Source organism: Podarcis tiliguerta, assembly GCF_965153285.1.
Source record: "Podarcis tiliguerta genome assembly, chromosome: Z".
Taxonomy (NCBI): Eukaryota; Metazoa; Chordata; class Lepidosauria; order Squamata; family Lacertidae; genus Podarcis; species Podarcis tiliguerta.
In genome coordinates, this window is record NC_139553.1 from 6035408 (window position 1) to 6107496 (window position 72089).

General features: G+C 43.7%; 2 long non-coding RNA genes across 8 annotated transcripts; one reads left to right on the forward strand and one right to left on the reverse strand.

Annotated features, from left to right (window-relative positions):
* Positions 1-25391: 25391 nt before the first annotated feature.
* LOC310669339 lies at positions 25392-37554 on the reverse strand. 3 transcript variants are annotated; one of them, XR_014507100.1, is made up of 5 exons: positions 36637-37551; positions 34393-36062; positions 31395-31491; positions 30094-30159; positions 25392-29914 (listed from the first exon to the last, which is right to left on the reverse strand). It is a non-coding gene; the product is annotated as an uncharacterized lncRNA (long non-coding RNA). The 3 variants fall into 3 exon arrangements; XR_014507098.1 differs by having other exon boundaries at positions 34393-37554; XR_014507099.1 differs by having other exon boundaries at positions 35750-37553.
* Positions 37555-37627: 73 nt separating this feature from the next.
* LOC310669341 lies at positions 37628-41367 on the forward strand. Of its 5 annotated transcripts, XR_014507105.1 has the most exons (3): positions 37628-37684; positions 38708-39080; positions 40774-41367. It is a non-coding gene; the product is annotated as an uncharacterized lncRNA (long non-coding RNA). The 5 variants fall into 5 exon arrangements; XR_014507106.1 differs by lacking the exon at positions 37628-37684 and having other exon boundaries at positions 37702-39080; XR_014507107.1 differs by lacking the exon at positions 37628-37684 and having other exon boundaries at positions 37702-39080; positions 40779-41367.
* Positions 41368-72089: the final 30722 nt, after the last annotated feature.

Sequence of the window (72089 nt, forward strand, 5' to 3'; positions counted from 1 at the left end):
CCTTCAAAGGTAGCCCCACGTAACTGGTTGTTAAAACACTATGTGATTTGTAGCTCTGTAAGAAATCTGTGGGAACCATGACTGTTAAAGTGGTATAGTAGAGTTTAAAGCATAAGGTGCGGATGTGGCCCTAGTGTTATAACAGAGGGAGAAAAACTTCACTTTCTCCACAAAATGCATCCCATGCATAAGTTTATAAAACTCTACCATATCCCCTTTTCTAAATTAAGAATCCACAAACATTTCAATGCTTCCTTATAGGGTGTTGCTACAGGCTGCTGATCATCCTGGCTGCCATTTCATAATTTTCTTTTCTCTTGCCTTGTTGAATCTACAGAATAAATGTGTTGTTTATGAAAAGGACAGAAGATGCTTCATGAAAGATTTATCTGCTGTAGGAACTGCCAAGAGCATAATTATTGTCTGGGCACTGAAACTATTTGACATTCTCCAAACAAACAAATAAACAAATACTCCAATGGTTCCTGCAAGAAGAATTAATAGATGAATGGGGAAAGTGATTAGGAGAATATATAGATGGAGAGATACGTGAGGAGGAAAGAACATGACTCAGCTGTTCCTCATTTGAAATGGATGCATGGCTTGCATAACTTTTTGTTGGATTAAAAGCGTGTTTCTTTTTGTAAGGAGAAAAAAGTGATAGCATGGTTTGCTGAGGTAGGGAAAGTTTTGTATATGAAGACCCTCTGCCAGTCACAGTAAACCCAGAGGTCATCAGCACCTCAGGATATTGAAGCATAGCTTCCATCATCCCAAGCCAGCAATCCCAATGACAGCAACATCTGAAAGGGACCGCATTGGCTTCCTCTGTAGTGGGCAATACAGTGGTACCTCGGATCACGGACACTTCAGGTTACAGACACTTCAGGTTACAGACTCTGCTAATCCAGAAATAGTACCTCGGGTAAGAACTTTGCTTCAGGATGAGAACAGAAATCGTGCTCTGATGGCGCAGCAGCAGCGGGAGGCCCCATTAGCTAAAGTGGTGTCGCAGGTTAAGAACAGTTTCAGGTTAAGAATGGACCTCTGGAATGAATTAAGTTCTTAACCCAAGGTACCACTGTATTGGACTAAATGGACCAATAGTCTGACTGACAGGGAAGATCAATGTGCAACGATAGAGCACATGATTTGCAAGCAGAATGTCTCATGTTTAATCCTCAGCCTTCTGGTTAATAAGGAATATCAAACTGAAGGGTGGGAAAAGATTTCTGCTAAAGAATTTGAGGAACTACAACTAATCAGAGCAAACAGTGCTGGGTGGGCTAGCTAGATAGACCAATCTTCTGACTTTGCATATGCTACAATCAGGTTTTATTGCATGCCCCTGATAGTATTTGCTATCTAGGGGGAAAGTATATCCAAGGAGCACGAGGCAACAGTAACTCAACTAGATTCTAGGTTTTGGTGCCAGAGCTCAAGATTAATGCTGAAATACAGAAAAAGATTATGACAAGAGCTACAAACTATATCAATAAAGATTAAGAAATCAAATTCTATAACGAAATGCCTAAAGTACTAGAAATCATTAGCTTGTGTTAAAAAAAAAATTGGTTACCAGTTTTCAGGTACCCTTCTTAAAATCAGAACTTTAAGCTCCGTTTATTATATTTTTTAATTCTGCTATCTTCCATAGATACAGGATGTCCCTTATTACCCTCACAGCAGCCCTGTGAGAGGTAAGTTAGATTGAGATAATAATGCAGCACTTTCTACTGCAGTGCTATACAAAATCCTCACATGCTATCTTGTCAGCAATCTATACAACAGAGAAGAGTTAATAGCTGGAACTGTCCATTGAACAGGTGTGGTGACGTAACACAGAAAGTGTAGCCAAACCTTTTGTGCTCCAGATGATGGTGGACTACAACTCCCATAATCCCTGATGGCTGGGGTTATATGGGAGCTGAAGTCCAACCATATCTGGATGACAGTATGTTGGCCACACCTACAATACAGTCAGAGCTGAATCATGCAGCTAACTGTGTAGGACAGGATGCAGAAGCCAGCCAGTGGTCAGGGTTCAAGAGAAAGACAGGAGTGATAAAACTAGAAGGCAGGGCTGAGAGGAAAGCCAGATATCAAAACCAGAGAGCAAGTCAGGACTGAAAAGAAAAACTAGCCTGCCACTCAAGCATCCCAAGTTGAGCAGGATATCCTGGAATTACAGAAGCCATCACAGCTTCTGATTAGATCCCAGAATGTACCATATTTGGTCCAGCTTGTGCAAGTCAGTTGACTTGTGCCAGAGTGCAGAACCAAAGGACACTCATTTTTTGTTCTCAACTCTGTCGTGGATCAGCTGGCTTGCACCAGAGCGGTGGACCAAAAATTGATTGTCCTGATTTTGATTAGTGAGGTGTTGGAACACATAAACTAGGAGGCAGGAAGCCAAGCAGGTATTAGGACCGAAGAGAAAGCCAGGCCAACAAGGCAACCAGGAGACAGGGCTCAGTCAAGACCAAAGATGCATGAGTAAGCCATAGCTCTGAAATTCCTTGTTGTTCAAGCAAGGCTCAACTGGAACAGGAAGTCCTTTTATGTTCATTCCTGCTCAGAAGAATCAATGATCGGACGAAAATCAGTCCAGGGACTGAGAAGCTGCCATCTGCAGTTCAGTGACTAACTACATGGGGCAGCCACACACTGTTCCAGCAATACCTAAGAGTTGGGTTAGTTTCATAAGATTTATACACCACTTGATTGCAAAAAAACACACCCCAAAACGCAAAATGGTTTACAAAAGATAAAACATTAAAATCAAGAAAAAGATCATAACCATACTTTAAAACATACAAAAGTTAAAATACTGAAACAAATTTAAATTACCAGTTTTAAGATAGTTATTTAGCCGCTACTAAAAAGACTTACTCCAGTACTTATGGAAACAACATCTTTATTCTGGGTGTATCATACCAAGGCCCCAAGAAACAATAGAACCTTTACCTCAAGCTTCTTCTTGCACTCCACAAGAAGGCAGATTGTCCCTCCTCCAAACATTAACCCTTGGTTTACTGACAGCACATTCTTTACCTGTACTGGTAAAGTGCCTAGTGTGGCCCCTTGCATGATGATATTTAGGTGCGTACAGAAGACACCTTTGTTTAGGAAGGCTAACCCAGTCATTTAGGAAGGAGCAAATTTTTATATGGTGCGATTGTTTCATTGTTTTTAGAGTTTGTGTGGGTGATTTTGGTGTTTTAGAGTTTGTTATGGTCCTTAGAATTTGTGTACAGTCATGCCTCGGGTTACAGACGCTTCAGGTTGCGTTTTTTCAGGTTACGGACCATTGAAACCCGGAAGTACCAGAATGGGTTACTTCCGGGTTTTGGCGGTTGCGCATGCGCAGAAGCGCCAAATTGCAACCTGCGTGTGCACAGACGCGCTGCTGCGGGTTGTGAACGCTGCGGGTTGCAAACATGCATCCCACACGGATCACGTTCGCAACCTGAGCGTCCACTGTATCTGCATTTGTTTTTACTGTGCACACTACTTCTCTGGCTTTGTGCTGTGAAGTGATCTATCAATATTATCATTATCATTATCATCATCACCATAATTATTATTGATAAGAGCCTCAGTTTCCTATGTTCAAATTCACCTTTCTGCTTCACGGATGCAGAATATTTTTTTTTTCAACCAGAGGGCCATATTATGTTCTGGACAGTCTTCTGAGGGCCATTTTCTGACAACAGTGGCCATGTCCAGACACAAAAATTAGAGAAACAACAAATGTAAATGTTGCTTTTGTACAGTAGGTTAATTTCTACATCTAAGTGCACACACAACCTATTCTCCATCTAGGCAAGCAGGAGGCATTATCAGAGCTGAATGACACATTCCAGCCAGGCAAAAACACACACGGAGAGTGCTAAACAGAGCCAGTGGAAGAGTGTGGCCTAGGGAGAGTTATGAGGACAAGATAGAGAGGCCCAGAAGGTCATATTCAATACCCAGTCCTGAGGCTCCCACCCCTGTTCTATTTCCTACCCAACACCAGTTCCAAGGTCACGTGACCTCCCTGCCATTTTGTCTCTCTACCTCAACCGCTTTACTGCCACAGCATATGATTAACTGAAATATAAGCTGTATTCCTGGAATGAAAAACTGATAGACTCACAAAGCTTCCCCCTCCCATTCTTCCACTGGTTCTCCTCTTAATTTACTTGGTTTATACCAACTGATGACAGAAGCCCATTGTTTTGCTGAAACATTAACTTCACAAAGTCATTCCGCTCCCATCTGTGGTACTAAAATTAATGATTCCCTCTGCAACATCTGTTTAATTAACTATCGGTACCATAGAAGAGGCTTCCAAATACCCCTGTGACTAAATCAGGCTCAAATTAGGGAAATACGATGTTAAATTGTATCAGAGAGAAGCAGAGATTATCCTTTTGAGCACTGACATTCATTAGCTACCAGCCACCCCATGTATCTTCATAATGAAAAAGTGTCAGCCGCTCCTCACCGTAAAGTTTTCATTTAAGGGCTGCTGGTCCTTTCATCACAGTGATTGGAAAAGGGGGGTGGGGAGGGCAGGGGGGGGGCAGAGTGGAGATCAGGCCGTGGTCAACATTCCATCATCTTTGCTGATGGATCAGTTGCTGGGAGAATGATGCAGGTAGAGCGTTGTGCCGGATATAAGCACGCCCTGCACTGTTGTCTCAGATTTAGGAGCCTGGCATCTGCTCCCGACGGTCATCATATCCCCATCAAGACAAATAAATGTGTTGCCAGCATAGCCCGCCTTGAAGAACATCTTGTTGAGATGAAAGCCTTGGATAGATGTCGGGGGGGGGGGCAGGTTTGCAGCGGACAGTGCTTGGGAGAAGTAGTCGGGGGGCTTGGCGAGAGCTCTCCAAAGCTCTCACGGGGAAAATATAAGAGTCCATTATAGCCTTAGCTTCTAAAACAGCCCTGGTGTCTGACTCTGCCCAGGCAAAACACAAATCAAAGAGGCTGATTCCACACATTTTCCACTTTGGGGGTCTTTTTATTTTATTTTTGTAGCCATGGCAACAAATGCAGTGGGAAATTGCAAGTTTCAAGACACACGAAGTCAGCAAGCATCTTTATAGCTTAGGGAGATGAAGAAAATGAGGGAGCTAAAGGAGCCAATAGAGAAAGAGAGCGGCAGAGCCTTGCACAGTGCCAATAGAAACCAGTACCAGTACCAGGAACCAGGAACTAAAGCTGCTTCCAAAATACTCCTCATAGGGAAGGGAGAATCAGTCTCTTTCCAGTCCAGATCACTTTCACATATGTTCACCCATGCCTGTTCCAACCCGTTTCCACAGTAATCTGCCTTTTTAATTATTATTTTAAAAAACTCAGCACAGAAAACTGTCCTTAATTATGTATTTTCTCTTAAAACACCCAAATAGATTTTAACACATCTTTGAGCTGGGTTTTGGAATATTTGGAAAATAGCAAAGCCAGTGGATAGGTTAAGTTTCAGTCCAATGCATTACTACAAGAAAGGTCACAGGGCACCTGGAATGGGCCAGGATTTTCCCTGGCATTCAAGTACTGTATATCCATAAATCCATACAAGTGTAGACATGGCTGGCCTGCCCAAGAGGCAAGGTAAGGCAACCTCCTTGGATGGCAGGATCCACAGGGGAAGCAGATCTTGATGTAGATATTTATTCCCCACCTTGTTCCTGATGTAGATCTTTACTCACCCCTTCTTTCCTGGCAGGGAAGGAATGCACAATTTTGTGGTTTGCCTAAAGTACCAAAAAGTCTTGGGGTGGCCCTGAGTGTAGAGCTCTTTCCAATTAGGGATGAATGAATCAGTCAGTGCGTTGCATCCTAGTTCTACACAGAGTAGACACAATGAAATTCATGTGCGTAAGTGAGTCTACTATAACTTGTTGGGATATTTCCGTTCCACCTTAAAAAGGAGCAGGATGTTTGTGTCACAGCCTGCGTATTTCCTGTCTCACAGGATGTTTCTGTTGTGTCTTTTGCTTTCGTTTCCCTCTCACTGCCGGAACTCATCTCTAGCAGGCAGTCATGATTTTTCTTTGTTCTGATCAACACTGAATAAACCTCTAAATAATGCTCTCCTGTGTGCATCTTCCGTTGTGCAAATCTGCTGATAGAGTGTGCAAGAGCTCTGGATATTTGGCAAGCTATTTCTGGAGCTCCTGTCGCTAATTGCTGATACTGCGTGTCTACGGGAGATTGATGGATGTCCGGAGACGACGTGGAGTCAAGATGGACTTTATCTCCCTGGCAGTATCTGAACAACAGGTTATGGGCCCAGATAAACAGCACTTACAGGAGAGTAAGACTGTGACAGACTGCTGAGGTATGTGGGGAAAAGCGAAAGTAAGGCTTTTCGTTGCCGCGGCAAAGTGCCTTTGATGCCCGGCTGGCTTAATTGGCCTGAGAGTCAAGCCAAAGGCTTCGTGATTTATGGGCAGCCAAGATAAGAAGCCTCTGAAGTTGAAAAGGGCTCACAGTTGAAGTGAAAAGCTAAAATGGATCTTTTTCAAGCTGCTTCTGAAGCTGCTGAGTGCCCTAAGCTAAATGGCCGCAACTTTCAGACCTGGGCAGGGTACTGTGAGGGCCAGATGAGGAGGCTTGGTGTGTGGAATGCTATTACTGAGGACCCCCCAGCCCCTGTGACAGATGATTGGAGGGCACAGGATTCAAGAGCCATGGGGATAATTTTGCTCTCAGTAGCTCCTGAAGAGTTAATCACCCTGGATGGCAAGGCCAGTGCCCGTGAGATGTGGAATGCTTTGAAGCTGGCCCATCTGCCAGTCAACTCAGCCCAGAGTTTGACTGCATCGGAGGTCCTGGCTGTTTCCCGGAATGCAAGTCAATGCAGGGATGCCGTGGGCGCCGGTTGCAAGCTGCAGGGGGAGCTGACTGTGGTGTCATCCCAAGCAGCATTCCAGCCTCCAGGGGGAGCCAAGGAGTCGGCAGATGAGAGCTCTGTTTCTCGTGGGAACCAAGGTCATCGCCTCTGCAGACGTCGGAAGGCCAGAGGTAAACAGAGACAGATGCCTGTAGATGGACAGAAGCAGAAGGGGGGTGAAGAGCCCACGCCAGTGGAAAACAAGGCTTTGTTTGCTGGCACAGCTTCACCAAAGGCTAAAGGCAAGTCTGATGGCCAGGAGCAGGAGGGCAAGCAGTTTAAGCCCACGCCGGTGGAAAACAAGGTTTTGCTTGCCAGAAAAGCTGCTCCAAAGGCCAAGTCCCGATTTATTGTTGATTCTGCTGCTACCTGCCATCTCACGAAAGATAAGCATCTCTTTATCTCCTTCAAACCTCAAGATGGTGAGGTCCACCTGGCTGACGGAAGGACGTTGCAGATCGCAGGAGAAGGGACTGTGAAACTTGCAAGTCTGCATACTACCATCAGAAATGTACTTTATGTTCCAGGTGCTGTGAACAATTTGCTCAGTGTCCCACAGCTGATTGGGCGTGGTTTTGAGGTTTCCTTCAAGAGGAACGTCTGTGTCATCAGGAAAGGCAAAGAGGACATTTTGCATGCAAAGTTTATAGATGGCTTGTTCTGTATAACTTATGATGACAATGCTGTTGCTGTGTCTAATGTTGATTCTTGTTGTGTTGCACAAACTAACAAGGTTCTTCATGCAGGATGTGTTCATGAAGCACACAGAAGATTTTGTCACATGTCTTGGCAGGCGCTGGCCAAGATGCCTGAATTGGTTGAGGGTTTGAACATCAAACCCTGTAAGTTTCACATGAAATGTGTATCTTGTGCAGAGAACAAGGTGAAGGTTGCTCCAAAAGGCAAGGAGTCTAGCAGGCAGGCTTCCAAACCCTACCAGCTAGTTCACGCAGACCTGGTTGGTCCTCTTGCGCCCTCTTTGGGTGGAGCAAGGTACTTCATGGTTCTAATTGATTCTTTTTCCAGGTACATTCATGTGTTTATGCTTGAGCAGAAATCACAAGCGTTTCCTAGGTTCAAGGCATTCTGTGCTTGGTTGGAGAATGTTCACAGTAAACTTATCGGCTGTTTGTTTACTGATCGAGGCGAGCAATTCACTTCTCAGCAGTTTGAAGCTTTCCTGACTGAGAAGGGAATTCAGCATAGCCTCTCAAGTCCTGGATCCCCATGGGAGGTTAATGAGCAAGCAAAGCAAACATTGCTTCAACGCATGAAAACCTTGTTGCATGATGCCAATCTCCCTGAGAAGTTTTGGGGGGAGTCTCTGTCGACGTATGTTTACACGTGTAATTGCAGACTGTCATCACCTATTGGTTGTACTCCCTACGAGAAGATGTTTGGTAAGAAACCAAATGTCAAGCACATGAGAATCTTTGGTTCTGACATGTGGGTACACACCCCACAAAGCAACAAGCTTGGGAAGCGTGGGGCACATGGTTTGTTCATGGGGTACGACAAAGGAGCATACAGGGTATGGATGACTGACTCTAAGTCCATTAAGTTCACAAGGAGTGTTGAGTACAATCCTAAGTGGGGGGAAAATGTGGGAATTTTCCAGAGTTACCCAGAGGAGGATGAAGGTGATGTGAAAAAAGCAGGTGATGCTAAGGAAGCTGAGGAAGCTGATGATGATGATGATGATGATGATGATCAGAGTTCGGATTCCAGTTCAGTGGGTGGCGCTGCTGCTGGTGTGAGTGACAGTGATGACACAGCAGACTACAAGAGCACAAAGGCCTCAGTCAGACCATCTGATGTGTCTGACAATGAACTGGAAGAACCACTGTTCACCATTGGTCGTTTTTCTCCCAAGAAGGAGGAGATGAGTCCAGAAGACTTGCGTCTAGTACGCAGATCTGAAAGGGCGACCAAGGGCAGACCTCCAAAGAGATTTGCTGATGAGTTTGCTAAAACGGCAACTGCTGTTCTTAGTAGCTCAGAGACGGTATGGGAACCTTCAAGCTTCAAAGAGGTTCAGGAGTTAACCTCTAAAGATGCTGAGCCTTGGCTTGATGCCATGAAGGCTGAAGTTGATTCCTTGAACAGGAACCAAACTTGGGAATTGGTACCGGTAGTCCCAGGAATGAGACTGGTTGGCAGCAAATGGGTCTTCAAGGCCAAGACAGACCAGAATGGCAAGGTTGTCAGACACAAAGCCAGATTGGTTGCCAGAGGTTTTTCACAGGTACCAGGACAGGATTACCACGAGACCTACTCACCCACCGTCAAATATGAGAGCATTCGACTGATGCTCAAGATTGCTTCGGAGGAGAAACTGCATGTTTCCCATCATGACATTAATACAGCTTTTTTGTACGGGAATTTGGCGGAGGAGCTGTATATGCTTCCACCTGATGGAATGCAGATACAGAAGGGAATGGTCTGTAAACTGCGGAAATCCTTATATGGTCTCAAGCAGAGTGCCAGGTGTTGGAACACAAAACTCACTGAGACGTTGCTTTCTCTAGGTTTTCACCAGGGCAAAGCTGATCCGTGTGTGTTTGTCAAGGAGGAGGGGCAAAACAAACTGTATTGTTTATGTTTTGTTGATGATCTTCTGATGTTCTGGAAGAATCAGGCTTTGTACCAAAGCACCCTAGCTCAGCTGAAGGAGCACTTTGACATGAAGGATCTTGGTGAGGTATCCAACTATCTTTCTCTGCAGGTGGAGAGGGACAAAGCAGGTAATTTTCTGGTTCACCAAACGCAGAAAATTGCTGACGTATTAACCAGGTTGAATTTGGTTGATGCAAACCCAGCAGACACACCGATGGTGACAGGTTACCAGGTAGATAGTACTGCTGAAGCATTTTCTGACACAACGCTGTACAGATGCATTCTAGGCAAGTTGAATTTCATTGCTAGATGCTCAAGACCTGACATAGCTGTAAGCACTAACCTGCTTAGCAGACATGCTAATAATCCTACTGTTCAGGATTGGAAAGCTCTGAAGCGCATAGCCCGCTATTTGAAAGGGACTATGCACTACAGGCTGAGGTTCACCAGTCAGAAGACTGGAGGTCTTGAAATCTTTGCTGATGCAAGTTTTGGAAGTGACACCACGGATGGTACAAGCACTTCTGGAGTATGCTACATGTACAACCACTGTCTGTTTGACTGGCTGTGCAGGAAGCAGATGACAGTGAGCCTAAGTTCCTGTGAAGCAGAACTCAATGCTCTGTCATTTTCACTCATGGATTGTGAATGGTTGATGCAACTGTTTAAGGACATCAGGGTTTCTGTGAAATGTCCTATACAAGTGTATCAAGACAATAGATCCTGTTTGGCTTTGCTGAACTCAGAGAGTTGCAAGCAAAGAACCAAGTACTTGCAGATTAAGCTACATCGTGCAAGAGAGTGTATTCAGAAAGGACTCATTCAGGTGACCTACATGCCAGGAAATGAAATTCCTGCTGATCTGTTGTCGAAGGTTGTTAACAGAGAACAACTTAAGGTTTATGTACAAAGGTTGCAATTGGGTTGAACCACAGGTACTACAGGTTACACGGAAAGGGGGAGGATGTTGGGATATTTCCGTTCCACCTTAAAAAGGAGCAGGATGTTTGTGTCACAGCCTGCGTATTTCCTGTCTCACAGGATGTTTCTGTTGTGTCTTTTGCTTTCGTTTCCCTCTCACTGCCGGAACTCATCTCTAGCAGGCAGTCATGATTTTTCTTTGTTCTGATCAACACTGAATAAACCTCTAAATAATGCTCTCCTGTGTGCATCTTCCGTTGTGCAAATCTGCTGATAGAGTGTGCAAGAGCTCTGGATCTTTGGCAAGCTATTTCTGGAGCTCCTGTCGCTAATTGCTGATACTGCGTGTCTACGGGAGATTGATGGATGTCCGGAGACGACGTGGAGTCAAGATGGACTTTATCTCCCTGACAGTATCTGAACATAACTGTGTCAATGTTTGAACAAAATCTATTGTTGGTTTCACATATGTTAATTCATAAGTTTATTCGATCTTGTTCATTTCATCCATAGGCTGGGGGGGGGGATCCAGTCTTCCAGGCCTCTCTTTATGGACCTCAGGACTTTTCCTAGATTACACCACTGTGTCCCCCATGATATTCTTGCATAGAAGCTCCTGGCAGTGATCTTGAGTAAGGTGATCCCACTCGGTGCCTCTGCAGAGAAACTGTACGGCTGGTTCAGCCCTACAACTGAGATCACCTGGAAGGCCTCAGCCAATACACCCCATGCCATCATCCACCTCCAGGCATGCTTCAGGTGGCTGTGGAATTGACCCCACACAACTGCTGCCTGCTTCTGGTGACTCCAGGTGGGGTCAATGCCTTCCCCTCCCTTCCATCACTTTGCAGTCAAGAAGTGTCAGGGACTGACCATAGGAGGAATGATGGAGACTTCCGACAGGTATTCATGCCTTACAGAATTGAAGGCCTTGGCCTGGTCAAGGGAGAGGATGTATCTGGACCATCAGCCCTGCTTCACAACCTCCAACATCTCCCTAAAGGTGCACAAGAAGTCCATCATGTTTCTCCCTGGAATTTGTTTGTCTGACCCCAATGCAACACATCACTGACCTTGTTCATGCATTGCAGAAACAAATGAGCCTTCAGTTCTTGATGTCATAGAAGAGAATCATAGAATGATAGAATTGTAGTGTTGAAAAGGTCCCCAAGGCTCATCTACCCAAACCTCCTGCAATGCAGGAATCTCAGCTAAAGCATCAATGACAGATGATCACCCAACCGCTGCTTAAACACCTCCAAGGAATGAGAGCCCACAAATTCCCATGGGGGACAGTTCCACTGTTGAACAGCTCCTACTGTCAGAAAGTTCTTCCTGATGTTTATTTGGAATCTCCTTTCTTGTAATGTGAAGTCACATTTGAGTCTTACTCTCCACAGCATGAGAAAACAAGCTTTTTCCCTCCTCCATTTGATAGCCCTTGATATATTCGAAGATGGCTATTATATCTCCTCTCAGTCTCCTCTTTCCCAGGCTAAACATACCCAGCTAGAAAACAACTTTAATGTTGTATTTCAGCTGTGCCGAGACTGGTATAATTGGAGCTCCTTCTGCACTGGTATCCTGTTCAAAAGCTAGAATTTGCTCGTACTGCTCCTTGGCCTGGCTTTCTTTTACCAAATCAATCTTTTTCTGTAGAATTAGAATGTGTTTCAGTTTCATGATCTCCATAGCAGCTAAGTGTTCTTAGGTCTGTGGCTGAGCATATGACTCATCGCCAGTTATTAACAGCAGAGCTGTGTCCATGACAGCTGCTCCGTTTAACATAGCAGCCATCAAGATATCATGGCCAGGACAATCCACGAAAGAGACATGCCTAACTAGTTTAAAATTCCTTTTGGTCCCAGAAGTATCTTTTGGGAATTTGTCAGGTATACTGCTCCCACAGGATTGGTAACATTCTGGCTGAGAACAACCTGGATAATGACGTTTGTAAATCTTAGCTTTGGCATAGCCCAGCTTGATAGTGATATTTCTCTCCAGTTCATTTTTGAATCAACAGTATGAACTTCAGAAATAGATTTTACTACTATAGACTTTCCATAAGCTACATGGTCAATTGTACCTATATTAATTGTAGCTTGCCTGCTGATGACTTCTGGTGACAGAGGTGTCAACTTATTTACTTAAAAGGCACTCAGGGAGAGGTGTGGCTGCTCCAGAGTCACTCCTGCCTCATCGCCTGCCATCTTGAGGGAGTTGTCTTTGTCCTCAAGTCACTGTAGAAGAAAGGTGTGCAAATGGGTCTCTTTGGGAGAAAACAGCCTCAGGCTGGATGCAGGTTAATGGAGTCTGTATGAGGAGAGAAAGACCTTTTATTTCAGGTCTGCTTGGTGTAATTTTATATTACTAAGAAGCTGAACCTTTGCTTGGACATGCACATAATTTTATACTACTATAGTAATCTATGCTATTATAGGTTCATCTAACCACAATGGACTCAGTTCATTCCTTTGTTGTATGTACCGCAGCTAAAGATGGTAGCAAAGACTCCACCTCGTAACTGCAAGACACCTCATACCTTTGCCTGCCTCCTCTGCCAACATGGCCTCTGGTGAAGGTGCCACCATGGACTCTGCCGAAGCCACCACTCCTGGCACAATCTCCTCCTCTGTGGCCTCCACCACCACCACCACCACCACCACCAATGCAGCCTTTGCCAAAGCCACTACTGCAGGAACAATTTCTGCTGAAGCTGCCAGTGTGGCATCTGTTGAAGCTGCTGCTGTTGGTGCGTACTTCCGGAAGCCAGCTTCCAGAAGTGCTACAATGGAAGGAGGAGAAAAGTGGTGACACACAGAGGCAAATGTGGGTTTTGCTTCAATTTGTGGTCCCATCCCAAGCTCTTGTACGAGCCAACTGATTTGCCCCACAGGGTGGGACGAAAAAATGTGCTTACTTTGGTCCCACACTCTGGTGCTGCCAGAGCCCAGGAGCCAAAATGGGACATTTGGGATTGGAATCAGAAACTGGAATGGCTTCTGTCAATCCAGGATATCCCGCTTAAAATGGGACAGTTGTGTCACATATCTTCCAGTGGTGGCTGATGTCTGTTGGGACTGGTATGGCAGAAGGCAGGGAGGTCAACCATAAGTGGAGCCAGAGCCAATGACAGACAAATCCAACTAATCCTAGCTTTGTTCTCACCCTCCTTCCCGCAGAGTTTTACAAGGGCAACTGAGACAAAATGCGAGGAACCTGACACATAGTGCCTGTCCTGGCCCTTGTTGCCAGGCAAAGAACTTGAACTCCCAACTCAGCTTCTGCCAAAGGCTTTAAAACATAAATCAGAGTGGTACATAAAGAAGTGTCAGGGCTGGACTCAGATGCAGTTCAGCATGAAAGAAGCAGAGCTCTGTTATCAGTGAAGTTAACTCTTTATTCAAGGAAACTACATACAACTCAGCAACACTTCCCAGCAGGTCTTGCCCCTATGGAGCAGTTGCCAGGACTGAAGGTTTCTGCCTTCCATCCTTTCTAAGGCTCCTCCTCTCCTGGATGTTTCCCAAGCAGTCTCAAACTGCATATGTGCACTCCTGGCCTGCTCTTATTATTCTGGGCATTTACGGAGAGCAAGGGGGAGGGGAGCTTGTCGCAGCAGGAGAGGTATATTCCCTGAATTCTTCAGCAGTTTCTTGACACACACACACACACACACACACACCCTGCTTCAGCCTTGGAGTCTGAACTGCTCCCTGTCACAGGCTCTTCTTGCTCACTAAACCCTGTAGCCTCTTCAGCATCCAGCACCACCAATTCCCTAGCTCTTCCTCTTCCTCTTCGGGGTTTCCCTTGGGAGATCCCTGACTGGTGCCTCCCACCACTCCTTTTTGTCCAGTCGGTCCCTGACAGCAAGACACAATTACAAGGTACAGCAAGTGTGCAAGAGGATAAGATAGATACATAGCTAGGTAAAAGCTAAGACATTGATCCATAAGTGGCACACTCCCTGCATCTTCCTTTTGATGGATGGGGTAGGCATAGCTTTAGTATGACAAATGTTACAAGATTGGATGAGCAAATGGCACCCCTCCAGGCAAATTCAGCTCATGAGGTCTGTTTACAACGGTGCTGTTAGCTCCATGTCCTAGAAGAGGAAAGTGTCACTAGGTTAGCATTTTATTTACTCTTCAGAAGGAGCCTCACTGCTGACAGGGGAATACCAGGGGCAGTTCCATGGGTGGAGGGATCTAACTAGGGGTGGTCAGTGACACAGGAACAAAACACTCTTCTGCTAATCAGCTTGGTCCCTTCTTGGGATCCAGTTCTCCATCTTCAAAACTATTAATCCCTTCCTTGGCTCTGACACTTGTTAGGGTCCTACTGACACCTTCCCCCACCCTACCAGGATCCTCCTCACGGTCATCCAGCTCCAGCTTTCTAAGCTCTTCCCATTTCCTCCTAGGATTAGACCACCCACCCCATGACACTTCCATGGGATTCATGACACTGTCATCCTCTGAACGGGTTGTAATCAAGAAGGCAGGCAGTTGGGAGCTTGCTGAGGGCAGACTCAGGTTGGTGGCTATTGCCCCATTCACCCTGATGGATCAGCCTCCACAGATACCTTCCATAAATTAGGTAATTTAAAAATAACAGGGAAAGGGGGACTTGTAGCCTCACATAAATATATTGCTCGACACAGCCATATGTATCGGCACAATGACCAAAACAATATGGTTGTATTAACAGATACTACCTACTTTTTAATGGATCTCAGCTGCCAGGATTAGCTACCAGTAATGTACTTTGAGCTGTCAGGCAATATCACAAACTGTGAGTGCATTACACGTTATAGGCATCAATTTTTTTCTAAGTGAAAAGGCATTTCAAATTCAAAACACTTCACATCTAATGATGGGAAATTATCTTGATGGATCCCCTTCAGTTGGGAGGGAGAAGTGGGAGAGAACCACAACTGATCAGGAAGTGGTGAATTGTATACTCCACCCCCACCCTCAATCTACCCAGAGAAAGCTGAAAGGCATATGTCTGGATGAAGCAGATTGGGAATCTAAAAGCAAATGGAAGAAGACATTTTGAGGCTGCTCTGGTTGTCAGAAAATGAATGAGTACATGGAGCTATCGCCCTATGGCCAGAGCTTTCACAGGAATGACAAATGAATTCAAAAATCATCCTCATCTGAATCTCAGGGTTCATTTGGTTGTGATTCCTGCATTGCAGGGGGTTGAACTAGATGACCCTTGGGGTCCTTTCCAATTCTACAGTTCTATGATTCCATACTGACGTTCCAAAGGACATATTCTTCTTCCTAAAGTGGAACCAATACATCCAACACTCCTCATGACATTTGAAGAAAGCTGCTGAATCAGGCCCAAGACATATCTAGTCCAGCATCCTGTTCTCACAGTGGCCAGTCATATGAATATGGGAAACCTACAAGCAGGACTTGAACATAAAAGCACTCTCTTTAATTGTGATTTCCAGGAACAGGTAATTAGAGGAATTTGTCAGATAAGTGGCGGTAGAACCTAACCATTGTGACTGATAGCCATTGATACGTACTCAATGCTCTGTTCTTCCGTTTTTATTTCCAATTTTGCTAATGTGTATATTCTCCCTCCCCACACACACTAGAACTCATTTCAAGCAGAGTTCAAATCTAGAGTAAAGTGAGGCCCAACTCATAATGGAACATGGACTTCAGAATGATGGGAGTTTATATTCCAAATCCCTCACAGCTGAATTCCCCCACTATATCTCAGAAAAGTTATTTGTCTGATCAATTAACGATCTCCCCACTCCCCTCCAAACCTCAGATCATCCTCTAGTGGTGCTTCCAGAAACAAAGAATGGCCACCTTGCCAATTTGCACGTCCCTTCCCATCAGAGATGTTACATCCAGTGGCATTTGAGAGTCCCTATGCTGACAAATTGCATCCTGGCAGATGAGTTGGATCTTCCAGAAATTCATCCCATCAAAAGAGGAACTGCTTCTTAATGCTGAATAGAGTTTGTTCCTTCCTAGCATGCTGTCAAACTCAGGTATCTCACACCACCTAAGATGGTGTCTCTGGACAGACCTAATGCATGCTTACAACCCCAGAAGATAACTACTAATTCCAAAGATGTTGCCTTTCATACATTTCACACGAATGTGTGAACCTGAGAGTTTCAAATATGGTGAAGCCAAAGAGTACAGCATTTACAAAGAAAGTAAACCTCCACCCCTCCACCCCCCCCCCACTGTACACTGTAGCAGTGGTGGAAGATCACCCATTAGCAGGGATCACCAACTTCCAGTAGGCACACATGGAGAAAGTGTAATGGACACATGTCTTGGGGGGGGGGGAGGCTGTCATAACCCAAAATGACTGCCACATCTAAGAGAACAGAAAAAAGAGAGAAGATCACAAAATGGTATGGCTATGCTCTCCTCCAACAATGGGTCACTGTGGCTGCTCACCAAGGGAAGCTCTTTGGACATCTCTACTCTTCAGGAGAGAAGGTAGGGAGGGTGTTGGTGTTTTGTCATAACAGAAGGGAGGGAAGTTGAGTCCTGTCATATAATGAAATGCGAGCATCTCTGAAGGGAAGTGTTGTTCAATGTAGGAGAGGCAGACAGAAACAAGCAAACATTCTCTCATGCATTCTGCATTTTTCAGGTGATATTATTCCGCGGGTTCCAAAGGAAATACAAGTGAGCACATGGTTGCCTGTGAGGACTGTGTTGGCTACCCCTGTCATTACACAATCTTCAGCAACCTGGCATCCTGTAGATGTTTTGTAATACAACACCCATCAGCCCAAGGAATTACAGCTGTGGCGGCTGGAATTATGAGAGTTGTAGCCAAAACATCTAGAGGCAGCCAGGTTGGCAAGGGCTGCTTTGAAGAAACAGAATGTCTAAGAACCAAAAGAATGAGTCGGACAAGCTGATTGACAGTCTTTCTGCACTCTCTTGTTTTTTGCCTGAAAACCAAACTGGTTACTGCTGCATTTCTGGTCCAGGTCAGGAGCCCTGAGGGAAAATGGCACCATCCCACCTGTCAGGAGGGATTTCAATATGAAATAGTATTTTCTAAGGTGGCGGGGGGAGTGGGGGGACAGCCCTTTGAGATTGCCTCATTAGTCAGGGAGCATTTGCATGCCTATGGCTGAAGGCAAAGGATGACCTTAAGTTGCATTATCACAAGGAACATGATGTTTCACTTGGGGCAGGAGAAGGCAGCAGGAAATTAAAGCTTCAGACATTAGGAACTGGGGCTTTGATGGCCCTCTCCTAGCCAACATGGCATGCATAATAAATGGTACTAAAATAACAGGGTTGCAGGTTGGAACCATAGCTAGCTAGGAAACTGTTTCTTTCCTGGAAGCCACAATCAGGACTATATTAAGGACCCAAAATACTGATAGGCCAAGGTCACAAACTACTTGTGTGCTGTAGTTGCAATTTAAAATGGAGATGTTTCCATAAAGTGCCAGCTCTAGGGATTTGTTTGTGTTTACAAGCAAGTGGTGTATAAATTTTATGAATAAAATAAATATCCCAGACCCTCAACCTGGTCTCCCTACCCAAGCTGCAAGGCTCTGTCCTCTCGCTATGTATAGTCTCCTCAATGTGTAACTCAGAACCAGTTCTCCCTATCTCACTCCCTATCTCCCAACCTGAAACCTGTTTAAAATCTCACTGTTTAAAATCTCAAATCCACCACTATCTCTCATCTTAAATCCAGCCCTCTCTCTCTCTCTCTCTCTCTCTCTCTCTCTCTCTCTCTCTCTCTAACTGCTCCTTTTATTCTTCCCCCCAAAGTGTTGTTCCTCTCCCCACTGTGGCCAGCTGACTCTGTAGCCAATGAACGAGAGGCTCCAGCACTCTGGTGGAGTTTCAGAGGAAATGCATCACCAGACGCTAGTCCGGCTCTGCTGTCCATCACAGATCCACTCTAAATTAACAGCCTTTTGTGTACACAGGTTGCTTTCAGCCAGATGAATGACCAGCAGGTCAAGTGAGCAGAAGTACTGAGCGTATTTGGAAAGCACTGGTCTAAAATCTCACCACAGCATCACAGTCTGGAAATCCAGGAAAACATGTGCCCAGGAACAGTGCTCGGAGCTTTATGCTCTGGCACTGGGGTGCTGAGAGCAGGCGGGGGTGTGGTGTGCGTCCTGGGAGTGTGGCGTCTAGCACAGGTGGGGGAGGCAGCCATGATAGCACCCCACTGGGATTGTGCTGCTGGGGGCAGTGTGCTCCCACCGCCCCCCTCTTCCTCCACCAGTGCCCAGGAAAACATGCACCCAAGGCAGAAGGCATAGCTGGTGAGACCACAGCATGCTGTTCCACCCAGAGCACTGTATGGTGCCTGATGATCCCACCTGCTTGTAGCCTGAAAATTAAGCAGAATTACTGACAGTAGTGTGCTCCCAAAGAAAGACGGACATGGCCCTGAAATGCACGCAGTCACCAACGCCTCACAGTCATTATCAGTTCGTCACTAACCCCTGAGAAGCAGCAGAAGTAACAGCCCCAATGTGAAAAAACTGAGTCCATGCTCTCTAGGGGATAGCCCCAAGCTCCCCATGGCTGCTCTTAGCACCCAGCCACCTGATCAGCCATGATCCATCCTGGTGAATGAACAGCTGGCTGCCTACAATAAACCAAAAGCTCAGAAAAACCACTCATGTCCCAGACTGGACATGGGAGAATTGGAATAAGATCCTAGTGCCCCTATCACATTGGTCAGTCTCTGAACATCACATGAACTCTGAATCTGTACAGCTGACATCAACAAAGCACAAAGCCATGATGAGGAGTTGGTTTTGAAGCTCTCCCCACTGTGGCCAGCTGACTCTGTAGCCAATGAATGAGAGGCTCCAGCACTCTGGTGGAGTTTCAGAGGAAATGCATCACCAGACGCTAGTCCGGCTCTGCTGTCCATCACAGATCCACTCTAAATCAACAGCCTTTTGTGTACACAGGTTGCTTTCACTTACTCTCAGAGAGCCAAAAGGGCCAGTGTGAATGCCACCCGGAAAAAGTGAGGCCTCATAAGGGGACCAACAAACAGAAGGAACTCAAGGCAGCACATGCATTTGGTTAACAGGTGCTTCCTGCCAGGACCAGGCCTGCTTAGCTTTATCAAGGTGGTAGCTTCATGTGCCTTCAAACCATACCCTGGGACCAGGATATCCTTAGCATTGGTTGGGAGTAAGCTATTCTCAGCATACATTGACCAGGCTACATAGGAATGGTCTATAGAGGGATCAGCATAAGGAGACGAAGTGGATGTGGAGGCCAAATAGTTCCATCAGTTCCATCCCGATGATGGCATAATAGCCATTAGGAAATAAACAGAGAACATTATTTTGGCAAGGAATATTGACAGAAGGGCCTGTTGTGCCACAGGTGCCATATCTTGAGACTTATCATTTTCTCTTTGTCTCCCAATAGCTGAAATTTGCTATGTGGCAAAAGAACAACCCTCCCAGTCACACAGATGTTTGAGAAGGCATTACGAAATGGCTGATCAGCCTCCAAAGTAGGCCTCGATCTATTCTCCTTCAGTCTTCTCTGACTGGGCCCACCACTAATTATAGTTGCATTTCTTCAAATTAGGCGCCTTTGATATGTTGTCAGTGTTATTAAATGAGGGAGTCTGGCAGCGTGCATTCCCCCTCTGGCCACTGGCAGATCATATCTTGCAAGGAGATAGTGTGAATTAGATAATTGTACTTAACATGAACTAAACCAAAATAAAATCTACATTGGGATGACTGACCTTATATATATGGCTATATATATATATATATATATATATTGCTCCACTGGTATTTTCTATCTGATGAAATACCTCATTTTCTTTTTTAAAAAAATAAACTTTCCCCAACCTGGCACTAGTGTTTTTTATTTTTAAAGAAAGAACTTTGTCTGCATTTTCATGTGAATTTCTCCCAAGAAATTTTGATATGCAATTCTTCCTAATAGAAATATTTTTGCAAAATAATTTCCCAAATATATTGCATTTTTGTATGCTATTTTCACACATACAAACATTTTTGTTAAAAAAAAAATTATTCACTTTTTCTAATCAATACAAACACCAAACCAAAAAGACACATACAACAAAAAACCATAACAATAATAACACAAATTGACAACTCAAATTTAAATATAGTAATATCCCTTGTTATCACCACTTTCTCCCCCCTCTATTTCCCACTGTTATCCGCCTTGTCACTTAGATATTCGTTCCAAATTTCTTCGTATTTTCGTATTTATCCATTCTTATTTTGCACCGACAAGCAATTCTTTCGTATGTAGCTAATCTGTCTATATTATCAATCCATATGCTCAGTGGAATCTTTTTGCAACTCTTCCAATTCACCAAAACAAGGTGTGTGTTTTTTGCTTCTAATATAGCACAATACAACCACATTTTTTGGCCCCTTGAGATCTTCCAAGTTTCTAGAATATAATTTAGAATTAAAGGATGGTGGAGAAGTAGGAAATAGGTTGGCTAAGGAAAGGAAGAAAAAAAGCAATGTTTCTGGGGCTGGCCAGCCAGTGGCAAGTCAAAGAGGATGAGAAGAGTTATCTGAGTGAAAAGCTCACTGGGTTAAAAAAAAATAAAAAAAAATGAAAGCAAGGCAACCCCTGGGACTCCAGGCAATCTCAGGGGTCTTTGTGTTTCACATACTCACAAACATTCATTTTTGTGCACATTATTTGGCTAAATAGCTGCATTTCGAAAATTCAGAGAAGTGCGAATTTCAAAGGATGTTTCAGTTTGCATATTGTTTCAGAAAACACAAATTGGGTAGGTTTGCCTTTAAAAATGAATTGGCTTTCTACCTGGTACCCTCAACATGTGTTAGACCATTCATTGTTTGCCATCTGAATTTCCCCATTAACTCTGGGCTTCAGAGACAACTTTCTGCAGTAGAAGCAATGCATCAGAAAACCTGAATTGTTTCTTGTTTCTTATTTCTAAATCTCAGCACAGAGTGTTGAACATTTGTAGACTTTCTTGATCTCCTACATTCATCAAGGGAGCAAGTATTGTAGGTAGGTTTTTAGCCAACTGACCTTTCAAACACTTTAGGATAAATTGCCCAAAATGCAAGGGTACAAGGCAAGAATCACCTAAAACACCTAAAACAGTCATGCTAAAAACAATGGTAAAATCACTTCTACAAGTTGGAGGAAGATTAGTTTTTGAAAGGCACCTGTCTTCTCAGCCCATAGGAAGCAGCATTTGGGACAAAATGCCCGCTACCTTGACAGAGGGCTAGGTCTAACAAGTGCAGATGCAAACCATACAACCATCACCTTCAAGCTCTCTTCTTTACCCATCCATGATATCTGCTCCATTCAGCCATGTTAGGGCTCTGCAGGCAGAAGAGCAATGTGTGTTGCTCGGCTGATCAGCAGCTATTCTTTTCCAACATGAAGGTTATTAATGGCTATAATCCATCAAGTAATGGTCCTAAGGAAATGAATCTCCTGACAAGTAACCTTGCCACATCTGAAAACTTAGGTGGCTGTTGACATTGCTTGTAGAGAATTTCAGCAAGACAGCAGTTGAACAATGGCACTGGAGAAGTCTTCCAGAGGAATATATATATGGCTTTGTTTATGAATCACTTCTCATAATATACCCCAAAGCAATTTCGCAGTGATCTTTAAAACAAACAGTTTGTCTATTTGTAAAAGACAAATAGAGACGGCACCTGCTTGGAACGTGATGGAAAAGTTCCAAAGGGCAGGTGCCACAACACTAAAGGCCTGATTCCTACACTGTATGGATCAAACCTCTTGGTGATGTGGTGATCTTGGAGGAGGCCCTGTCCTGCACAGTTGGTTATATAAAGGATGAGTAAAGTGCTGCATTTCCTGTCATTGCCATAAGCATTTGTATGTAGGGATGAGGGACAAATTCAGTTCAGTTTGTATCTGGATATGAACCTACCTAATTTGCACTTCCTGAAAAAAATGTGTGAACCAAGCTATCCTTAAAAATATCACAAGTCTCTGAATTTTGTCATTCCCCAACCAAAAAAAAAAAAAAGGGGGGGGAGAATGTATAGGAAGGGAAAACATGTATTCTATCTTTTTGAAGATAGCATTTTAAAACGACATTAGGGAAGTTGTTTGCAAAAAAAAAAAAGGACAAAGTTGGGGGAGGATATATTAGCCAAATTGCATATGCTGATTAAGCTTGGTGTGGACTTTTCATTTTATTTTATATGCATACTATTGCAGAAATATATAGCAAACTGAGCTTAAGATTGGAAAAATGAGAAATGGAGAAGAACTGAAACTGACATGTGTCATCTATCCCAATGTGAATATGTGCTCTATTCTGATGTCTGAGATCCAAGTTAGGATGGCAGGTGGCATTATTTATTAATTTATGTGTACTCTCAGACACCTTCATAAATAATTTATCTGGGGCATCATATAAATCAATTAAAAACCTGCAGTTAAGAATTCCCTCAATAAATCTGTTAAAATATCCAAATAAATGCCACTGACCCATGTGGTTCCCAGGTGGTCAACCACCCAGTCATTGACTACAATCAATGGTCCGTGCTTCTCATCTGATCTGAAAGTCAGCTCTCACCTAATTTTCTACATTTAAAAAAGAAAAAGAACCACAGTTCTCAATCTTTCCATGTTTTCGAAGCTCAACTGCATGTTTGTGAGTGATTTAACAAGAGCTCTCTGTAGTTTTCCAATGCCATGGTGTTTCCTGGAGTGTCCATGATAGCCATCCTATGTAGCAGTTTTGACAAAAAGGATATGGTTTGAAAAAAGTAAAATATTTGGGGATTTGGTTAACACCTAAAAATATTGACCTGTTCCAGAATAATTATGTACCGGTTTGGAAGGAAATAAGGAAAGATCTGGAGGTGTGGGGCAGAATGAAACTGTCCTTTTGGGGCAGAATTTCCACAATCAAGATGAGGGTGCTTCCAAAGATGTTATTTTTATTTCAGACTATCCCCATTATAAAGGGGGTAGAGATTTTTAAAGAGTGGCAAAAAGTGATTTCAAGGTATATTTGGCAGGGCAAGAAGCCAAGAATAAAATATAAGTTATTAACAGATGTGAAAGAAAGAGGTGGCTTCACCCTGCCAGATATGAAATTATATTATGAAGCAGCATGCCTTTGCTGGTTAAAAGAATGGATAAAATTAGACAATAAGGAATTATTAGATCTTGAAGGTTTTGATAACAGATTTGGATGGCATGCATACTTACGGTGTGATAAGAAGAAAATTCATCAAGGTTTTGGGAACCACATCTTCAAAAATTCGTTAATAGAAGTATGGGACAGGTACAAAAATCTGTTGGAACCAAAAGTTCCACACTGGCTATCTCCGTTAGAAGTTATGAGTGTAAAGAAAATTAATATGAGAGGTAACTGGATCACATATGGTGAAATGGTGATTAAAGAGGAGGGGAAATGGAAGTTAAAGCCGTATGAACAAATTAAAGAACATGTATATGATTCGTTGCATTATTTTCAGGTTAATGAAATGTTTAAAAAAGATATAAAAGAATGTGGATATGGAGAAAAAGACTCAAAGTTTCAAACAATGAATGTAAAATTTTGTCAAAAATGTATAAAATACTGTTGGAATGGAACATGAAAGACGAAGAGGTTAAATCGGTAATGATACAATGGGCCAAAGACTTTGGGTATAATATACAATTTGATGGTTTACTGCATGTACTGCGTTGAAGGAAAATGTTATGAAAATGTTCTACAGATGGTACATCACGCCGGTAAAATTAGCAAAAATGTATAAGACATGTAATAAGTGTTGGAAATGTAAAGAAAAAGAAGGAACATTTTATCATATGTGGTGGGAATGTAAGAAAGTGAAAGGTTTCTGGGATGCGATTTATAATGAATTGAAAAAGATGTCAAAATTTACTTTTGTGAAGAAACCAGAAGCCTTTCTTTTAGGAATTACAGGAAAAGAAGAAAAAACTGTAAACTCTTTCAATATGCAGTTACAGCAGCAAGGACTTTATTGGCTCAAAAATGGAAACAAGAGGAAATACCGACAATAGAAGAATGGAGAATGAAATTGACAGATTATGCGGAATTGGATAAACTAACTGGGAAAATCAGATATGCCCGAGACCAAAAGTTCATCGAAGACTGGGGAAAGTTTGTAGAGTATCTGAAAAATGTATGTGATATACAAACAACGCTAGTGGGGTTTCGAGAGGCACTGTAAAAATCGAGAGATATTGTCAAAAAGAAATAGAAGGGAGAGGGAAGACAAATGGCAATATGTATAAAGGGAATGCGTAATTAAGAGATAAATATGGATGATTGTCAGAGAAGCTGAAGGAAGTCCAAAAGGGATGCTTTGTTATAATTTGGATAAAAATGTACAAATGTATTGGAAAATTAATAAAAAATTATATATATATATATATATATATATATATATATATATATATATAAAGACAAAAAAGATATGGTGAGCTGTTCCTGTTTTTGGAGTTTAAAACTGCCAAATCCTCATCTCTAAGAGCCAGGCAGTTTGCTACCCTCCAGATGTTGGTGAACTACAATTCCCACAGTCCCTGACCATTGGCCATATTGGCTTGCCCTGATGGGCTTTGTAGCCCTGAAGGGTGCAACATTGGCTGCTCCTGCCTAAGAGCACCACTGTGGACCTAAGATTGAACAACGTGATATGCTTGAATTCTTCCTTATGCTTTCAATCTCCACCCACCATTCTGCATCTTTTTGCTACTGACACACTCTGATTTCTACACTGTAATTAAAGTAATGAGGTTGGGTGTCAGAGAGCTGCACTGATGCAAACCTTTGTGAGGAAGGAAAGCATTTGAATTGTTTCCTTAATGTCCACTTGCGCTCTGTTAACTCTGCATAAAGTTTAAAGACCTCTGCTTCATTTACGATTTCCTCAGCATCTCTTAAATTGTAATTGTTTTTTTTCTCTTTTCTTTTTGTCTCTATCTCTTTCTGACCTGGCAGGGACATGGTAGGACAAAGCATCTTTGCCCCAGTGTGTCACCTTCACAAAGGTAAGGCAGTTGTTGGTGGGGGTGGTGGGCTCAGTTGGCCTGGCCAGGTGGGTGGTGGTGTGCGTGTGACATCATACAATGTGACAGGCTCCCCAATGTTGGGGAAAACTTGGTGTGTCTGCCATTGGCCAATCTGGCTGGGGCTGATGAGAGTTGGACTCCAAACACATCTGGTGGGCCACAGATTCCACACCTCTGTGCTATGTTTGGCTACAGAATTGCCACACAGTGTGGCCAAAACTCTGAAAAGAAAATATCTGAGCAATCATTCTGTCTCCAGCCGTTCAGTTTGGAAAGGATTGCTTCTCCAGGATAAGAAGCCTGTCTTCTCCTTCTAGGCTGCCATAACCCTTGAATGTTACCGGTAATTGCCAGCCATGCCCCACAGGAGACTGCAGGGGAGGACCAAAGTTGTGCAAGATGCATGAAAAAAAAGGAGGGAGGGAAAAAGAAAGAAAGAGAGAAGACTCTGGGTTGAAGGGGGGAAAAATGAGAGTTGGGGATGTTGATCTGAAAAGGAAAGGGAGACCCAGTGCAGATTCGGCCTTTGTGAGATCCTGAGAGAGTTTCTCTAATGGTCTTTGCAAGTCATTATTTCCTTTACATATTCTCATCTCTCCGACAAAAGAGAACACATAAATCACTTCTCCTTGTCCCAGTTTGACCCCACAACCTCTGTAAGATAATGAGGAGCTGCACCTATCTCCCCCACTCTCACTGCCAAGATTTATATCAAAGGACATTAATTCTCCATGATAACATCTCTATTTTTTAAATGCAAATGCCCCCTGATCCTTCCCTGAAATCTGCTCGGTGGGCTGCTTTTAACTCAACGTGTCTGAAATTTCCTTAGAAATTGGTGAAATTGGCTTGGCTGTCTCACAAGTTGGTGGATGCTCCTGGGAGCAGATTCTAATGCAGATTTCACTACATGGGGGCTGAACTAGATTGCAGACAGACTCTAAGAGACTTTGCACACATATTTCACACTGCACGTTTTCTCCTGCGATATGCATTCAGGAAAACAGCCACGTCCAGCATCATGCACTGCTGAACACAGAAAATGAGTGATTTGCTAAGGTGAGCACTGGTCTGACTTGGAATACAAACTTGCTCTGTGCATAATGCTCCCTTGTGCCTTGAACGATGCAACAGCATTGTCCTAGGCACCAGAGCCCTGGGAAGTGTACTTTGGGGGTGCTCTGGGAATTGTATATACCATGACTCCTTACATCTGAGACACTGTTGTCAACATGCACAGCACCAGCCTAAGCACATGGAGCTCTAGGACGTAACAGTTCCCAAAGTTCCTGATGCCAGCAGTAAAAATTGAAAATGCTACATTTTGCAGAATTCCTGGCCTTCAGAATGCTTTTGGGTGAGGGGGGATCAGAGGCATTTTGGCATATCCCAGGAATAAAGAACCTCAGGCCTGGGGCCCAAATGCAGCCCTCTAGGTTTCTCTATCTGGCGATTAAACATGCCTCACCTACCCTGCTTTACACCCTCCTTGAGTGTTTTTGCCTGTCTGGAATGTGTTCTTTAACTCACATAATGCCTCTAGCTCAGCTGGATGAGGATAGAAAGGGCTGTATGAGTATACAGTGGTACCTCGGGTTACATACACTTCAGGTTACATACACTTCAGGTTACAGACTCCACTAACCCAGAAATATTACCTCGGGTTAAGAACTTTGCTTCAGGATGAGAACAGAAATCTGGTGGTGGCGGTGCAGTGGCAGCAGGAGGCCCCATTAGTTAAAGTGGTGCTTTAGGTTAAGAACAGTTTCAGGTTAAGAATGGACCTCCAGAATGAATTAAGTTCTTAACACAAGGTACCACTGTACATAGAAACTAGTCTGCTATACACTTGCATCCACTCATTTTTGCCTTTGGCACCCACTCACCACTGGCATGCACATTTTGGATAGCTGCCCAAAAGAAAATGAAGCCCTCTGGCTAAAACAGGTTCCCCTCCCCTGCTTATCCCACTGATTTGCATTGTGAAATTAGGATCTTAGATTGGCAAGTATGTTTATTCCCAGGCCATGTTACTTTTGCATACAGACCCTCATAAATACATCCTGTTCAATTCTGCCACCACAGTCATCCTCATTATTTTTTAAAAGATCCATCCCAAAATCCACCTTTAAATATGGATATTTCATGTGTTTTCTTTCAAAAGATGCATTATAAAATGTGCAGTTTTTTTAGCCAAGTACTGCACTACAACACTGAGAGGGAAATATGAAATCATTGCAATACACACACTAGTCTAAGAGCTATGGATTGGTTTCAGTTTACATTTGGAATTTGAAAAGATCAAATTCCTCAAGCATCCCTAATTATGGCTAGGAAGATCTCTGGAGGGGAAAGCCTGGAGCCTGGGCTAGCTAATGAATTCCTTGTCCTCTCCTCTATGCATCTCCACCCAACGGCTCCTGTTCATTCTCAAGGTGTTCTGTCCTAATGAAAACAAGGTCACGCTTGCTCAGCAGCTGATGGACAAGAAAGGAACAGGTGGAGAAGCTGTGCAGTCGTGTAGGTTTTTATTCTGACATCCTTAATGGAATACAGATTTCAGCATTGCTGAAAGAGCTTATGCTTGAATAGCGAGAGAAGAATTATCCCATTGTCAGACACGGCTCAGGAATCATCAGGCGCGTAGTGCAAATATTTTGTTCTCAATGGAATGCAGGGGGAAAAAACAAGGAGATGTTGAAGATTGAAGATTGAAAACACGGCACCTTCTCTCTATACATGAGAGATAAAGCGACCGCATCTGATAAGTAACTGCATCTGAAAAGAACACTTGGATTCACAGACTAGTTTGGCCCATGATGGCTATACTTGACACACAAACGCACCCATGCAAAATTACTGCAGTTTGAATAGGATGAAAAATTAATATTTTAGTCATGAACCACTGGATTATTCTTATTCCAGATATTTCTTATGCAGGGGAACCTTATTCAGTCAAGCAACCACATTCGCTTGCGGGACTGCACACCAGTTTCAGGTGTGGCCACACACAAATCTCCATCCATGCAAACAAGAGGCATTATTACAGTTCAAGGGCACATTCCAGCTAGGTGAACTTACTAGCAGAGGGTATCGAGCAGAGCCAGTGAGGTGGGTAGCCTGATTAGAGTTCCAAGGGCCATCTATAGAGGCCTGTAGGTCGACATTCAGTTCCTGGATCCTAGTTACCTATTTCTGATTTAATATATGGCGAGTTCACTCTGTGATGCATTACACTCACCTTGAAGACCAGACTAACTAGAACCCTATTTGGCTGTTCAAATCCCTCACATGATGTGGGAAGTCGATCACAAGCATTCTACTTCTACCCCTGAAGTGGGAAGCCCTTCTTTTTCCAAATAATTTTTATTTATTTTTTATTCGTTTTCCAAATTATTACAGATCAGACCAAATTACTTTAATACAATTTCTTTTAAAAAATAATAATCAAGTTTCCTGCTCCTGTTGCAAACATATGTCCATCACTTCCTCCTGCAGCTGCTTCATCTCTTCTTTAATATCCACTTGATCCTTCACTTGATGTTAGTCGATCCTCGCAGCTGGCTATTATTCTGTCCTTACAGACTATTATTCTGTCCTTATTCTGTCAATTCTTATAAATATAAAATCCACTTATTCTGTGAACCACCCTGAGACCCCTGGGTATAAATTTGATTATTAATAATAATAATTTCATGTTTGTAGTCCTTCGTAAACGTTGTCCTCAGATCTGGTGTATTGAGAGAGTTAATTGCTATCTTCTTCTGTTTAGTTCCCTGCAGTGCTTGCAAAATGAATTCACATTCCATTCCTTCTGCTGTTCACCAGCTTGTGTACAGGATGCAGCTATAAATAACTCCCAGATAACATGTCCAATCTCCGCCATTAAAATTCCACTCTGGAGTTCTTCCTCAGCACACAGGTAAAGACAATGTCTTTTTCTCAAATACAGCCTCTTGCCAGATTTAATTAGCAGCCGTTCATCTTACTCTGCATTGCTCCCTCACACTTCTGGTCCAGTCCAAAGATAATTTTAAATAAAGTCCATTCAATCTTGGTTGGGGGGGCATAATAAAACCTTGTTAAATTCCTTGTTGAGCATAAATCAAAATCCTCCCCACTCTTTTTCTCGGTAGCAGACAGAATAACAAAGCCATGGCTACACATGTCTCTTTCATTTTGCAGGAGAGGACAAGGGTGGGAAAAGAACCTTTGGAAACCATATGAAAGCACAAAGCATCTTGTCCTCCCCCTTATTTCCTGGCTGTTGTAAGGATTTTCAAGCCTCAGAAAATCATTCAAATACCTTCAAAGAGCCAAACCCAGTCCTTTCGGCAACTGATTGATTGCAGCCTGTTATCATATGTCGTTTCAGGAGCGCCTCATGATTAACACCAACATTCTAAATTAGTGAGGAACCGATCACAAATCATGCCAGTGAGGGAGGTTCATCCATTGCAGGGACACATTCCCAGGTCGCACCTGCTCTGCCTTTCAAATTGACAGACATGGGCTTAAGCAGCACAGTGGGATGCAGTGAACTTCGCAGAACCCACTGGGGAACATTGCCAGGAATTTTACCTCATAAATCCTAGCTTTCTCCTGCCTGAACCTAGCGCCATGAATCGTGACGTCAGCAGGGAACCCCTTTTCCAAATAATTTCGGTTTTCATGCAAATATAAAAACAAGATATAATGCAGAGGTGCATTAAGTTTCACATGCAGTACACAGTACACAAGAAATATGTTTATGTATGCAATATCAATTCAAGTATCCTCTCCACAGAGATTCTTGTGTTGTGGGTAGGATAAAAGTATATTCTGTCACATTTATAAAGGAAAAGAATGGAAGCCTGGTCTTGCCAAAAGTGTCTATTCTTGAAGTGCCTTTAATTACCCTTCTGTGACAAGTAAGGCATTCTGATAGAGCCACACTCCAAATATTATTTACCCAGATTTCTATGGGGATTTCTATAGGTTGTTTCCAGTATCGGGCTATGGTTAATCAGGCTGCTGTTAATAATAAAAAATACCAAATCTCTGCATTTAAGGTTACTGTTTAAATTTGAGTCAAGTGATCACAAGGCAAGAGCCGAATTGGGTGAAAGAAATTGCTGGAAATAATATGAAACACCTTTTTCCAAAAGTATATCACTGTGCAACTCTACCATGCATGAAAATATGAGTCTAACTCCCTGTAGCCTTTCCAGCATAGGGGAGAGATGCTAGTGTTTATGTTGGCTAGACATGATGCAGTCTAGTGCCAGTGAAATATAATTTTAAGAGAAGTCTCCTGCCAATGAGCAGAGATGGTTCATAGGGATGGGTTGTGCCAAATTGATTGCCATTTATTATCTGCAGTTATGATCCCTTAGTCTTTTCCCCATACTGTATGGAGGCCTCCTGTATCACCTGCATATTGTTCTTAAAGAGCGCTATAAATAAGGCATGTCCAACTTGTCGATAGCAATCGACTTGGGGATCACTGACTGATTTTCGTCGATCGCAGGCTGAGAAAGAAAAGCCTTTCTCTGCAGCCTGGGACGCAGCAGCTCATGCTGCTGCTGCCAGTCCACTCTCATGCAAGCCTGAGCTCCTCCTCCTCCTCTTCCTCCAGCCGAGGAAGTTGACTTGCCTTTCTTCCCCGGCACCTGCTCTGCCCTGCACTCTGTGTGTGTGGGTACTGACTTAGGGGTGGGGGCGATAACATGATTGGACTTGAAACCAAAAGCCCCAGAAGCAGAAAGACTGAGGTGGAGGGAGAGAGTGAGGATGCTGTGTGTGTGCGAGAGAGAGAGAGAGAGAGAGAGGGAGAGGGAGAGAGAAGCTGACTCCTCAGATCTGTGCAAACTAATATAAAAATATAGTTTGACTTTTCTCACTTGTTTAGTTACTTAATGACTTCGGAGAGTGGTAGATCACTGCCAGTTTTTGATACTTGTTGGTAGATCGCAGCTTATTTGAGGTTGGATGTGCCTGCTATAAATGAAAGATGCAGCTCATTTTATTTCATATCTTGATTTGTTACAGAGAGACTCAAATGACATAAGAGAATGAAGCCCCTCCCCCTTGCATTCCAAGTATCTTGCAAATGTGCACAATTGAATAGATTGAAACCAGGTTAACTAGGCATCATACAGTTTCTCCGTCAGCTCATGCTTAGAAATTGCTTTGCCTCTAGGCATAAGCTCTCTTACCTAATTGATGCCTTTCTCCTCAATTTTTAAAAATTGTCCATATTTATCCTCCTGTCGGAATAACAGAAGGTTCAACAATGGAGTCAATGGTGAGGGTTTGGGAACCAGAACTCAGACTCAATAGCTCCACGTCATAAGCTAAAAGGGTTTTGAATCTTTTCCAACTCAGTCTGGGATAGTTTTAGGAAAAGAAATGTCCTTACAGACGGTGAAGAGAGAGGGGCCTTGATCTGCACCCATGAAATGTCATATTGTCCCCTAATCAAGGGGATCAGAGATTTAATCTGAAATGCTGCAGAATAAGAGTCCTAAATTTGGCATTCTGAGACCTCCCTTAGATCTATGCCTAAATAATCTATATCTTTTCCCAGATGAAACAAATAGAGTTAGCTTTCGTTGTGATTCTTTAAACCGAGATGAGGGAATACGGATGGGCAAAACCTGAAAAGAATATGAAATATTTGGAAGAATAGATATTTTAATCACAGCTATCTTGCCAAGCCAACTGAGATTTAAATGTTTCCATTTCACCACTTCTTGGGAAATATCTTTGAGCAGGTTTTTTTTATAGTTTCTGCGACTAAGCTGCTTAAGATCTGGTGTTAAATTGATGCCAATATATCTAAACCCACCATGAGCAATGCTAAATTCTGGTTGTGGTATTAGTTACTCATGAATCATTGTGGGTAGGTTAATTGGAAGAACAGCAGATTTTGCATAATTTATCATACAGTCCTGCAACTGCATGAAATGCATTCAATTGTTTTTTGAGTGGTTGGAGTGCATTAAGAGGGTCTCGGAGAATAACCAGAGTGTCATCAGCAAACCTATTTATTTTCTGCTCAATGTTTCTAATTTTCACACCTTCACACCCTGTTGCATCTACCCACAATTGAATGGCAAGCACCTCTATCACACTGCAAAAAGCAGTGGCGTCAGCAGGCATCCTTGACGGGTGCCCCTATTGAGGTGTATGGGTTTGGTGATATACCCATTTAATGTAATGATGGCATTAGACTGTGAGTAAATTTGATTAATGGTATGAAGGAATTGCTTACCAAATTGTAATTTAGCTATTAAAGATTTTTAAAATGGCCACTGAATTCTGTCAAAGGCCTTGAAGGCACCCAGAGAAATAAAAGCACCAGGGGAGTTTTGTGTGTGGAGCTCATGATTTACATTAAGAATTTGTCTCACTGAATCCAAAATATTTTCATGAAACCTGTTTGGTCAGTTGAAATATATTGTCCAACAAAAATATTAATCCTTTTGACCATTACTGCCATGAAAAGTTTTGCATCAACATTAATAAGAGCAAGAGGTCGATACGAGTCCACCTTTGTGGCATCTTTCCCTGGTTGCAGAAATAAGGTCAGTTTTAAAGTTCACCATGTTTTGGGAATTTCCCCTTCTTCTAAAATTGAATTAAATAGACTAGTTAACCAGGGTGAGAGTTCCATTCTGAATACCTTATAGCAGTGGTTCCCCATTAGGGGTCCAGGGACCCCTAGGGAATCCACAGAATCCACCCAGGGGGTCTGTGGCTCCATCCCTTGGCTCCCCCCAATTAAAATTTTGTCATTTTTGCATAGTAATATCACAAATGTTGTTGTCTGTTTTTTGTTTGGTTTTTTTTGGTATATCTAAAATCCTTTGCTTATTAGATGCTACCTCACATTCTGTTCAAAAAACTGCTATGCAGAGGTAACTACCACATAGTTATCAAAAATTTCAAAAGTAAGGGGTCCATGGCTTTGCTTTTGAGAAATGGGGAGGGAGGTCCTCAGTAATTAGCTAATTGGGAGACATTGCCTTGTAGTATTTTTCTGAGAAGCCATCTGGCCCTGTTGATTTGCCCAGTTTTAATATTTTTATTGCATCCTATACATTCTCTTGGGATATTCGATGATTCAGATGATCCCTGTGCTCCTCAGACAATGGTTTAAGGCACACTTGAGAGAGTGTGTAGTGGTTAAGAGCAGTGGACTCGTAATCTGGTGAACCACATTCAATTCCCCGCTCATCCGCATGCAGCTGCTGGGTGACCTTGGGCTAGTCACACTTCTCTGAAGTCTCTCAGCCTCACTCACCTCACAGAGTGTTTGTTGTGGGGGAGGAAGAGATAGAATGTTAGCCACTTTGAGACTCCTTAAGGGGAGTGAAAGGTGGGATCTCAAGTCCAAACTCTTCTTCTTCTATAGAGGATTGTGAAGGATTGTCAGAGAAGTATAATATTTTCAGAAGATTTCATCAATTATCAAAGTATCATTACATAATTGTCGTTGGGCATCATGCATGCCAGTAATCTGATTTTTTAATTTACACCTTTTGACTGCATGAGCTAATAGATGACAAGTTTTGTTACCAAATTTATAATAAACACTCTGACTCCTGCCATTGCTTTATGTATGCATTCAGACCCAATGGGTTATAATTCAGAGCAAGTTTTTTTCAGGGCCTGACTTAATTTTTTGGATTTTGGGGTCTGTGACTCCTTTTCCAATATTTTAATCCTAGCAGTAAGAGTACTGATTTCAGATTCATATACCTTTTTTCCTTCTTGAGGCTTCACTAATGCGGTGCCTCTTTAAGACTGTTTTTCTCATGTCCCACAGTACAGTAGTGGTAAATTATTTTCCTTAAAATAATATTCTAGTGCTTTTAATAAACGTTCTTTAGATACCTTATCAGTGATTAAGCTTGCATAAAAATACCATTTTGGGGACCTTGGAGGGCTTATATCAAAACTTTAAAAAAAAATGAGACAGGGCCATGTTCCGGCAGAGTTAAGACACCAATATTAGCTCTAATCACATTTTGCATAACATCTTGAGCTACTAATAGGAGATCAATCCTGGACCATGTTTTGAATCGGTGAGAGAAACATGAGAATTCACGTGCTGTAGGATTTCAGTGTCTGCTAGGCCCCAGTGGCCAATCATGCTCTGCAATCAGTTGTCCTGACTGCTTCTTGAAGAACAGAAAGAGCTGCAATCTATGGAGTCATTAGGGCAGCAGTTAAAGTCCCCTCCAATTATAATTGAGCCTTCTTTGCAAAGTGTTCTTAAGGAAAGCCTGTTGGTCAGAATTTGGTGCTTATGTGTAGGCCAGAGTAAGATTCATAGTACCAAGTGAGCCTCTAACAAAAATAAATCCGCCATTTGGGTCTGCTATTGAGTCTCTCATCCAAAATGGGCAATACTTGGAGAAGGGGATAGCCATGCTCCTACTTTTGGAAGAGGCAAGGGCACACAGTTGCTCACTGAGCCATTGACCCTTTAGTAATGGTGATTTGGAGCATTTACTTTGATGGGTTTCCTGCAATATAATTATGTCTGGATGCTCTCTGTGTCAGTTCAAGCTCTTTTTACTGCTGAGCCCAGGCCTTTAACACTGAATGGGAGGATTTGTAGGCAGGTCTGGATACGTGTAATGTCTGTGCTGGGAGATCAGCAAACTGTTTTGCAACTGTGACAAAGCCTGGAACAGCCTTCCCGGCTTGCAAACTTGGGCCTTCATTGAGGCTTTTGTTAAACACTGGACTATCTGCTGGACTTCTGTCTTGAAAATCAAACAACCTAAACTGAAAACTATGTGACATGGTTCCTTGGTTTGCAACCGCTTTGGATTACAACTGTTTTGGATTACAACTACGTCAAACCTGGAAGTGTGTGTCCCTTTTTTTGGATTACAACCCATTTTGGGTGGATTACAACCAATTTTGGTGGGAAGGCCTATTGGCGAAAGTGCGCCTTGGGTTACAACCTGTTTTGGTTTACAACCAGACCTCCAGAACGAATTATGGTAGTAAACCAAGGTACCACTGTACAAAAACCCAAGGTGAACCAGCAGGAACATGAGAATGGTGGAGATCCCTCCCGTAGAACCCAGGATTGACTAGGGTGGCAGGAAGGAGTTGTGGCTAATCTCCATGTTCTCTCCTCCTACCCTCGGACAAAGGTTTTTCCAATTTACTGTTGCACTTGTTAGAGTTCAGATCCTTTTCACACATAAGGAAATAAAATGTAACCATTTCTTACTTTCTCTTTGGAGTTGCCTTATTTCTTTATGCCTTTTTTTGTTGTCCAGCTCTTTTGAGCTGGGGAGACGCACTGGGGAGAGTCATCTGCTGCTTGGGGCATGTTGGCAGCCTGTTGGTTATCACTCACAACCCATGTTCTGCCTTTGTGCTGGACTATCAACTTAAAAAGGAAGCCTGAGTGATATGCTATGCCTGCTTCTTTTAGAGCTGGTCTGCTATAATCCTGAAGTCTCTGTGTCAAAGCCTTTTGGGCCACAGATGGATACAGCTTGCACTTGAATTCTTCTTGACCATATTCACTCTTTCTTGATCTGTATCCAGCACAAAGACTCCATTATTTTCAATACCTTGTGCATAAAAAACTCCATCTTTGGCAATTACACATCTGTTATGATTAAAATTTACATTAAAAGCATGCTTGGTCAGAGTTGACACACTCAGCAAACTTTCTGTTAATTCTGGCAAGTAAACTACATTTCTCACTTCGTTATGAATAGTTTTTCTGCCTGCAACACACTTGAGCAAACCTGCTTCTTTTCCTTGCAGATATTTTGTGGCCATTTGCAATTGTAACCTGTCTCTGATGAGTTTTCATTTAAGTCTCTGAAAAAATCAGCATAACCAGACAAGTGCGCTGATGCTCCTGAATCAACTAACCAACCAGAAGAATTACTGTTAATAGCATCAGTTTTTGCTAGATCTGATGAACTGCAAAGGCATTTTTAGTTTGCTTTCAGCCACCACCTTGGAACTTTTCTTTATTTGTGCCAATTTGTTTTGTACAATACCTTGCAAAATGTCCTATTTTCCCACACAGAAAGCATCTAGTTTTGTCTCTTTTGTTTGTACCTTGAAAAACAGTTTTATTTTTGAAATTATACTTACCAGTCTTTCGTATAACAAATATTTGTGTTTCATCCTCTGCTGCCTTCTCTACTCTCCTAGCAGCCTCCACTTTAAGTTTTGATACAACATTTTCATATCAAGTTTATATTTAGACTCTAGCCAAGTGCATGTATCAAAGAATTGTAACTTTCAGGCAGACTTGACAGAATTAAAATCACTTTTTCCTCTTCAAGTTTCTTGCCTATAGTATTTAAATGATCCATCAACTTTGTCACTTGACTTTGATGCTTTTCTAAATCTCCATTCCCCCCCCCCCCCCAATTTAAAACTAAACAGCTTTCTTGATAAATACAGTCTCTTATTCAGAGTGTTCCTCTCATACAATTCTTTCAGATCTTGCCACAACTCCATGGCAGTCTTAAAATCGCTTATGTGGTGTAAGTCACTGTCACTCACATGAGTTGAAATTACTGTCCTTGCCTTCCTGTCCTGCTTTTCCCACTTTACTTTTTCTGCCTCTTCTGCTGCTGCAGATTTTTTAATTGTTTCCCACAACTTCTTCACTAGCTCATTCTCCATTTGAAATTTCTCCATTTGAAATTTCTATAAAGGATGGTTACTTGAAGTGAGAACAGGCACAGAAGGCTCTAGGGCTTTCACAGCTTTTATATACATGGTCATGGTTTTTCTCTCTTTTCAGACTGGGCCCATAACCCTATTGTTGTAGAGGGTGGGGTGAGTAACAAAACCAATCCTCCTGGCAAACTGGGAATATCCCCTCACTCACCCAGTTTAGGACATTCCATACCTTTCCTCAGCTGAGTTTCTTTTCTTTCAGCAAAGTAAGCATGTCAAACAAATCTTTAATAATAAAGAAAATTGTAACATACCATCCGAGAGAAATTAAAATGACTTAATGAGGCAAGAATGACAGTTGGTCTCTCTAACTGATCTTAACTGAACACCAGAAGGGAGGGGCTGATTCCAGAGAATAACACAAAGTCCCGCCCACCAGGTGCCAGACATTTTTATGCTCAAATTAGGCCCCAGTGTTTTTCTTGCAGTCACTCCCCTTCCTGATTTTCTGGTAGGCCTCTTAGATGAATTTTTTTACCTCCTGTCCCTGTCTGATTGTTCCTCCAACTTCATAGCAAAATCTTCTGTCATTTGTAAGAGCTGGATCTCAGACTGGTTAGTTAGAGCAAGATTGTGTGCATCATTTTATGTTTTAGAAATATCAGGCACATATCAAATTTCTGCTCAAGTGAAGTTGGGGCTGCTCTCCAGTCCAAGGCCAGTGCCTACCTTATTTTATTAATGTAATCATCTGACTCTCTGGCCTCTTCCATTACAGCAGCTGCTTTCTTGCCTTTTGGGGCCTTCATGAAGCCTCATACAGAGCTCCCTCTATTTCTTTCTGAAGCACTAATCTTGCAGATTTCCTTTTTGGTCCCCGTATTTCTTGAATCATCTCCATGCTGAGGCTGTATAAAACTTTTTGATTAGATGTCAGTAGGATCCACTCTGATTAGAATTTGTCCCAGGGCAATTGGAGATACAGAAATATGCCTCTTTTTAGCTTTCCTGCTAGCCACCCCTCCCCCAGCTTTTTCTACACATGGAGGCTTCTCATACAATTTAGATCCCTATCTTCTCAGGTTCTAAACCACGTAGGAAACCTGTACAATTGCAACAGGTTCCATCACCTTTATCAAGGGTGGGAAACTGGACTGAGCAGGTGGGCTAGCTCTAAAACTTTGCCACCCCCTGTGGGCCATTTTAACAGGTGGACTGTGCAACAACATTATATGGCATCAAACAATTTAGCCTGTGAAGAATTGGGAGCAAGTTCCTATTTTCTTCCACTCTTTCCTTGCAGGTGTGGCCTGCTTCAATTCAAGTTGCATTGAACAAGCTTCCTTTGTAGGCTTAGCTCAGGTTCATTTAGGCATTTCTGATTGTTCTTGTTCAGTTTGGACCCTTATTGTATTGCCTCTTAGCTTTCTCCTGTCCAGGTTCCTTTTACTCCTGGGGTGGAGCAATAGCTCAGTTGTAGAGCATCTGCTTTGTGTACAGAAGGTTTCAGGTTAAATTTCCTATCTCCATATAGGGCTGGGAAAAGCTCCCATCTGGACCAAGGTTCTGACTTCGTATAAGGCAACCTCCTGTTTCTATGTTCATCATCCGCTGGATCATCAATGCAAATGGGCTGTGCAAATAAAGAGGACAGATCTGAGCACCAACAAGCTCACATTTCACCACTATGAATCTCTCCCATTGAAGTTGTCTCACCTCGAGTGGCAGCAACTTTCCATTTGCTTCAGTGAATCATGTGCTACCTCATAATGTGGAAAGCAGCAGACATTAACAAGACACATGACAAGCTTGGTGAGTCAACCAAAGTGAGCGCATCTGTCAACAAGGGGCAGGTGGCCAGCTCTTTTCCTCAAGGGAAAGATGGCTGAATAAATAACACAGGAAAGGTAAAGCAGATCCCATCAAGCTCCCTTGCCAAATTCAATCAGGTCAGGTGAGCTCTGAACACACAGATCCAAAAATTAAAAGTCTACTGTGCCAAACATGCTACTTGAATACAAAATTCCCTCTTGTAAAGGGCAGGAGGGGAAGACATTATAACAAAGTATTTATAAATTACTTGAATAAAAGAATTGAGGGGATGCTCATAAAATTTGCCGATGGCACCAAACTGGAAAGGGTAGCTAATGCCACAGAAGACAGAATCAAAATTCAAAATAATTGGATAACTGGGCCAAAGCTAACAAAATGAATTTCAATAGGGACAAATATCAATTATCTAATTTCTGTGGTTAACAAATGTAGTTCTTCATGTCCATTTATTATATAACGAATATTTCTAAGATGAGATGCACAATGATACCATTTAAGCTGGGATATCCCTCTGTCAATAGGAGTAAATAATACAATAGTGTGTGGTTGTGATCAATTATCTTAATGAATAAATTATATAATAAGCTTTTGTTATCTAATAATGGTGCAGTCTGGATAGGAATAGTTTGAAAAAGAAGCAAAATTTTCTGAAGTAACATTTTAACTGTTGAAATATTACCCCTTCAAGTCATATATAGGTTTTTCCAAATTCTCATGTTAGTTTTGAAGTCTGTGATTATTGGTTTATAATTTATTCCAGCTTTGAGACTTTTGTATGTATATATGTGTGTGTGTGCGTGTGTGTGTGTGTAAAAAATGAATTTGCATATTACACAGTTTAAGAACTGATAATTTGTGGAGACCATGTATTAATTCTGGAGGCATTTGAATGTAAAACTATTCTGATTTACCATAATTCACTTTAAATCCAGATACCGAGTTAAATTGGGATTATTCTTGCATGATGGCCAGAATTAAAATTTGAGGATATGGTGTTATCATTGTATTGTCATCTGCAAAGAAGTTCAATATATAGCATTTACCACGAGCTGTTATTTCCAAATTGGATGGATTCTGTTGGAGTGCTAGGGCCATTGATTCCTTGACTACAACAAAAAGCAGAGGGGATGGAGGGTAATCTTGCTTTGTGCCCTGGCAGATGAGGAAAACCCCCAAAGTATCTTCAGTTTACCTGTATGTTTTCATGGGTAGAATCATGTGGTCTTTTTATCAAATTGACAAAGGGGGAATCATACCCTGAATCTGGTCAATGCAGCAAACGAAAAAGGCTTGTTAAATCAATCAAAAGCTTTAATGACATCTACTTAGAGTATTTCAGTAGAATTTGGTTGGGCATAGGCCATGAATAATATTTAGTATGTGTCTGATGGGAATAATGATATACATATCTATGGTGAATAAAGAATATATGGTCTTATTAATAATGTAATTTGGTTCAATTCATGCTTGTCTGTCTATTTTATCAGGATTTTTTGCATCCACATTTATCAATAAGATGGGTCAGTAAGAGTTGGTTAGTTACAGGTTTTTTAATGGCTTAGGAAGTACTATAATATTTGTTGGTTTCCATGTGCTAGGGACTTCCCCTCTAGAAAAAGATACTTGTGAACAACTTAGAAAGAAGAGGTACCAATTGAGTTTGGAACGCTTTATAGAAAGCTCTGTTCAAGCTGGGAGACTTGGATGGTTTCAGGTTTTTAATAGTTGTTTTATTGTTGTTGTTTTCATTGTTACTATTTCTTCTAGCTTAGATGGTGGAGGATGCTTTGTGTGAATGGCAGCAGTATGAATTGTTATCTAAGGAAGTGATTAAGTGATATACTTAATCCGTTCAGTGAACAGTCAGTGTGTTTCCAAATTCACTTGACTTGAGTCTGTATGCCCCAATAACATCAGGGTGAATTGCCTGTGCCCACAGCTGATGTGCTGCCTGGACCAGCTCTTCAGGCTCATAGAGTTCAACAGCAGCATTGGACTGGACTGCCTCTAGATGGCCCAGTGACTTGAGGGGATGCGCCAGGGATGCTGCTGGCTAGACCATGACATGCAGGGAACAAGGGAGAAGATGCACCAGTCAGTGTCTGAGCATTCAGTCCTGAAAGTGAAGTTGAAACATGCCCGCAAACCAAGTGGAGGTGGAGATGAAGAAAAGGCATCAGGTGGAAAAGTAGGAGTACAAGCTGCAGTTTCTATATGACTATCTGGTCGCTGATCTGCATATCAGTCTTTTCAATGAGGACCGGCACTCAGTCGTGGCAGCTTCAGACAGGCCATGTTTCAACCACGGCACCCTGCTGCCTGGCAAGTGGCTATCTGCAGTGGAAGAATATAGCACCTCAATCAGATCAGGCATCAGCTTTGACTACTCAGTGAATTTGGAAGTGATAAAAATCCATCAAAGCAGATACAAATCACTCATATTCCTGATTCAGCCAGTGATAACAACCAAATCTGCATAGACATCTGTGGCACCTCCTCCTAGCTCCAATGAGATGTCTGTCGCAGTCCTGGAACCATTGCCCGCATTTTGCCACCTATTTTTTTAATTGTTCATCACTGATCCCATCAGAGCCATTGCATCTCTACCCTCTGACACCTCACTAAATACTGGGGCACTAGTAATCTATCTCAATATTTTTGAATGGCATCTATGTAAATTGTTTCAGCAGTATAGTTTTTTCTTTGGGGGGGGGGTTGGAATTGATGTAAAATCTCATTAGGGTCAATTTTTTAAAATCTTTGTTTAATTGTAAGGAAAGTTCTTGTTTCCATTTTTTCCCCTCAGTAAGTTTGCAAATATCTTATAATTTTTGTTGCCAAATTCATAAACTTTTGGGCCCAATACTGAAGTGAGCCAGCTACTTTAGGGATAGCTAGCATTTTAAATTCAGCTCATTTACATAGTAATTTTCTGCACACCCTAGGACTTTGGGCTTCCCGTAATCTTATATTTAGTCTAAATCCTTTTATGTCTGCAAGAAGTGAGGGATGAATTTTTATTTATTTCTTTTTTTAATCTAGGTATTTCACTTATAAAATGTCCTCTCACCATTGCCCTCAGAGTATCCCATACTAATGCTGGGAAGTGCTCTCCCATATCTTTAATATCTAAGAAATCTGTACTTTCTCCATGACTAATGTATTTGGTCAGTAAAACACTTAAGGCTCCAGCAGGGGGTAGGAGAAGGTGTTGAATCTAAGCTGATAATGGTGATGAGGGGAGCATGGACCGACATCAGTCTTAAGCATTCTTGGAGCAGAGGAGTTTATTAGTCTACTCCTCTAGGATTAGGATATGATCAATTTGGAAATATGATAGGCGGCTCCCTGAAGAAAAAGTGAAATATTTTTCTCCGCTATGTTGGGTCCTTAGGTGAAAGAGAGTCAAAGTTTAGAGTTTGATAATAAATAAAATAAATAAAAATAAACCTTTATTGTCACTACACCACCTGTGTGCAGTGAAATTAAACGAGCCCCCCCCCCTACACTTAGTCTGGTTCATGCTCTGTGTGCTTGTTGGAAGTCAATTGCACCACTATTTTTTTCCATTCAGCAGCCCAACAGCCCATGGATAAAAACTGTTTTTTAACCTGTTGGTGCGGCTGACTATACTTCTGTATCTCCTACCCAAAGGTAGGAGATTAAAGAGGTGCTGGTCAGGGTGTGAGTCGTCCCTAAGAATTTTCCTCGCTCTCCTGAGGCAGCGGTCTCCTGTGATGTCATCTAGTGAACTCTGGGTCCAGCCCATGATATCATGTGCTGTATTCACGACCCTCTGTAGGGACTTCCTGTCCGTGGCTGTCAAACCAGCGTACCATAATGTACCTTTTTCTTGTCCCTTTTTCTTGCCCCAGACCTACCTAGTTGATTTGAGAACATAAGATTTACTACTAGCTTACCTATAAGAAATGATGTAAGAGATGAAAGTAAACATTTCAGAAAGCTGCCTTGTCCTTTGCTAGGACTGTAGACTGAGTCAAAAGTGAGTTCCATGTGCAGTATTGTCTCTTTAACAACAATGCGCTGTCTTAGGGGATCCTGACAAAGAAAACCTGTCTTATCTGAGAGCTAAATTTTGAAGCATTGCTCTTTGCCTGTACACTAATAATTATACCAGCACACACACCTTTTATCTGAAGTGGTTTGGCATTCAAATCTGGGCCCTTAGCTTTCCTTTGGTGTGTCTCCTGAATAAGGGGAATATCAGGATAATATTTACTATGAACCAAAATAACTTTCTCATTTAATAGAGTTGCCTAGTTCATTTACAATCCAAGTTTAGACACTTTTAGTTTAGACATAATATAAAAATGATATTAACAGCATCAAATGGTTGAAGAAAACCAAGCACCAAATATTCCGAGATTAGAATAACAATAAGTATAAACTGTCTTCTTGTCCCAACATAATCAAGAGTGGATATCTACCTCACATCTCATCTCCCACGCTGGGAGTGTAAAAACTAGAAAATAAATTCAAGAAGATGCCCCCACCCTGAGTTTGTTAACCTGGTTGTGACCATGGTGGGAAAAAAAAAAAAAAAAAAGCACTTCTCTCATCAATAAACCACCAGGAAGCAAAAAGAAAGGCAGTGGAGTCTCAGCACCATGTTAGATTGAGAGGGAACCATCTGCATTGTTTCTTCCTGCCCTTGATTTAGAATCATAGAATCTTGGAAGGGACCCAAGGGTCATCTAGTCCAACCCCCTGCAAAGAAGGAATATCAGCTAAAGCATCCATGACAGACAGCCATCCAACCTCTGTTTAACAACCTCCAAGAGAGTCCACAACCTTCCGAGGAAGATTGTTCTACTGTCACACATTGGTTCAAGTCCTACCTTCAAGTGCAGGTAAAAACAAGCTTGCTCCATCTTCCATGTGACAGCCCTTTAGATATTTGAAGATGGCTATCATATCTCCTCTGTCACCTCATTTCCAGGCTAAAGATACCTAGCTCCTCCAACAGTTCCTCATAAGGTTCAGCTTCTAGACCCTTGATTATCCTAGTTGCCCTCTTCTGCACACATTCAGGCTTGTCAACATCCTTGTGGCACTCAGGCACAGTATTCCAGGTATGGTCTGACCAAGACAGATGTTAGGAGTCCAGGTTCCCAGCTTGATAACACAGTAAGTGTGGGTAATGAAAATGGAGGATTTATTGCAAAAAGAAACAGATAGCTCCAAAATGACCCTTCTTAAGACACCTTCTGGTGTCGACAGAAGATATTGAACTTTTGACCTGTACGTCTCTTATTTTGCTTCCTGTCTAGCAGCCCCCCTATTTGCCGCCGCCTCAGACTTATTGTGTCAGCTACATTCTCTTCCTGTTCTGAAAAAAACTGTCTGTGACTGTTCACACCTTTTTGAGCTTCCTGAGAGCTTAGGCTGTATTCCAGCCCACTCTCAGTTGTTCCCTTGGCAACCAGCCATCCAAGGTCAGGGAGAGTTGATGTTGGCAGCTGTGTGCTCTGCTCAGCCGGCGTCGACTCCAAACTTTTCTGTTCCTGACTGTATTCAGCAGCTGGATGCAAAGTTGTACTTGGAGCTGGCTCATTCCTGACAGCAGAATAGAGTGGTACTATTACTTCCCTTGATCTGAACACTATACTTCTGTGATGTAGTCTAGAATGGTATTAGCTTTTTTCTTTGCTAGTTTCAACACATTGTTGATTCATGTTAAGCTTGTGGTCCACTAAGACTCCTAGATCCTTTTCACATGTCCTGCTAGCAAGCCAGGTGTCCTCCATTCTATATTTGTGAATCTGGTTCTCCGTTCCTACATTTGTCACTATTGAAATCCATTTCATTAGCAGAAGTAGAAGTTTATTATTAAATTTGTGAGGTCCATGCCTTTACACAAAATACCATAAAACATTATTAAAAGATAACAATAAGATTATAAAAGTAAGCTAAAATTCATGCCATGCTATCCCAGCAAGGAGACTACCCAAAAACCCCCACCATTCAGGAAAGAAGATACAGCAACAGGTTAGGAAAACAATGGGAGGGACCTCACCGTTTCGTCCAGGAACCGTACCCTAGTTTTCATAGCCTTCACCACAAAGACCGCTACCACGTGAGAAATCCGTGGATCAGCGTCCACCAGTAAAAACTTTACTTGGTCCTCAGAGTTAACTATTGATTTGGGAATAGTTTGTAACATCGCATCCCTGAAGGCCGAATAGATGGGACAATACAACATGTAATGTGTGAGATCCTCTTGGGTTCTCATATGACAAAGACATATACGTTGCTCTGCTGGGATTTTTGCATATCTGCCTGTCAGGTAGGCCGTAGGAATGGTTTGAAAACGGGCCATGGTGAAGGCTCTCCGAAGGGTGGGATTGGTGATATTCGCCAAATAATTGGCACAGGTTTTGACTGTTTTCAGTCGGGGAAGCCAGTGGGAGGACCCTGGGTTCTGAATTATTGTGATATCTAACAGAGCGTCTCTCTCCAGGATCCATTCCCGAACTTTGTCTGGGCTCCACAGTTTGAGGGTGTTAAACTCCGGTAGGGTGTATCTAACCAGGATCTCAGATAGGTTTTGACGCCAAGTGGTATTCTTTTGAAGAGATACAAAGGCTTGTTTGGCCAATAAGGTGTTTGTGGTATTTGCAAGTTTAATGTAAAATCGTAGGACTTCATTAGCTTGCACCAAGTTCTCCAATTTGTTAAGGTCATTTTGAAGTTTAATTCTGTCCCCTTTGGCATTAGCTACACCTCCCAGTTTCGTGTCATATGCAAATTTGATGAGTGTCCCCTCAATTCATTAAAGTTGTCGATAAAGATGTTGAACAACAGTGGGCCCAGGACAGAATCCTGCAGCACTCCACTTGTCATTTTTCCCCAGGAGGACAAGGAACCATTGACTGGAGGAGGGCAAATGTTGTCCCTATTTTCAAAAAGGGGAAAAGAGAGGACCCAAATAATTACCGCCCAGTCAGTCTGACATCAATACCAGGGAAGATTCTGGAGCAGATCATCAAGCAAACAATCTGTGAGCACCTAGAAAGGAATGCTGTGATCACCAATAGTCAGCATGGATTTCTGAAAAATAAGTCATGTCAGACTAACCTGATCTCGTTTTTTGACAGAATTACAAGCCTGGTAGATGAAGGGAACGCAGTGGATGTAGTCTACCTTGATTTCAGCAAGGCATTTGACAAGGTGCCCCATGATATTCTAGTAAAGAAGCTGGTAAAATGCGGTCTTGACTATGCTACCACTCAGTGGATTTGTAACTGGCTGACTGACCGGACCCAAAGTGTGCTCATCAATGGTTCCTCTTCATCCTGGAGAAGAGTGACTAGTGGGGTGCCACAGGGTTCTGTCTTGGGCCCGGTCTTATTCAACATCTTTATCAACGACTTGGATGATGGACTCAAGGGCATCCTGATCAAATTTGCAGATGACACCAAACTGGGAGGGGTGGCTAACACCCCAGAGGACAGGATCACACTTCAAAACGACCTTGACAGATTAGAGAACTGGGCCAAAACAAACAAGATGAATTTTAACAGGGAGAAATGTAAAGTATTGCACTTGGGCAAAAAAAATGAGAGGCACAAATACAAGATGGGTGACACCTGGCTTGAGAGCAATACATGTGAAAAGGATCTAGGAGTCTTGGTTGACCACAAACTTGACATGAGCCAACAGTGTGACGCGGCAGCTAAAAAAGCCAATGCAATTCTGGGCTGCATCAATAGGAGTATAGCATCTAGATCAAGGGAAGTTATAGTGCCACTGTATTCTGCTCTGGTCAGACCTCACCTGGAGTACTGTGTCCAGTTCTGGGCACCACAGTTCAAGAAGGACACTGACAAACTGGAACGTGTCCAGAGGAGGGCAACCAAAATGGTCAAAGGCCTGGAAACGATGCCTTATGAGGAACGGCTAAGGGAGCTGGGCATGTTTAGCCTGGAGAAGAGGAGGTTAAGGGGGGATATGATAGCCATGTTCAAATATATAAAAGGATGTCACATAGAGGAGGGAGAAAGGTTGTTTTCTGCTGCTCCAGAGAAGCGGACACGGAGCAATGGATCCAAACTACAAGAAAGAAGATTCCACCTAAACATTAGAAAGAACTTCCTGACAGTAAGAGCTGTTCGACAGTGGAATTTGCTGCCAAGGAGTGTGGTGGAGTCTCCTTCTTTGGAGGTCTTTAAGCAGAGGCTTGACAACCATATGTCAGGAGTGCTCTGATGGTGTTTCCTGCTTGGCAGGGGGTTGGACTCGATGGCCCTTGTGGTCTCTTCCAACTCTATGATTCTATGATTCTATGATTCTATGATTCTAACCATTAATGAGTACTCTTTGGGTTCAGACAGTTAACCAGCTACAAATCCACCTAATAGTTACCTTGTTCAACCCACATTTTACCAGCTTCCTCATGAGAATATCTTGGGGGACTTTGTCAAAAGCCTTACTGAAATCATGATACACTATGTCCACAGCATTCCCTGATCCACCATGGTAATTCCATGAAAAAATAAAAAAAAATCAAATTGGTCTGGCATGACATTTTTGAGAAACCCGTACTGGCTCTTAGTAATCACAGCACCCTTTTCCAAATGCTCACAGATCAACTGTTGAATTGTCTCTTCTAGAAGGACCTTCCCAGGTATTGATGTCAAGCTTAGCAGTTGGTAGTTACCTGGGTCTTCCTATCCCCCCCCCCCCCGTCTGAAGATGGCGACAACATTTGCCTGCCTCCAGTCTGTAGGGACCTCACATGTCCTGCAAGATTTCTCAAAGATCATGCACAAAGGCTCTGAAAGTACCCTTGGATTCAGCTTATTAGGACCTGGAGATTTGAATTCATTTAAAGTATCTAGGTGTTCCCTTACTACCTCTTTTCCTGTCTTGGGCTGCAGCTCCCTCCTTACATTGTTTACAGTGGTACCTCGGGTTACATATGCTTCAGGTTACAGATTCCACTAACCCAGAAATAGTACTTTGGGTTAAGAACTTTGCTTCAGGATGAGAACAGAAATTGTGCTCCGGCAGCACAGCAGCAGCAGGAGGCCCCATTAGCTAAAGTGGTGCTTCGGGTTAAGAACAGTTTCAGGTTAAGAACAGACCTCCGGAATGAATGAAGTACTTAACCCGAGGTACCACTGTTATCACCAGGTTGGGCATCACTTTCCTTTTGGGTGAAGACAGAAGAAGTAGATGTTGAGTATTTCCTCTTGCTCTCTGTCACTCAATAGCATTTCCCATCTCTCCACAAAGAGGACCCACCACTTCCTTGTTCTTCCTCTTACTTTGGACATCACCAAAGAAACTTTTTTTATTATTGTTAACCTCTCCCGTAAGTCTGAGCTCATTCTGAGCTTTAACCAGCCTGACATTCCCCCTACAACTGTTGGCTACTCGTGTATACTCCTTTGTGATTTCCCATTTCTTCAATTTCTTATACATGCCTTTCTTAGCTCATCTGAAGCTCCTTATGCAGCCACACTGGTTTCCCTAGATGCCTCCCACTTTTCTTTCTTGTTGGAATTGTCTGCATTTGGGCCTTCAATATTTCTCCTTTTATAAACTCCCACCCTTTTTGGACTCCTTTCTCTTTGAGTATTTCTAACCACAGGATCACACCCAGTACCTCCTTAGGCTTTTTGAAATTGGTCTTCTTAAAGTCCAGAGTGCATGTCCAACTACACACAGTTCCCCACTGCCTATCATGAAACTAAGGAGAACATGATCACTTCCTCTCAAGTTTCTGAGTACTTCCATTTTGTTGATCAGTTCCTCCCTATTGGTGAGGACCAGCTCCAAGATAGACGAACCCCTTGTTGCTTCTTCCATCTCCTGGAATTGAAATTGTCAGTGAGGCAATCGAGAAAATTGTCGGCCCTTATACTGTATTCTTGGCAGAGTTTGAGTGCCAACACATATCAGGGAAGTTGAAGTCCCCCATGACTACTATATCTCTCCTTTTTGAATGTTTGGTAATCTGCTCTAATAAGGAATCATCCAAATTTTCAGTCTGGCTTGGCAATCTATAGCAGGCAGCCACAGTAAGGTCACTGTTATTTCTCTTGCCTACAATTTTTACCCTATAAACTCTCAATCTGCTTTCCATGCTCCAGGGCATGGATTTCTTCACAAGTGTGCATATCCTTTACAAATGATGCTCCCTGCCTCTTTGGTCTATTCCCTTTGAACAAGTTATACCCCTCAGTTCCTACATTCCAGTCCTGAGTCTCATACCATCAGGATTCAGTAATGCATGCCAGGTCAAATTTGCCATCCGTTACTAAAAGCTCCAATTTGTCTTGCTTGTTTCCCATACTCTGTGCATTTGTGTAGACACAATTCAAACCATGAGTCATTCCGAGCAGCTGCTTCCTTCCTATAGTTTGCTGCCCTTTAGCAGGTTTCTGGAGCACCACCTGTTTCCTGTGTATCAATGAAGCTATTATCCCCAGTGTCAGGTATTCTTCTGTCATTTGTAATGTTGTTTCCCTCCCCCTCAAGATCTAGTTTAAAGCTCTCCTGATCAGGTTCTTGAGGCTCTTAGCAAACACATTCTTGGCAAACACTGTGAGGTGCAGCCTATCTCTTGCCAGAACTCCTTCTTTAAAGGAAGTGGAGAACATGATCCAAGAAGCCAAATCCTTCCTGACAACACCACCTGCACAGCCAGTGGTTTACCTCCAGTATTTTCCTCTCTCTTCCTGGGCCATGATCTTCAAGAGGAAGGGGTGGTGAAAATACTACCTGTGCCCCAAGTCTCTTTAGCTCACCGCCCAGGGTCTCATCGTCTTTTGCTATGCATTGCAGGCTGTGTGTGGCAGTATTATTTGTATCCACATGAATCAGAAGGAAGCTGTAGTGGTCAGTGGGCTTTATAAGACTTGGCAACTTCTCTATCACATCATCAATCTTTGCACCCAGAAGACAGCACATCTCCTGTGACATCCTGTTTCCTCGTCACACTACCGCCTCTGTTTCCCTCAGTAGGGAGTCACCTATCACCTCCACATCTCTTCCTCCTCTGGGGAGTGGCAGAATCATTCTATGGGCTGTGCCTTCCAAAGCCTGCTTGGAGTGTTCTGGGATCTGCATCCATTGTTCTCGAGTCTTCCCCTCTTGTTAATTGAAGCTTATTTTGATATTGTTGGGATAAGCTACAAAGACAGGAACCTTATGGTTTGAGTACCTCCTACTCCTTCCTCTCAGCTTGACATCTCCAAGCTGCAATTCCCTTTCCCTAGTATCTTCTCCATGGAAGGTAGTACATTATTACCACACTCACCCACAATCAGGAGCCTTTGATCTGAAGGGGTTAGATCAAAAATGGAAAAAGAGTCCTTCAAGTCCATCTCCGTCTGTCTTCTTTCTCCTCTGGGGGGTGGCAGGAATCATTCCATGCACCGTATGTTCCACAGCCACCTTGGTGTCTTCTGAAGTTGGCAACTGCTGCCCTAGCTCCTCTGGCCAAGAACTGGTGCCCAAGGCAAGAGCATGAAAGCAATTTTGCAACTCTAACGACAAAACGTGGCTTGCAACTATTCTACTTCTGTGTGTCACATTCCTCCAGGGGTTAGTCTCTTGCAATGGGTGATCTTCCTCGTTCTTGGGGACACCCCATCTATCTTGCTGTTCCATCACAGCCAACTCAATTCTATCAAGAAATTCTGCATGTTGTCCTGTAGCTCGAGCTGTGGCTAGGGAGGCCTCAAGTTTGTTGCACCTTCTCTTCTAGCAAGACAGTCAGCTTGCACTTGATGCAAGTGTACTGTTTCTTGTTCTCTGGCAGGAAGACAAACATGGCAAAGTGTTGCAGGTTACTGCAGCAGTTCCATCACCCTCCATGTCTCTTGGTCCTGTGCACACCATGAGTCAGAACCCTGGGCCTCCCCCTTAAACTCCCCAACTAAACATCCCTGTTTATGAAGCCTGTTTGTGAGCTCTGGTCATGAGCTCACCAGAAGAAGAAGAGTTTGGATTTGATATCCCGCTTTATCACTACCCAAAGGAGTCTCAAAGCGGCTAACATTCTCCTTTTCCTTCCACTCCCACAACAAACACTCTGTGAGGTGAGTGGGGCTGAGAGACTTCAGAGAAGTGTGATTAGCCCAAGGTCACCCAGCAGCTGCATGTGGAGGAGTGGAGACGCGAACCCAGTTCCCCAGATTACGAGTCTACCACTCTCAACCACTACACCACACTGGCTCAGAATCTGTGGTGAGCTAAGTTTGACTGTTGCTGTCTGCTAACTCCTCCCTCGGTTCACTTCCTCATTCAGCCTGGCTTCCTCTCAGCTGTAACTCCTCCCCCTCAGATCCTGTGCTTCAGCAGCACAATCAGATACACCCTCTGGCCTGCAATGAAAGAGATGTAATCAAGAAAAGTAATAAATTCTCTAGCAAAGCACTCTGTCACTCCCTGAGGCCTGCTATCAATCTGTCAAACCTTTAAACAGCTCAAGCAAGCAAGCAAGCAAGCAAGCAAGCAGCCTTACTCCAAAAGACTCACTCTCTTCAGTCTCCTGCAGCAATCCTCACCCCTGTTTGTGATCTGTGTTTGCCAGCTCTCATAATCTGACAATAACTTGCCATCCTGCTTGTTCAGAAGCTTCATCCTCCATGCTATCCTCCACCAACTGAGCAGCAGGTTGATTTCCATTTCAGTGGAGACCTCAAGTTGTTTCAAGACCTTTTTAGCCTCTGTGTGGGAGGTAGCTATCATGGTTTTTTCATCGTGGAAAGTTTGAAGTAGAACCCTCACTTATGTAATAATATTCCTGCATTTTGTAAGAGCATTGTGTATGGTTTAAAATCCAGTCTTCACTGCAGCATGTCCGGTCTCTCAAATCTTGAAAGAATAGGACTTTCCCCACACAGGTAGAGTGGTAAAGCTGCATAAGTTTATTTTTTTGACAGAAAAGCATATGAACCATACGATGATGTCTTGGGGGTTCTCTTTCTTGCTTTGGTTTCAGGCGTAAGGCTCAGCATGCCTGTTCAGTCTTGCATTTGTAAGTTTGCTGGTGGGAACAGCAGTGGAACATGCTTTAATGGTGCCTGGGGGGCATGCACATGCCGGGGGGGGGCTCAAGAGGGCAAAAGGAGCCCACAATGCACCAGCCCAGCCTTCATTGCCAATGCCAATAGAGAGACACCAGCCCTGAGCCACTTTGTGAGGATTTTTAGAATGATCCCAGCCTTACAAAGCAGCACAGGGCCCTGCACTGGTTTGTGAAGCTGGAATCTGTTCAGTTCCCAATCTCACAAACCGGCTTGGGCAGGGCAGCATGAGAAGGACACTGTGCACAAAGGGAGCAGCACTCCCCACCCCCCAGAAAATGCACCTGGGGTGACTGCCCCAGCAGCTGCCCCCCATACTACACCCCTAGTTGGGAAGGTACTATTCATCCATTCCACAAATGCCGTTGTTAGGTTCCTTTCTCCAAATTCCTCTGAAATTTTGCAGCTCCTCAGATTTACATGTCTCTCTCTGTCTTGAATGCCCACTACTTGCAGTTTGAATTCTGCTTGCATTCATTTCATTTGTTTACTTGCAGTGTTATTTTTAATACTTTGAATGCCCTATTAGCTGTTTGGATTAAGTCTGCCAGTGTTGCTAAAGCTTCTGCTGCTTCATCTTTTAGAGGCTGTACTGTTTTATTCCATACTTGGAACATGTCAATTCTATGTAGAAGTACTAAGCTAGCAAAAGTCCCATATACTTCTTGTGATTTTTCTTGTCCTCCTTGCTGAGGTATGGGAGCTACATTGTCCATTTGTATTAGCAGAACTATCTGAGACTACAGATCAGAGAAAAGAGTCTAACCCCAATGTGTCTCCAATTGCGTTGTCAGTTTCAGGCTGGCATGGGAATCTACCTGACCGGGGCGTAGCAAGGGGTGTGTGGTAGGTCTGGTCTGCCCCAGGTGTCCCCACTGATGGGGGTAACAAAATGCCAGGTGGCACTCACCACATGGCCTGCAGTGTGCCCGAGCCACGCATCTCTCCTGGGAGTGACGTGGTGGCTTGAGCGCCCGCAAGCTGTGCGCTGCCCCAAACAGTCCACCCGTTGCCTCCCCCTCAGCTCTAGGGCGGCTGAGTGGGAGGAAGCAGGCTGACTCCTCAGAGGCCTTGTGGTGCCCCCATGGGCAGCTGGCTACACCCCTGGGCACAGGGCACACATGCTGCCCCAGGTGCCCGATGGGCTTGCTCTGCTGCTGTGCCTGATCACTGTCTTTCTTTTCCAATTAGTGTGCATGGTAGGTCTGAAGGTTCGGTAGTGGCCCCACCACTCAATTAAACCCTGCTGGATATTGGCTAGGGTTTGGATTGTACCCTTAATCTGTGGAGATGCTTATACCTAATCAATTTTCTGTTTTATTTTTCATCACTTCTGGACACTAGCAATAGTGGGTGGGTGGGGGTTGGTGCAGATCTGTAAATTTTAACGTTAGCCCTCCTGAACACCTTGGCATCTGGAGGAGGCAAACGTAATATATCTCTTCAGGAACCATCTGTTTCTGAGTCCTCTTTTGAAGATCCTGTCTGCATTTCATGCCCTAGCATGGACAGCTAGTTATTTCTGTTCTGCTGTAGGCTGCTCTCCTTTAGATAGCTGATAGATCCTTCATGTCCAAGAATTCCAGAGAAATCCAAGCATGAATTAAAAAGAAATTGCTCCTCTACCAATAGCCGGGCACTTTCTCCTTCAGAGGGCAGGAGGTTGGTGTTTGTATGCATCTATCATGGAATCAGTGCTGATGGATTTTCCAAGCTGCTACAAATGCAGAGAAAATGACTGAGCAAGCAGTGACTGGGAAGACCTCCTGCCACTTTCATATTAAAGCCTGCTTTGCAAGCACACACCGCCAACTGGCATAGCACAGCTGAACATAAGCCATCACAGTAACCCTGCCCCCCACACCTTGTATTGTCCTATCCTAGATAAGCAAAAGGCTGATCAACAATTCAACCCACTACCCAGTTTTTCCCACCACCAAATATAAACAAGCAAATGTCATGCAATAGTAAAGGAAAGCAATAAGCCAGAGCAGAAAGGAATTTTGTGAGAGAGAGGAGAGAAGGGATATGATCCTCCAGCAAATGATTATAGCCTGAATTTGTTTGCAAGTATTTAAACATTTTAATTTATTTATGCCATTTATATTCCACCTTTCCTCCAATGAGCTCAAGGGGTTGTAACTGATTCTCCCTTTGTTATCTCCACAACAACCCTATGATGTAAGTTTAGGCTTGGAGAAATAACTGGTCCAAGATCAGTTGGAATATGTCTGCAAGGGTGACCAAAATATTTTAAAAAATGGGTCTGGGAACCAAACCTTATGAGGAATGGTTGAGGGAGCTGGGTATATTTGCCTGGAGAAGAGAAGACTGAGAAGTGATATGATAGCCATTTTCAAATATCTAAAGGGTTGTCACAAGGAAAATGGAGCAAGCTTGTTTTCTGCTGCTCCAGAGGATAGGACCCAAACCAATTGGTTCAAATTACATAAAAGAAGATTCCAGCTAAACATTGGGAATAACTTTCTTTTAGTAAGAGCTGTTCAACAGTGGAATGGGCTCCCTCAGAAGGTGATGGACTCTCCTTCATTAGTGGTTTTTAAACAAAAGTTGTATGGTCATCAGCGAGGGATAATTTAGCTGTGCATTGTGTGTGTGGGGGGGGCTGAACTAGTTGACACTTGATGTCCCTTCCAACTCTACAATTCTATCATTCTATCAGAAGAAAAAGCTTCATCTCTCTCTCAACAAGCCTCTTAATTTGTGTTTTCCCCAGACTGAATCTGCACTGGAATTGTTTTTAGATGATTTCAAAAGGTTTGTTTTACTTTACTTTACTTTTTTGTTTTGCTTTGTTTATTTTGCTTATGTGTTTGCTGCCTTGGACTCCTTTGCTTCAGAACAGCAGTTGCTGGAAACCAAAGGAGGAGAGAGCGTTGTTGCTCTCAGATCCTTCTTACATGCTTGCCATATGCTTTTAAGCCACTTCCGAGCTGGAGAGGAGGTGGGGTTGCGGGCTTCACGCCCCCTCCATGTGCGCAGGGGCTGGTTCTCTACCCCTGCGTGATTGAGGGAATCCCCGGCTGCGTCATCCCCTGGCCAGCCAATCGGCTGGCTTGGGGGGTGGCCAGCACTATTTAGCGCAGGCGCGGCCAGGGATCCCCCCTCTTTGGCCACTTCTCCGCTCCGGTTTCTTCTCCACTCCTGTTCGTGCTCGCTGCCCGTTGCCATTTGGAATTTTCCGCCTGGCTGGGTCTTTGTGTCGTCGCCAGCCTCGAGCTCATGGAGCAGCCCGGCTTGCCGCTTGCCGGAACGCATCTGCTTCCTCCCAAGGGCTTTCCCTTTCTGAAGCCGCGGGCGTCCCCGACGCAGGGCTGCTGATATCAGAGCTGAAATAACTGGGGCTTCTCTTCACTCAGCGTCCTGCTTTAGGATCATTCCTGATTCTGCAGTGGTTGTTTAAGAGGGTCTGAAACGACCCTTTGAGCTGAAATCACTGGGTGGGGCGGTCCCTTTTTCCTTTCCAGCGTCTTTTCTCTCGCCGCCGGCTTTGGCCACTGCCGAAGCTCATACCCGCCATTTAAATCAGCCACTCGCCAATGCCTAGAGTCCCTTTTCCTGCTGGGGACCTTGCCGCCTTCCCGCTGCAGCCTTGGAGCGTCTTGGGGCATACGAGGAATTTCGCATACCAAAGGCAGGGGTAACGTATTAAGGCTGAGTCACGGTTTGGGTTTTTTCCTGCTGGTTGGTGTGTGTGAGTGGGGGAGGCTTCCAAAAAGGGGCAAAAAACAGTGGGTTGGGTAGGGAGAGCTGTGTACAGTTGCCAGGGTTACTGCAGCCCAGCACCACCATCTTAAAAGAGACCATGTGGCAGAGTGGCAGTGGCCATCTTAGGTGAGGCACTCTTCAGCCTCACAAGCTGTGACTTTGTGTCGGAGTTTGGGTAGTTACATTGTTCATTTTACTGGGGCAACTTTTTCTGTTCGCTGTTGTAACGGAGGGTGGTTTGATTCTTTTACTGAGATTAAAGTGACCAGTGCATTGCCATAAAGTAAGTGCCTCGTGCAGCACCATAAAGTGCTTAGTGGCTTGTTTAACAAAGTGCGTACATGCGGGGATAGAACGTCCTTTTTACTGCTTGAACGGAACATCCTTAGGGGTGTAATTTAAAGTGCTTAACTGGTAAATAAGGAATTTGACTTTTAAGTGCATGGTAGCTGGATTTAAAGTGTCTTTGTGCCTTGAATGTAAAGGGTTTGTGGCGTAATTCATAGTAATAATAAGTAGAGCACAGGTACAAACAAGGTGTGCTCTCCAGGGCAGCCTGTAATTTGGTGCTATTACAACGGCTTGGGGTGGGGATAGATAAATAAATAGATCTTAGGCTTGGTGGGGATAAATAAATAAATAATTTAGATATATTTGGCAGTGGTGATTTGGATCTAGGGCAGCATTTTGATGAGGGGATCTCTATTTGGTGAATAGATAAATCAACTGTAAAATAGATATCACAACTGCAAGTGGGCAGCTATTTGGGGTACTACCAACTTGTGTGTAATCGGGATTCTGCCTGTGGACTAGATTGAGCTGTTTTGGGTTGCTGCAGAAGCAATACTGAACTGGCGTAGCTGTAACTATAAGGCCCCTTAGTCAGTGCAAATAATACTGAGCTAGACCGATGGGATCCCTTGCACTTAGTTAGGTCTGTGTTAGCAATACTGAACTAGGGATCAATTCTAAGTATAGTGCACCAATTAGGCCTGCACCTGAATTGCATGCATTGTCAAGGGGTCTTGGCACAAGCGGGTTCTGCTTAAAGTAGCATGGCATCCAAGGGCAATCAACAGTCCCCCTCTCCTAATGGATGTGGGTCTGGCACACAGGGGGGGGGGTCTCAAATGCCTGGTATGCCTTGCAACCCTCAGGCCTTCACCCAGTTCTTTTCTGCCTTTGAGACATTTTATCTCCAGTGTAGGCCAATGGGCACTGGGGCCCCCACACCAGTAGCGAGTACCCAGGATTGCATACCAGACACCCTCCCCAGCAACTAGGAGCGCCCCAGTACCTCAGGTTTTGGTGCTGCACAACCTGGCGGTAGTTCAGCCAACCACCCCCTCACGCGTTCTCAGTCCTCACATTCAAAAAAGTCGGCACCCGCTTCCGCGAGTGGCAGGATGCACCATATCAGGCCTAACTGTTCTTCACAGCAGGATGTAGATGTTCCTATTCCAGGAGCCGCCACTTCAGCCCACACCCACAGAAGGTGGATCTGGTACTTCTTTGGAGGAGGAGGTACAAGGACAACAAGAAACATCCACGGCCGCTGACCCAGTTCCAGTCAACAGTGAGGAGCAAGGGGGAAAGAGAAAGGTGAAGAAGAAGCATGTGGTGAAGAAGAGTAAAAGAAGTAAGCATTCCAACACTGAGGATGAATCAGGTACTTTGTCAGATTTGGATAGCGATGCCCCATTGGACGGGTACTGGGGCCTGGGCAAGGAAAGTTGTGGGCTCCCTTTATGGGTACATGAGAGGAGGGCTAATTCCCATCGTAAAACATACAATGGGTCTCTGGAATGGAAAGCAGGTGCCTTAGTGGAAGATGTGAAAACTTCCACTAATGCATCCACTGATGTCATTCTGGGAAATCATCTCTCCCAGAGGAAAAGGGCTACGATCCTTAATGGTGACTTTGTGGACATCTTTACTTTGTTGCCACCAACAAAGGTCTCTGGAAAAGGGGAAAAGAAGTGTTCCTATGGTAAAGGGAGGTATAAGACACCTCGGGCGGAATGCGCTTTTGAGAACTGGCTGGATGGGTTCCAGGTCTTCATGGGTGTGGTTTGCGCAGCTTACCCCAAGCGTGCCATGCATTTAATTGCTTATATGTCTCCTGTGAGAAGGGCTTTTGCACTAGCTGGGGAATCAGCTGCACTAACGTATGATGAAGATTTCCATAGGAATGCTTCCTTGCTGCCTACCACCTGCTGGGACCTGAGGTACCAGAATTATTGGATGGAACATATGGGCCCTTACGTGGAAAAGAAACCTCAGGATCCATCCAAACGGAAAGGTTGATTCAAAACGTCGAAGGCAGTGCTGGGAGTATAATAGGGGGGTTTGTGTGAGGCCAAACTGTAAGTACTTACATGAATGTTAAAAGTGCCTAGGCAGCCAACTGGCTTCAGCATGTTTCAAAGGAAAACAGCCCTTTCAGGGTGGCAGGGGCACTTCAACCAGGGTGCAGGAGGTGCCCCCGGACCCGCCCAGGGTCTAGCTGGAAACCGCTATTTTCCTTTTTTTCCTTTTGAAAATTAACATGGGTGGCAGTTTGGTGCCATTTGCACAGCAAGACAACACAACCATGTAATGGGTTTTCTCATGTCCAGAGGTTTTCATGGCAATAGTTTTGGCACCTTTCAGATCAACAGTCCTATTAGAGGGCACATCAAAGGTTAGCGGGACTTCATCCATATTCCCAATCTGGCCAGTTTCAAATCCATTTCTCTTCCTAGCATCAATTTCAAATTTATGAAAAGACAGAATCTTAGATTCATATTCTTCTGGCATTTTTTGTGCCATTCGTTTTGGTGCGCATAGCAAGGCTGCATCGCTTGATAAATCTGTAGCACCATGATGGTGAGCCAGTAAAATCATGAATGCCTTTATCTAAAGCAATGTTTGGCTTCATATATTTTTGTAAAGACTGTGAAGCCATTATTCCGGTGATTTGTAATCCATTCTTTCATGGCAATGTCCATCTGTGGCCACTTTGCAGCATTTCCACTGAAAGTGTGCTTACTTTTATCTGCTTTTTCAAGCTGATCCTCCTGTTTCCTCCACTGTCTTATAATTTTTTCAGTTGGAGGTGGTGCAAAATGTCTCTCTGCTGCTCTGTTTCCATGCTCCTTAGCATATTTTACTACCTCTAGTTTAAAAGGAATCTTATATGCTAGTCTTTTCTGCTTTATCATCAGAATGGGGGAGGTTTTCTGCAAGAAAATACAGTGATTAAGGAACTGTCAGTAATGTACAGTACAGTATCTCCAATGTTTACCATTGATCGTTTAACTGCCCCCCAATATTTTATTCAAGTTGGAAGAGGGAGGGAGGGAAGGAAGGGAGAGGGAGAGCTCAACCTGTGGGTTCCCAGATGTTGTTGGACTACAACTCCTATCATCCCTCAACTCCCATCTTCCCTGAGCTCTGGCCTTGCTACCTAGGGGCGATGGGAATTGTAGTTCAACATCTGGGGACCCACAGATTGAGAAAGGCTGAATTGTGGTATGTGAGGTGGGGCTTAACTGCCCCCCCAATATTTTATTTAAGGTGGAAGAGGGAGGGAGGGAGGGAAGGAAGGAAGGAAGAGAGAGGGAGATCTCACCTTTCTGGGTGTCTGTGGAGGGCAGCTGCCTTGCCTCGTGGAACCTGAGCAAAAGGAGGAAATGCCGGGAATTACCGGCACAGTAAGCTGGGGGAAGGGTGGAAGGGGCTGTCCCCATCCTTCCGGCTCATTGTATAGCTAGCAGAGTAAGAGCTGCTTACACGTGTGCAAGCGGCTCTCCCTTTGCTTGAATTACAGTCAGCTGGGGGAGGAGCGGAAATAGCTGGCCTCGGGGCTGAAGGGGGAAGCCCAGGGTTTCCCCAGCTGCCCACACAGCCTCTCTGCTGCGCCCTGAGCTTGTCGGGCTGAATGGGAAAGCCCGGGATTTCCCCAGCCGCCCACACAGCCTCTCCGCTGCACCCTGAGCTCGTCGGGCTGAATGGGGAAGCCCGGGGTTTCCCCAGCCGGCCCCCTAGAGCGGCTCATGGGACAGTGGGCAGGTTGCACACAGCCTCTCCACTGTGCCCTGAGCTTGGAGGGGCTGGAGGGGGAAGCCACAGGACCACACATTCGCTCCATAGGACGCACAGACTCCCCCCCTTAGTTTTTAAGAGGAAATATGTGCGTCCTATGGAGCGAAAAATATGGTACTCCTTCTCAAGAAGGTCACCCTTAGACAAATACAATCGCTGCTAGGCCACCTCAACTTCGCATGCAGGGTGGTGTGCTGGGCGGAGCTTATGCCAGCAGTGAAGGCGAGAGCTGCTTTGGAAGGCCTGCCGAATGCCCTGGTCATTCAGCTGGGTGAAAACAATTTGGCCTATCGGAAGGGCGTGTACTTGATGTGGAGCATTTACAGTGACTTTGATGAGTTGATTGCCTTATTCCCTAACATTGTCATACTTTGATCATCGCTTCTTGAGAAGCGGGTCTGGAGGGACTGTCGGTGCCCAAATGCAATAAACAAGGCCAGAAAGATTCTGGAATGCTCTGTGGCGCATAGAGTGGCAGCACTGGGAGGGCTGGTCATTAACCACCCTAATATCCAGTTCAGCAAGGAGGCCCTCTACCGAGAGGATGGTCTTTCCAATGCGGGAAATGATGTTTGGTTGGCTGACATATATCATCTGGGATTAGGAATTGGTTGCAGATCTGAGGGCATTGGCGGCGAGCTTTTGCTCGAGTTGCGGTTAGGCATTGGTAAAGGTATTGTTATGCAGATGAGAGGTGGGAGGGAGTGCCATCACCTCCCCAGATATTGAAGGGTAGTCTGATAAAGGATTCCGGGGGGCTTGGCCCTCTCCAAAGCCTATGGAGGTGAGGGCCCAAGGCACGCCCCCGAGCGGTGACCCCGGGGGAGCTCCTAGTTGATGTGCATCAGTAGGATTCCTTCTATTGGTGGTTAACCCTTCCCGGACTTCAAGCAAGCTGGCTGAAGCCGGATAGTCGCTTAGGACCAATGCTCATTACCTGTAACCAATAAAGTTGTGGCCATTTTTAGCCCATTAACCTAAATGATGGTGCCATGTGTCTTCATTTCCACTGGGGGGAGGCAGGAACTCGCCGCACAATTTGGCCTCTGTATGAATAGAATGCTGGACTAGATGGGTTACTGACCTGATTGGGGGGGGGGATCCCACAGTGTTCATTAAAATGAGTATATCTCTAAACCTGGCAAAACAACATGCCCAGCATCATTAAGATGCAAATACCTGAGAATAATAGCAATAATAAATAAGTAAATATTTTGATTTGCCATCTAAAACCTTGAAGGAAAAAGACTAGCAGCTGCTTTGAAGGATGGGCTCTACACCAGGGGTGGGGGTGGGCAGCACCAAGTGGGCAGCACGGTTCGGGGGTGGCTCAGGAGCTGGTTAAACACCCCTGTGGGCCGCTTGTGGCCCATGGGCCTTAGGTTGCCGACCCCTGCTCTACACCATGGTTCGTGAATTGGTTCAAATGTGCAGCTGTGTCATCAGCATGTCTCTTGGGTGTGCAGAGGCAGTGTTAAACCACCAGTGTCCAAGGTGGTATAACCACTTGCAAGGATGAGCCAGACCAGAAAGGGGTGGGGTTTTTTTGTCACCTGTTAAAATCAACAGGAAGACAGGAGTGCCTGGTGTGCTCTGGTCCATGGGGTCACGAAGAGTCGGATGTGACTAAACGACTAAACAACAACAACAAACAAAATCAACAATGTGATTTTGAGTAATTTCCTTCATGTCTGTAAACAAGTAGGAAGTGTTTACCTATTCAGAATAAGAGCAGAAAGCATTGCTCTTGCTTTGGATTGGCATTATGACATCTTGATATAGCCATATCTGATTGGTCCTGTGGCATTGTCACAAAGGCAGGAAGCATTGGAATTGTGGTTCCGTGGCATCATACAATCACATATTGGATGAAAGCACATAGTCAAAAATATGCTTTAAAAATATGTAAGATTAAACCATCAAACGGTAGCCCAGAAATGCAGTGAACAGTTGAGAAAATATAGAGAGAGGGGGTGAAATTTCCCTTTGTACATACTAAGAAATGTATGAAGAAAAGGCCCCTTCATATGTAAAGGTGGTATATTTTTAAATACTCCTCTTACATTACACACTCATGTTCCTACTCCAATATATGATACATGATCATAATTCAAGATATCAGAAACATGTTCATCCTGCAACACATTATACGAAACTGAATCTGCATGCAGCACTCCTCCACGTACTTCAATGCTAACAGCTTCTCCTTATGTCACCTGCCCACCCTACAAGAATAGTCAGTTACCCCCACTTGCCTTGTCTCCCCATCTATCATCATTTAAAGCCATTGGCCCCTGCTCTTTTCTGCACAAGACTGACTAGGCCTGTCATCTCCACCTGCTGTTTGTGTAAAAACAATAATCATAAATAGGAGGTTAGGAACAGTTCATCAGTGCTGGTTGCTGATAATAGCTAGGGAGTTGGTGCTGTAGGATTGGTGAAGGCGCATAGCTGGGTGGAATTGCTGGTTCTGGTGTCAGGTATTCATCTGCCGGCAGGGGTCCACATCTGGTATTTTCAAAGAAAGCAAAAATATATCAACAAACAGCTCAAGCCATCATGCAGGGTGGGACTGCTTCCTTTGCCTGTGATAGTACAGTGGTACCTTGGGTTACAAACACCTTGGGTTACATACACTTCAGGTTACAAACTCCGCTAACCTGGAAGTAGTACCTTGGGTTACAAACTTTGCCCCAGGATGAGAATGGAAATCGTGTGGCGGCGGCACGGCGGCAGCAGCAGGCCCCATTAGTGAAAGCGCGCCTCAGGTTAAGAACGGTTTTGGGTTAAGAATGGACCTCCGGAATGGATTAAGTTCGTAACCCAAGGTACCACTGTATTTCAAGATGAAGGCACAAGGCAAAGTATACAGTGCAGTTGGGGGCAGGTGTAGCTGGAAAGCTGCCGAGGCATACACCACTTCAGGAAGCCCACTGTCATGAGGACATAAGAAAAGTCATGTTAGATCAGGCCAAAGACCCATCTAGTCCAGCACCCCTTTCTCACAGTAGGCAACCAGACACCTACGGGAAGCCCACAAAGAGGACATGAGTACAACAACACTCTCTCTTCTCATGATTCCCAGAAACTTGTATAGAGAGGCACACTGCCAATGATAATGTAGGTAGAACATCGGCATCATGGCTAGTAGGTATTGATGACCTGTGTGCTATTCTTAGATTAATAACTTGCAGAATCCAGGATGTCCATGAACATAAGGTAAACTTTATTAACTATTTGTTAAATGAGGAATCTATGCTAAAGAAAGTCGTAGCTTCTCTACTGCTGAATGAGTCTCCTACCCTTCTGTCTCATGTGTTTCACTTAAGTACAACCCACTTAAAGAGTAATTGTGTCCTCACAGCTTTATCTTCCATAAAAATGTGTCTTATTGTCTTTCAAAGCTTTCCAGGTTGGTAGCCACTGTTACATCTTATGGGAACATATTCCATCGCTTAACTATGTGTTGTGTGAAGACAGTCTTCCATTTGTCTCTCCTGAAATTCCTGCTATTCAGGTTCATATTATGAGAATATGGTGTTTCAACACACCATGTATAATGTTATACATCTCTGTCATGTCCACCCCCAGTTACCCTTCCCCCCCTATAAATTAAAAAGTCCCAAATATTTTAACCCTTCCTCATAGGTTTATGAGGTTTATTTTGGTTGCCCTTTTCTGAACCTTTTCCAACTCTACAATATCCTTTTTTGAGGTGCTTCTAAGTGTTGTTGCCTCCAGAGCCTTCTGATCCCAATTCTGCTCTTCTCCTCACTTACACTGCCTGTCCTCTCTGAATATGCAAGCTGTTAACAAAGTGGAGAAAGAGAGCACTTTCCTTCATTTGCCTTGTGATCTCTCTGGACTATTGTGTGGACTGGGCTCAGAGGGAGAGGGCAAGCAAATAGATGAAGGCAGAAGCAGGGATGAGAAGCAGGTGCTCCACTAAAAGCATCTTGTCTAGTAGCTTCCCAAAATTGGGAGCCAGCAATAGAAAGGGTGGAACTCAACTTCATTCACTGCCTGTCTGATTAATGTCATGCCACAGCCAACCTACCCTGTGGAGGAGGCTCCTAAACAAACAAAATCTCTCTCTCACACACACACCCTGCAAATTATCTCTAATATGTTTTTGTAATTTTCTTTCAAGATCAAACCAATATTATTTTGATCTGTTGATTGTGCACTATGTGATCAAGTTTTCAGAGGAGGATGAGGTTGCAGTTCTGTCCTTTGGTGTGGAATCATCAATACTTTTTATGGGATCCCCAACTTCCATTGAGTTGTAGGAGGATTCTCCCACAGTCCCACACTACCACTGTGTCCCTATACCCTGAAAGATCAAAAGACTGCAAAATATGGTTAGGGTGCTTGAATAACCAGTCAGCTCTTCTGAGGAGGTGGGACTTAGTGCACTACTGATCTAGTCAACAAAAAGATATGGCTTCAGTTATATCTAGATGCTTTGGTGGGGGTAATAGATTGTTTTGAGACTTAGGTCTCATTCCTGCCATTAGCTATAGTAGCTCAGGATAATGGGAGTTGGAGGGCCATAGGTTGTCAACTCTGTGTTAGGTGGAATCAACTATCCACCTCCAGCAAACTCTTCTCTCAGTGCTGGGCAAGAATACCTTGCAAACTGTCTCCAGCCCACCTGATGTCAATTAGCACATTTAAGGAGGCTTACAGAATATCAAGCAAATTTTAAAGGACTAGAATAAGTATTTCTTTTCATCCAAAGGACATGAACTGTCCTGATGGAAAAGGCTATTTGTTCAGCATTAAGGAAAGCTTTGCCATCAACTCCCCCTCATTCAGTTCTGGAGTCTTTTCTACAAATGCTTCTACCGCAGCCAGCATGAAGATCACCCACCCAATTATGGCTGGATTGAAACCTCACACTTGTATTCAAAAACTAAGCTGTTCTTCTGCAAAAGTGGATCCAGCTACAAGCTGAGAATCAGGGAAATGCTCCAGGGACTTGATGGTTGGCATTTGTCTGTCTTGGGAGACAATGGAGGAGTGCACTTTTGGGGGTGAAGTCAGTTCACTTGTCAAGTGAAACTCTGACCCATTGAAGCAAGCAGACAGTGGCAGGTAAGCTCTTTATCTACCAGGGGATGCTTGGCTTAAGGCAGGCCACAGCTGACCAGTGATATATGATTATCTCTCCCATCAGTGAAGGCAACCCATAACTGCTGCCTCCCATGTTGTTTTTGCTACGTTTGCAACACTGAACTGACCGGGTAATTATTCATTGAAGTGTAATGCAGGGATGAGCAACACATTGCCATTTACTCCCAGCTCCTGCATGGCAGTTGAGTAGACATCCAGTGAAAGGTGCTTCCTGGCCCACACATTGCCATTTACTCCAGCTCCTGTGTATTCACACTGCTAGCATTTGAAGCTGAGTGGACATGATGTTAGCTACAAGCTATACCTAGCTTGTAACTTCTTAAGAAATACTTCTGATTGGTGTGCTATTTCTGAAGCCAAGTTCTGTCCAATTAGAAAATGTAAACTGCAATTCAGTTAGGCGTGTACATTTCCACCAGCTGTTGCACATGTGCAGATGTGAACATCATTGAACAGGAGTTCAGCATGGTGAAACTAATCAGGTAATGAAGTCCAAGTTTAAAACATCCCCTCCCCTTCTCTGGTGTGAACAGTAACATAAGAAAGTGATTTCAAACACGGCTGGGGAAAGAGATGGTGTTTCGAGCATCTAATGAGTACATAGCCCAAACTGCTGCCTGGTCTGCTTCTCTGTTATGGGACAGAAGCCAGAAACTTGCATGGCTATGGCCATCTTTATTTGTTTTACTAGGTGGTGGTGACACATTTCCAGCTACATCTTTGACCAAATAACATAGGGGGTCAGATATTTCCTCATATTCCAGAACACAAACATAAACACACACACATACACACACACACACACACACACACGGGAATGCTTTTCACTAACCCCAAGTATATGAACTAAGTATTTGAACATTGAACATTTTACCATTTTAAGTTTAGAAGCTGTTCTTTACATCACAAGCTGAATGCTTTTCTTAAAAAGGACACAGCTCGAATTTAGAACACCATTTTAATTTTCCTAGAATCACACACACAAACACACCCCTGCTCTCTGTAGTATTACTCTGCTGCAAACACTCCCAGGTCATGCTACTTCATCCCACTCCCTTCCAGAATATGTTCCTAGAGTGAGAACAATGTCTAGAAATCCACAGAGAACCTGGGGTGACCACAAATGGGGCAGTTGCTCCACTGGCAATAATTCTAACCTTTGACCTGTAAGGGCTTTCTCCCCAACCAACCTCTGCCCACCTGGAGGATCCACCTGATTTCAACCTGCTGTAATAATATTTCTTCATGCTTTTAATCTTTGGATAATTTTGTGTAGTAAAAATTAAAAATTGAAATAAAATAAGGATAAAAGCCCTTCCTGCCTATCAAACCAGCTGCTAGTGAGGGGCAGATTAGTTATGCCCAGCCTGCTCTACCAGCCTATTGTGGCCAAATTTAAGTGCCAATGAACCAAATAACACCAATAAGATATACACAAATAAACAGGTATGAGAAGCTACCTCAGAACTAGCCCTGCTTAATATTTTCAAAGACAGTAGCACACACTCACACTGCAAAAAGCTTAGAACCTACCTCCTCTCAATAGCCAGGAACAGCATAGCCAGACACTGTAGGGACATGTCAGGAGTAAAGATGGACCACTGGAATGAACTGTACAGTGGTACCTCAGGTTACAGACGCTTCATGTTACAGACTCCACTAACCCAGAAATAGTACCTTGGGTTAAGACCTTTGCTTCAGGATGAGAACAGAAATCGTGCTCCGGAGGTGCGGTGGCAGTGGGAGGCCTCATTAGCTAAAGTGGTGCTTCAGGTTAAGAACAGTTTCAGGTTAAGAACGGACCTCCAGAACGAATTAAGCACTTAACCAAGGTACCACTGTATGGGAAACAGCCTTACTAGAAAAGCTAACCAACAAACTGAAGCTAACACAGGGGCAAATAAAAGAGGACACCTTCACTCTGGTGTGGCTCCCCTTTATTACACACACAGCCCAACAAGGCAACAACAAGTACCCACCGACAGCATATGAATTGATACAGTGGTGCCCCGCAAGACGAATGCCTCGCAAGACGGAAAACCCGCTAGACGAAAGGGTTTTCCGTTTTTCGATGCGCTTCGCAGGACGAATTTCCCTATGGGCTTGCTTCACAAGACGAAAATGTCTTGCGAGTCTTGAGATTTTTTTTCGCTCCCCACCCCCTTGTTCTAAGCTGCTAAACCGCTAATAGCCTTTTAGCAGCTAATCCGCTAATCCGCTAAGCCTTTAATAGCCGCTAATAGCCGCTAAACCGCTAATAGCGCTAATCCGCTAAGCCGCTAATCCGCTAAGCCATCTTGCTTCACAAGACGAAAAAACCGCTAGACGAAGAGACTCGCAGAACAAATTAATTTCGTCTTGCGAGGCACCACTGTATAGCCAATTTGACCCAACAATGCTACACACCTACCTCACTGCAGTCAACTGAAAGCAACTAACCATGCCTGCCCCCCACCAACCTCTCTCAATGCCAATGAAAACTAATAAATGAATAGAAAGAGAACCTATCCACATGATGTTGACACAAAAATCTCACACATACACTATGCAAAAGAATGAAAGTTTATTACCCCCCCCCCTTCTATCTCACCTTGCTCTCTCCCCCCACCTCTTTTCTCCCTTAACCTCACATAAAAAATGACTCATCTGTAGAAAGGATTTTATGATACGAAAATAGAGATGATGTATGATTTTAGTAAAATCTTAATAAAATTTAAAAAAACCCACAGCTGCTGTCCCACAACAGGGAAGCAACCCAGGCAAAAGCTTTAGCTGCTAGACATAGGCTATGTACACATTAGCAGCTTGAAACTCGGTGAGGTCATCCATCCCATCTCATCCCCCTGCTGTGTTTCAAGTCAGTTTTTATGTTGCAGTTCACACCAGAGAAGGGAAGGGAGTATTTTCATCCTTGCCCTTGATTACCTGATTTGTTTCACCATGCTGAACTCATGTTCAATGAAATGGTCATGTGCACACGTGCAACAGCTCCTGGAAATGTACACACATCAGCTGAACTGCAACATACATTTTCTAATTGGATGGAAGCTGGTTTGAGAAGAAACACACCAAACAGGAGTATAGAACAGTATAGAACAGGCTACCTATAGAATGTGGCTAACATGTATACTCAGCTTCAAACACTACCAGTGGGAGCATGCCGGAGCTGGAGTAAATGGCAATGTGTGGACTGGGAAGTACCTGTCACTGGATGTCTACTCAACTGCCATTCATTTTTCTTTCCTAAGTTCACACTGTGATTACCAATACTTATGGGAATTCTGAGCTCAGGAGGTAACTGTCACTATCTGTCTACTCAATTATCATTCCTTTTATTTCCTATGTCACATTGTGAGTTCTGTTCCTTAAGATATGGATTGCACCTCACAGCAGTTGGTGAGAATGTGTTTGCTAAGAGTTGCCTGAACCTGATCAGGAGAAGAGATCCATGGCTTGGAGCTTTGAAGGCAGATTCCTCAATTGCCTCACTAAGAATTTCATTTCCCATAAGGTAGAAGAAGCAACAGGGGGTATGTATCAAGAACCTGGCTCTCACTGACAGGGATGAACTGATTGATGAGGTGGAAGTACTGGGAACCTTGAGAGGAAGTGATCATGCCCTTCTGGGATTCATATACAGAAGCAAAGTAAAGCTGAGCATAGTCAGACTTGCACTTTGGACTTTACTTTTAAAAGGCTGATATCAAAAAGCTTAATGAACTACTGGGTGAGATCCCATGGTCAGAAATACTCAAAGAGAAGGGAGTCCAAGATACATGGAGTTTCTTAAAGGTGAAATATCAAATGCATAATTGCAAACAAATCAAACAAGAAAAAAATTGTGGGAGGCATCTAAAGAAACCAGTGCAGCTGAATAAGAAGCTTACAGATGAGCTGAGATTTAAGATGGCATGTTTAAGAAATGGAAGAAAGGGCAAATCATGAAGGAAGAGTATACACGAATAACCACCACTTGTAGGGAGATGGTCAGGTGCTCAGAATGAGCTCAAGCCTGCAAGAGAAAGTTTCAAAAGTTTTTCAGCCATGTCCAAAGTAAGATGAGGAACATGCAGTTAGTAGGTCCTCTGGCTCGGAATGCTAGAGGCAACCATGCCTGGCAAGGTATCTTGGTCTCTGCTGAGAAAGCTTCAAGGCAAGTTTAGCAGATTTAGCACTGCTCGCAAACATGGAGGTGGTCTGAAACTTGAAGAAACACCAAGCTTTTCAGAAGTTTTTTTCTTTTCATTTAAAAAAAAACCTTTAGAAAAGACCCCAAGGATAGGAACCCCATAAACGGATCTGGGTTCTGACAGGCTGATTAGGGTAGGGGCTTGGTGAGAGGGAGAATAGAGTTGCTAGGATCCTGAACAGTAACAGCTCATCTGAAAGTTGGTAAAACTGACTTTTGTGTCTAGCACTGAGTTAAGGCGATATGTCTGTGCGTATGGAACTTCGTAACATCAGTGCCCATTGAACAAAAGTTATGTGTGCATGCATTGGTTGAGAAGAAATCCATGCATACAGATGTGTTGTCTTATATGAATACATAAACCATGTATGCATTAATGTCATGAAATGGGCTATAAACGGACACAATATTCAAAAACTGATCAAATCATTCAAGGGTGGGAAGTTGCCCAAGCAGGCACAAACTGTAGCCTTGCAACAGCAGTTAAATAACTGAGACAATACACTGGGGTTTGGTGAATGCTCACCCAAATAACCCTGATTTGCTTCATAATTTGTACTACACACCACATGGGAGGGAGCTTGACAGGTGCCTGACCGTGCTGAGACTCAATATTGGTTGCAAATTAACAATGGGACAACGAAAATGGATTCTAATAGTAGCCAAGAGACTGATACTGATGACTTGGAAGAATAAATATACAATTCCTTTTCATCAATGGACTGACAATACAACAACACTTGCAACTTATGAATGGACTGCTTACAAATGTAGGCTTTGGATAAATATGACAGCATTTGGAATGAGTTTATACAGAATGTAGTAGGCTATTAACATCTATACATGTGTTAAGATAAGAACACTATATCAATTTATATAAGAATGTATGGAAATATATTACATTGCATATATATATATATATATATATATATATATACATACATATATACACATACACACACACGTCATACTCATCTCTTTCCTCCTCACTTTCCCCCGTTTCCCTTTGAATAATTTTATTTCTTTATAATTGAAATTTCAATAAAAATAGTAAAGTTTAATATTGGTTGGTGCTACAAGGACTGTAGCTCACTGGTGGAGAATCTGCATCGCATGTGTCAGAGCTGGCTCCAGGTCCCAGCTCACAGAGGACCAACACTAGCCGGCAGTAATGTACAAAAGTCTTTATTGAAGTACAGATTCCATTTTCAAGCCGCAGCGCCCCAGCTCTACGTCTAGGGGTTAGATCGGCGAAGCTCCATCTGAATCTCCGCCCCCTGTACACCAGTTTAAGACTCTAGCCTTATTCCACCTCTTGCGTCTCTCCTTTCTCCTCTGGGTCCTGCTACCCTCCGGGGTCCCTTCCTTCCTGGACTCTTCTGAGGCTGACGATGACCCCCCTGACTCCTCCCGCTCTTTCCGGCGGGCTTTGGGACCTGGCTCCCTATCCGGGCTGCCGACTGTGCCGCCCTCCTGTACATTTGAACTTGGCGCGCGCGCCCAGCCTTCAACCTTCCTCTTGACCGTTTCCTCGCTCCCCGACGGAGGCGTGGTCAACCCTGACTCCTGTTCTCCCGCTGCCAGTGCGCTGCCTGATCCCGATGTCTGGGACTCCTCCCCCCTGCTGCACTCTGGTGTGCACGCTGGTCCTGATTTCCAACTGCTGCTCTCTGAGTCCCCCTTGGCCCCTTCTTCCTGGGATGTCCCCCTCGGCACCCCCCTTGCCCTAACCATGGGGGCCCCTTTCTGTGAATCTTCCGATTCGCTGGAAAGACTCAGAGACCTCGGACCGCTGTCATCACTAACATTTCCTTCGGACTCCTCCCCCTCGCTCTCTATTTCCTCCCTTTTCTGTGCCTCTGCTCCTGAGCCCCTGACAGCATGTAAAAGCTTTATTCCCTGGCATCTCCTAGTATCATGAGTCCAATGGAGGTGGCATGGTCTGATCCCAAAAAGGGATGGAGGGAGTGCAGAGAATTGAAGCAGTATGACACTGGGGAAGGTCCTAGTGGGGTGGGAGAAAGTCAGGGAAATCCCCAGCATTGTCCATGGAAGGGGCTGAGAGCATGAAGAAGGATGGACTGGATCCTAGGGAAGTGACTCAGTAGGCTATCAGAAAGAGTGTTGTGCTCTGGTGATATCCGTAGACATATTCCTCCAGTTATAGAACCACCCCAGAACCTCCTGCTATCTGGGACACACCTCCTTTGGAGAAGGAGGCTGTTGAAAAGAAATCAGACGCCGGCGTTGACTCTGCCTCCATTGCCTAGAGTGCACTGAAGCAAACAGACCTTGTAACCTCAAGCCACCCAGAGAAGGAGCTGATTGCTTGCACAATCTGGCTTGCTCTGACTGTTTGTAATAGTAATTGCTGCGCTCACTCTCTTTTCAAAAGGAAGTTGCAGGGAACATGTTCCTTGTTGGATCCAGGTCTTAGTTTGCACCCAGCCATGCATCTCACCATCTTGCTGTATCTTGTAACAATGCCATGCTTATGAACCACTCTGATCTAAGCACTGAAGTCTTTGGCAGAAACAAGGCAGTGAAGGCCAGGGCACCTGGTAGGGCTGGGGGGAAACTCCTGCCTGAAACCCTGGAGAGCCACTGTCAGTCACTGTAGACCAGACATGGCCAAACTTGGCCCTCCAGCTGTTTTGAGACTACAATTCCCATCATCCCTGACCACTGGTCCTGTTAGGTAGGGATGATGGGAGTTGTAGTCCCAAAACAGCTGGAGGGCCAAGTTTGGCCATGCCTGCTGTAGACAATGCTAAGTTAGGTGGAGCAATGATCTCACTTGGTATAAGTAGTTTCCTGACATTTCACATTTCCTAATGCCTTGGCGTGGATTGGTTTGGAAAGGAAGGGGTGCAACTGGTCCC